This window comes from Nelumbo nucifera, chromosome 3 (genome assembly GCF_055504915.1).
Source record: "Nelumbo nucifera cultivar China Antique chromosome 3, China Antique-T2T, whole genome shotgun sequence".
Classification (NCBI taxonomy): Eukaryota; Viridiplantae; Streptophyta; class Magnoliopsida; order Proteales; family Nelumbonaceae; genus Nelumbo; species Nelumbo nucifera.
The window spans coordinates 77,574,081-77,646,169 of record NC_142651.1 but is presented as its reverse complement, the minus strand read 5'-3'; the positions used below and the strand labels follow the sequence as shown (position 1 = coordinate 77,646,169).

The window sequence follows — 72,089 nt, the reverse complement described above, 5'->3', positions numbered from 1 at the left end:
GACCCAAAGATTATCCTCCTCTTTTAAAATTTTCCATCCCAACTTTGCAAGGCTTACTTCATTTACTCAATGGAGGATTTTGAGACCAAAACCCCAACTCTTTGATTTACAAACTCTCCCAACTTAACAAATGGAGAGGCTTTTTCTCACTAGAGTTAGACCAGAGAAAGTTTCTTTAGGATTTATCTAAATCTTCAATGACATTTTGGGGGAGCTTAAAGGACCTCATTAAGTATTGTGGCATCATATTAGTAGTGGAATTGAGGAGTCCAACACAATGGGAGAGAGAGAGAGAGAGAGAGAGAGAAAGAAGAAGATGATGATGATGATGATGATGATGATTTTAGAGTTGCAAAGAAGTCAATCTCATATCTCATATCTTTTTTTTTTCTTTCTCAGCCGATAGAGTCTCTTCTCCTTTCTCTATTTCTCATATAAACTTTTATATGATAAATATTTTCCCTAATGAAAACCGTCTGAATTGTTCAATCCGGACGGTCGAACCGCTAACTCAAAAATCGGTAGCTAGAACGGTTCCATTTCTGAGTCGGTTTTTAAAACCTTGAAAAAATGTATCTCTTGGGCCTGGAGAGGAATCCTTAGTGCTAGAGAGCTACTCAAAAAGGGTATTGGGTGGAGTAACTCCACTCCTGCTGAAGTAATCTCCCCATAGCAAATTGAGGATGAGAGCCTTCTTGTGAGAAGGAAGGTATTAGGCACCCCTCTCTCTAAGCTGCTATAGCAGCCCAATACGGGAGTTGTTCAGGCTTAATTTCTTTCAGAAAACTAATACATACAACTGCTAGAATTTATGAAATCTAGAGAAATGTGCGCTCAGCTTCTCTTGAGACCGACTTTAAGGTGATGTTATTGGGTCTTACGTACTAATTTCCCTAAGACCCTCACCTCTCTGCCTCTATACTCAGTCTAGAAGAAGTTGAGAACAATGCTTATCCAAGGTCTCTGAACTTCAAACAACCCAGAAAAATAAAGAGATTACGAAATTAGGTTTAAAAGTTAAAATGAAAGACTTACCTTTCATATGTACCTTGTTAAAAGTTTTCCAACAACTAGGGATGAGATAAAAAAAAAAGTTTAAATGGGTTCTTGAGCTAGGGAATGCTTTTGGTTGTAACAACTTCTGCTTGAAAATGGAGAAGGCGAGTTTGGAATTTGAGGTTCAAAGTACATTCGATTTTCAAGAGAAGAAGAGGCAGTATATGGGCTATGAGAAAGCTCTTTTCTCTTTTTGTCACTCTCTCTGGGGGCCTCCCTCAAGTCCCCCCCCCCCCCCCTTTTGGGGGCCTCTCTCAGGTTTCCTTCCTCTTCTGCCCTTTTGAGCTCAAATTATATTAGTATTTATAGAGAAAGGGAAGGGGGTCTGGTTTGAATTCGTTTAGGTACAGTGCTTGGGATTTAACAACAGTTTTTCACACAAATAGGAAAAAAATTCTTCAAAGAAATAGATGCCCAGTCAAGATTTCCTATTTGGTGAAACATTTTCTTCGATTTGGGGGTGGTTTTCACGGGTTTTGTGTATCCAATCAGAGTTTAAGGCTATCATGGTAGTCTTGTATTTGGGGTTGTCAGTGGTAGAAAATGTAAATTTGATGAACTTTTAAATGTTATTTTGTCTTTTTTTTTGTTTTAAGTAGGGATATCTTGGGGTTTTGGGCTTTTTGGGTCTATTAGGCTTTGTTTCATTGATCCAAGTGTTCTAATGAGTCAAGAATGGGTCTGACATTAGCCATCACCCTTTTGAGGCTTCAGGTTTAGATGAATGACATGGCAATTTAACGGTCAAACGGATGAATTTGGTCATGAAATTTAGCATGCTGGGATTTTTTTGGGTCTCTAAACACAGTGGTGACAAGTTCTGATCAACAAGATTTGTTGAAATGGAATGTTTGTTTGATGAAAGGTCAAACGGGGGAGTTTTTGGATGAAATTTGGTGGGTTGACACTTTTGAATGTCCTAAATCTAATGAAAGTGATACATCTTTGATCAGAGGTATACTCTGACTAATTTAGTTCAGATCATGGTCTTAGCTTATGGTTTGCCGAAAATGGAATCTTACTTTTTCAACGGTTAAATGGAGGTGTGTGGTCATGAAATTTAACGAGGTGGGGTTTTTTAGGTCTCCGAACACAGTGGTAAGGTCCAATTGGTCATATGAAGTTGGGATGACAGATGGTAATCTCTAATTAATAAGATTTGTTGAAATATGATCTAAGCTTGATGGAGAGTCAAACGGGAGAATTTTGAGCTACAATTTGGTAGGTAGGCATGGATTCGGGTGAGGAGTCAAGTGGATGGTTTTGATATAAGAAAGATAAGGTCAATCTTGGTAATCATTTAAGGCCATTAGAATGGGATCTTGATGTTTTTACGGTTGGTTGTCCTAGATTTGTGTTGGGATCCGCTAGTTGATTGTTTCCTAGTGATCTTGAGGTGATGGATATGTTGGATTTGATTTTGCAGGAGTTAGAATTTGAATATCACATAGATCGGAGCCATAAAGGATGTTGGCATGATGAACGGTGGATCTTTGCAATTTAGTCATGAATGTGTAACTAAGTTATAGTTTTCTAAGTCTAGGGATGATGTTTGATCATACTTTGATATTGATCTCAAAGTTCTTATTTGTCATGTGAATTATGTCAAATGAGGGTATTTCAGGTTTTAAAAAGTCTCAAGTTGACCTATTTGTGTTTACAAGTTTTTTGGGTTTAAGAAGAGGGTAAGAAGAGGTAGGGTGAGGGGACCGAGCAAAAATTGGGTGCTGACAATTGTGACATAGCCAAACAAACTTGGCTATTGACCAACCTTAACATTGGTGGTTCCCATGAACTCAAATCTTCATTTCTAGATTGGTGGACTAGCATTCATAAGAGGGATGCTAAGGAAGGAGAAAATTTAAAGGAAAAGTGTGTGTTCATATTATAGTATTTATGAAAGAATAGAAATCAGAAAACATTTAATAACAACTCCTTGCCTCCTCAAGAAATTTTGGATAGAGCAACTAAAGCTTTTAATGAAATTTGGGACAACCATGTATGCACTAAAATGGCAAAAGATAATAAGAAGTGGAAACATATCAAGTGGAGTTCCCCTGACCCCGAAACCATAAAAATAAATTTTAATGCTTCATGTTCAAAAAATGGTCTAAGTTTTGTTAGAACAATTGCGAGAAATCATTTAGGTAAAATAGTTGATTACAAAGGTTACTCCTTCGGTTTCTTCACCATTAATGGTGTTGAAGCATGAGCTGCTTGGGAAGCACATAATTTGGTAGACAATTTTTCAAAGTTTCCTATTATCATTGAGGGAGATTCTCACTTTGTTATTTCATGCCTTAAGGGTCAGGTTACCCTGCCATGGAGATTGAAGAATATCATCCAAGACTACCTAGAGATGAAGGATTGGTTCAAGAATGGAGTGCAGTACAAACATGTCTTCAGGGAAGCCAAGCAAGTGGCCGATTGGATTGCAAATGAAGCTCTTTGACCCCTATTTGGGTCTGTCTCTTTTAACCTAAGTGAACCCATATGGTCTTTAGATTTAATTTGTTTTAGTGATTTGTGGGGGTGTAGGGTCTTGTGTAGCCCCTTTTGGTTCTATCCAAAAAAAAAAAAAACATATTTTTTCATTTCTTGGGAGCGGGCCTTAGGATGAGAAATTCCATCTGAAAAAGGATGGATTCTAAGGAGTAGACAAACCCAAATGGGATTCTACTCCGAAAAATTACAAGAATCACCAAAAGGGATTCTCTAGAGTGATGCCAAATGGTGCCTAAGGTTCGAATCTTGCTATTGTTAAAGTTTGTAGTTTTTGTACTAACAAAATGAATTAATGAGAGATGATCATTAATTATTAATTAACAAAATTAATGAGAATTCAAATTAGGCACCAAAATTCAACATTAAATTTAAAACTTTCTTAAATATAGGAGTATTTAACTTATTAATGAAAGAGAAATTTGACTTAAATATCGGAGTAATTAATGGCATTAATGAGAGAGGTTCGATACTAAATATAGATTAACGAAATTAATGGAAGAAGGGGAACTGAAACAATCAAGTGTATTGGGTTGTATCAAATCCGAAACAGTCCATATCAGCTGATACATACAAAATAAAAAATAAAACAAAACAAATGATTTCTACATGTTTCGTGTATCGGGTTCTGGTCAAAACGATACATATCGATCAATACGGCCCGATACATTGCGATATTTTGGACCTTGCCTAGAAAAACGTATAAAATTTCCTCCAAGGCTGTGACATGCCAAGTCAAAATGTTCACTAGACAAGCCTAATTATCTTAGAGAGCCCAGAAGTGGATCAAAATACCACTTTTCAACATCACCATTTGCATTTAAACTTAATTGAACTCAAAGTTACCAACACCAAGATTAAAAGATGTAACCTGAATGCCCAGTAAATGTAATATATCATGTCATATTAAATCTTCAACCATTCCCACATGTTCCTTCATGTTTAGTCCATCCAACCTGCATCCACATACTAACATCCAGAGCTGCATTTCAATGTACATATACAAGGAAAAGTCATTGTCATATCATACTTATGGGTGAAACCTATAACCTTTGTCAAACTCATCATTTGAACGTTGAAGCTCAGATGTTCATACACCAATCCCAAGATTAAAAGATGAACTCGAATGCCCAGCAGTAAATGTAATATGTCATATCATATAAAATCTTCAACTTTTTCTTTTGAGGAGATACAAAAAATAATAATAATAATAATAATAATAATTAAAAAAAGCACTGAATTATAATGGCAAAGTGGTTAGCACTATACAAAAAGGCCTTGTCGATCCCTGCTTTGATAAAGAATCAGCCATTAGCCATAACATTTAAATCTCTTGGAATCCATCTGAAAGAGCAAGAAAGAAGAGAAGAGAGGTCACCGATTTCATTTAGCAAGTGAGCCAGGTCCCACTTCTGATTAGATGCCTACTCAGTTGCATTCCTTGAGTCACCCTCCACAACAAAAGGGGAGGCTTGAATGGAAATAGCCACCCTTAACCCCCACCAGGAGAGCTTTAACTTTGCCTTTAGCAGTCTCTTTATTACCAATAGTCCCACTATATGCCCACAAGACAGCACCAGCTAAATTAGTAACGAGGCCACCATCCCTGCGTACCCCTGCTCATCTGAGATGACAACTACCATCAAAATTCAGCAAAACCTCACAACTAGGTCTTGAAGCTATCCATGGGGGGAACCTGAGGATCTATACCGGATGACTGAAGAATACTGCTAAGATTTTTGTTCTATGATCTATCCCTCTAAATTGCGTACTGGTGAGCATCCAAGAATTAATAAGATTCAAGGTTCTTTCCCTGAGTCCAACCCAAGAAGTAGCTTTGTTCTCAAATATCCTCCTGTTCCATTCCTCTCATAAGCACCCGCAGAACAGCACAAGGAATTGCTCTCCAACATAATCTGCCCCTTGGCCCCAAGTTGCAAACAGGCTATTTTGAGAAACAAAGCCAGCAACATTCTTAGGAGGGACCCAATAGAAGCTACAACCATGGACTAAATCAAGAAAGAACTGCCAGAGGCTGTTGTCTTCCAAGCAATTAATAAGCGGATGGCCGATTGACTCGGAATCCTACAAGCACAAAACAAACAGATGCGATGAAATATATAACTTCCCCTTCTCATTCCCACGCGTTCCTTCACATTTAGTCCATACAACCTGCATTTGCATACTAACATCCAGAGCTGCATTCAATGTAAATATACAAGGAAAAGTCGATGTTATTTCAATGCTAATGGGTGAAACCTATAGCCTTTTTCAAACTCATATCATTTGAGCCTTGAAGTTAAAATGTTTAAATGTCAACATTTTCTTTATAGTATATTATATAAAATGCAATATCAACATGACATGGTCATGACTCGTGAGCTACTTCAGAAATAAGACTGAATTCCCGTGGTAGGTAGGTTATAGGATCTATGCCACATATGGTATTCCCAATACATATGTCCCCTTGAATTCAACCACTGAATTTGCCTTAAATGCAATACCCCTTCATCAGATTTGCAACGCCAAATATATCATAGCCCACTAGCCCAGTAGTGATTATTTCAACTTTCAGTTTTAATGCTTCTACATATTTCCTTCTCATGTAAGGTTTCATCATTCTGGTATTTGTGGTTTAGTGAGAACCAGCACCATATATTCATATCTTTAATCAATGGGCATGCCGCCTTTGAATCAGGAATCTTTCAAATGGCCTAGATAACCACATTATAAGCAACTCAATTGAGCTCACATCATCCAACTCTCATTTGTCTAAAGTACTATCTGCTTCCCCAGGCATCCCTTGTTTCAAAGAACCATCCTTCACCGCATTCCGAGTGAAGCAATCACAATCAACTCCTCTCTCTTGCATTTCCCCATACAAATCCCGAGCTTTTCGAATCATGTTCTCCCTAACCAATGCAGTAAGAAGGATGTTTCTGTATTTAATTTCAGGAACAATGTCACTCTTAATCATCCTTTCAAAACTTTCTGCTGCCTCTGCAATCCGCCCAACCCGTATATAGCAGTTCAGTAAAAAACTGAAAACACGTATATCCGACTTGCATATTTTAGAGCTCTCAATAAGGCGATCAACTAAAACACTTGCACTAGGACTAGAATTACCGGAAATGCATTGACTTAATAGATCTCGAGCGCCCCAAGGCCTCTTCGACAGAGCGAGGATGTGAACCATAACGCACAACGCATCCACATTTCGGACAAAACCTCGCTGTTTCTTCTCAGCCCATTTGAAAAACTTTAGAGCTGATGTGGGATCATGTTTATAGTTCAGAAGAATCTCAATTACATGGTCTTGAGTGAGCACTCCCTCTGCAATACGAGAGGAAATCTCTTGCTTAATCTGTGAAGGAAGGGATGCAGATTTAACATACCTGGACTTTTCTGAAACTTCTAGGTTCGATTTCTCCAAAGTTCCTGAAGTGGGTCGCTCCAAAATCCCAATTTTGGAATTGGGTTCCTCTAAAACCCCTATTCCCGATATGGATTTCCTCGGAAAACCAATTTCTGGATCGGACTTCTCGGGAAACGCCGATCCTGAAGTGGGTATCGCTGAAATTTTTGTATCAGAGGCAGCCTTTTCGCTCAAATGTTCAGGGTATAAGGTCGAAACTGAACAATGATACTTGGGGCTTCTGCAAAGGCGGAGCAAGAGCAACCAGGGCGAGAGAGTGGAAGAAACAGTCTGTATCATAATCCGTTCCTCTTTGCAAAACCCTTAAACCCTCCACCCTCCCTATCCCCGGTCTGGACGAAAGGTGTAAAATAGTTCAGGGTTTTTAAGAGGTTTATTATCTACCCCCCGCCTAAGGGGGTTCTTTCTTTTTTTTTTTTTTTTTTTTGAGAGGGGGAAGTTGAAAAGAAACTCATATTATTTTTTTTTTAATTTATGTGGGGACGACGGTATCTAAGTAAGTTCATGGGTAAATAATTTTCCATTTTTCTTCTCTGAATCTAGCTAGTCAATCCTAGATCTTTGAGCCCAATAAGTTTTTTTTCTGAATAGAATGTTACTTAATTGTGTTTAAAGGGAATGTTCCAGGCTGCCTGTTAACTAGGGCTCTGTTGGTATTATTTTCTTTAGCCAACCGATTTTGGACCTCCTCTTAAGCCATTAGGATTTCTTGTTCCAAAATGTTCCTTATTCCATTTCTTTAGCAACAACAATATTTATTTTCTTTATGAATTGTATAGCCCTAGACCCAGAGACTTTCTAATTCCAAACTTTGTGAACCACATCATTAATTTTTGGGTCAATACGCCACATAGCCTTTGGACCTTTAGCTTGTGGGGCATCAGTTTAGAGGACAAGGGGAGAGTGGTCAGAAGCCAAGAAAGGGAGGTTTAGAAGAGAAGCATTTGGAAACTCTCTCCTCCAAACATCATTTGTTAACACCCAATCAATCCTCTCCCATATATTCATGTTTTTCCAAGTAAACTGAATTCCTTTTATTTCTAGGTCCATAATACCACACTCACTAATAAGATCATTGAACTGTCTATGTCTAGTGTGGTAAGGAAGAACCTCTCCACCACCTCTTTTGTTCTCAGTTGATTTAAAGGCATTGAAATCCCCTAATAGAAGCCAAGCTTCATTTGTATTATTTGAAATATCTCTTAACCAGTTCCAGACTTGAAGTTGACTAGTCTTATTGGGAGGGACGTAGACAAAAGTATAGAAATAAGATTTATTTGAAGCAAATTCAGTAATCAAAGCATGAACTAATCTTCCATTAGAAAGGATAATCTGTAGGTTACATAAGTTTTTGTTCCACAAATCCACAATCATCCAGAAAAATCACACAGGATCACCAAGAAAAAAGTTGTCAAAACTAAAGGACTTAACAATTTTCCTAGCTTGATCTGGGTTTACCCTTGTTTCCATCAAAAAGCAAATTCCTAATTTGTGGACTCGGCCGAGTTCCACAACTTGTCTTTGGAGGCAAGGTCTACCAGCCCCTTGCACATTCCAACTAAGTATTTGCATTGGTTACAGCAGAATTTATCGGACCCATATTGACCCTATGATGTTCCATATTTCCAGAGTTCAATTCTTCCTCGTACTGATTATTATTGGGCTTCTCCCCTTGGGCAAAATCCTCTCCATCAACTGGTTGTTCAATCCAGCCATCCGTGCCATTTCATCATCTTCACCTTCTTCATCTCCTATATTTTCTTGCTCTCCAGTGTCCCCTTCTCTGTAATAGTAATTTGTTCCAGGTTTGTCCTGCACATTATAGAGATTAGGATTAAAATTCTTTTCAATCAAAATGGCTACTGAAACCATACCAGATTTGTTAAGTTGGGACGTTTCAAACGTCAGCTTAAGATTCACCATCTCTTTCTTCAGAATCCACCTCTTTTGGGTGGAGTTTTGACTTACTGGTACTATGGTGGCGTGACCCAGATTTAAGATCCTGGTTTTCGCAGTTCTTCTTGTTGGATCAAAACTGTCACTCTTTGCCTAAATCCAGTGCGGACGCCTATCTTTCCACTGCCTCTCCCTGCGCCTATTTGACTATGGAGGTCTCAGGACAGTCATGATACTTATGTCCACGCCACCCACCATTGATGCAAAGATAAAAAATGTTTTCATAAAACACTTTTAATTTTGTCCCGGGTCCCTTCATTTATGAGAGGAATTTCCAGGATGAATGGCCTAGTGAGATCCACTCTCACACACTATAGTGTACAAGGTTCTGGACATTTTCATAGTGTCATCGTCCAATTTCAGAACTTCACCAACATCTCTTAAGATTATTTCAAGGTCATCTCTAGACCAACATTCAATCGGTAGACCTGGGAGCCTAATCCAGAGACCAGCTACTTCAAGCTTGGCTCTGAGTGGATTAAATCCAGGCTTCCAAGCAACCAAGACTAGATATTTACCCTTAACCATCCAAGGCCCATTTTTAATAACCTTGGAATAGTCATTCTGAGTGAAGAAAGAAATCAGGAAAAAATCGTTACCTATCAGTCGAATATCAGTATTACATTCCACCCCCATTCCTTAGCTTTCACAATCATAGCTGAGGTTGGTTCAGCCTCACCCAGTATTTATAGAGATCAACGATCGACCCTATCCTTCTTAAGTTTCAACTCATCCAGGTTGATGACACGTGCAACTTTAGAATGCTGCAACTGAGCTTTGCCCTAATTTTGAACTGGAAATTAAGGGCCCTCTTCGCCTTGCTTGATTCACCAATTTCATATATGGATGTCATATCGATTACACCAGTATTGAGATGAACACTCGAGCTGGAAGAAGACTAGGTATTCCATATGTGGTGTTGATGGATCAGCCAGTTAGCCTTTAAATAGCAGGCACACGACATATTCTGCATGGAATTATCATTAGGGCTCTGAATATTGCTTTGTGGGGAACTAGAAAGAAGCGTGCATGCTCTCTTGGAAAGGACGTCTCGATAAGAAAGTTTATCGTACAGACCGTCACTATCATTAAAAGTCTGCTTTGACTTCCCCACACATTCATCCTCTAACGTTTCATTAAGATTTTTAACATTTTTACTTGACTCAAAATTTATGTTACCAATGTCCATTCCCTGCAGGGGCTAAAAAGTTCCCCCCCAGCTCCATATTTGACGTCTTTATTTATACACATGCTTTGATGATGACAGAAGTTTTCTGCGGCAACTCATTCGACAAATTCATGACAGGAGGAGCTTGAGTAAGGCATACGTCCTCTCGAGAGTTAATCGCCTGCATGTTGCAAGTAGTCGATGGTGGCTCAGTTGTTGCTTCCCTTAGATTTTCATTGACTTGCTGGGAAGAAGAGTTATCATTTAACATGATTTTTAAAACTCTCCTCTTCTAAAACCTCTTACTTATATAACATACAAGTAATAACAAGTTAGTTTTATTCTTAGTTTGGGCTTAAAGTGTGGACACCACAAGCGTCAAAGTGGCTCTCATACCATCTCAACAACCATTCAACATAAAAGCTTTAGTGGTTAACTGAGGTCCTTTGAATAGATTTTATTCTCTAACATATGCTTATCAATATCATTTTGAGTTTTGCTACTCCTTTAGACATTTGGAAGTCCCCATCATTTTCCTTCCTTTGGAATCACTTCTTTCATAATCTCCCCAACGTTATTGCAAATTTGGGTTGGAAGGTGACCGGTGGGTCTCTGTTCATTAATCTCTTTATCATAGGGATCATAAGTGCAATTCCTATGTGGAGGAACATCAAAGAAGTTCTTTGAAGAAGTCAAGGAGCCATTCCTTTTGCAGCAGGAAATAATGACCTCTCTATTTAGTTTTGTTCCATTACCTTCCAGCTATTTTTTACAATAAAATTTTTTAACTACTTGAGGGACCTTGTCATATTCAGGTTTCTTCCCGAATCTTTTCCCGGGGGTAGATGGCTATCTTCCATCACGGTCTCTTTGGACTGACATTCGAGCCTTTGGTTTGGAACCAGTTTGCTGATGTTTAGTTTCGTATCTTTACCATGTTCAACTTCTATCTTTGCTGCACGAATTTGAGAATCTGTAAGTTTTTGCAATCTATTCTTATATTTTTTTCTGAACCTTTTTTGATGGAGCGCGATCTGGATGCTCCTATCTGTAAGGCAGCTCAGACGTCTGTTGCCAAGTAGGTTGCTCGAACTATAAAGAAAATGAGGAATCATAGAACATAGGGTGGCTAACCCGGTGGGGTCGCTCCAATGCTTAAGTCAGTAATAGTAATACGCGAGCTGAGAGTTTGAGATATAAGAGAGTTAGAATGCACTTAATCGTGTGTACCTGAGTCTTGGGGGTCAATGCCCATATATAGTTGATCTACCATGGGTCTCATGAAATGGTCCTGAGATCCTCAGCCCGCATAGATGGGATTCGTTCCGCTTTAGAAGGAGAGTAACGTACCAGTCAATGAAGCCTATCGTTACCTTCCGATCCGGGCGGGGAGAGGATAAGGCATGCTGTTACGCAGCGTGATCTTGAGAGATCCGGAGTCCGTTGAGAAGCTTCTGGAATCGATTATGTGTCACTTCAGTACTCAGGTGTCACAGTGGCTTTGGTGTCGATGTGGCTTTGGTGCCGAGGTGCCCGAACACCCAGGCTCCCGAACTGCTGACAAGGCTCTCCTTGCTGAGTTGTCATCCTACTGGTAGGTCGTCTCCATGTGTCCTTTACGTTCTAGGTCGAGCCAAATCACCCCTCATCAATTGCCCCCCACTCCTCGTGCCAGGGGTCTTGACTCGGCGCGGGGAGTTCATGATAAGCCTAGGTGGATTTGGCACAATGTCCAGGTGGTATGGAGGGCAGATCTTTCGTTAGACCTGTATAACCGCTTGGCTCAACCAGGAAATGACCAGGATCACGTATCAGGAATGCGCGGACGTCATGCCAATTATAGGCTCCGCGGACGTCAAAACGCACACTCAACTGATTTCAACCTCAAGGAGTGTGCAACCGGTTTTCACAGGAGTTGTTGGATCATGTAGATCTTGGTCGTTGAACCTCGGGTATGGTGGCTATAAATAGGGGCCGAAGGGCCCATTTTACTTGTCGTAACCTGTGTAATTGAGTTCCTTGAAGTTGCATTCAAGTCTCTCAGCTTGGTGTTTACTATTAGCGTGTCCGAGGTCATCTCACTTTCTTAAATCTTCACGGTGAGTTCGTCTTCCCTTGCTTTGTTGTCTTTTTCCCTTCTTAGTCCAGTATGTCTAGTCATAGTATAGATAGTCTCCTTGATGGGAGCAATGGGTTCGCCAGGGCCAAGGTGGGAACCCCGGCCTACGTGGAGGAGTTCGGTCCTACTGGGGCAAGTGCTTCGGTTGAAGATCCGGATTTCACTTCGAATAGGGCGGACGCATTGGGTCAAAACCGCAAGGTGTCCAAATAGGGGGCATCCACCTTGCATCCCCATCGGAAACCAGATAGCTTCACCCTTTCCATTATGACCACCGAAAGGCTGCAATTCTTATCTTACAACTACCAGTTCCCCGATAACCACGTGTACAGCATTCCCTTGGGTCAGTACCCCTAGGATCATGAGTCAGACGAGATTGCTATTTACGAGGAGCAGCTCGTAGCAGGACTCTGTTTCCCACTTCATCCCTTTATTGTAGATGTCCTTCAGTTTTTTAATGTCACTATAGACCAGCTTCACCCGAACTCCATCCGGTCCATCGTCAGTATCATTTCCCTATTCCACGAGTACAATAGACCTCTTAACCTGGACATATTTAGTTCGATCTACGCTACTAAGAAGAACTCAGCTTGTGTCCTTAAGGACGAGAAGCACAACTACTATATTTCTCCTCGACCAAGGTACAAAGTCTTGCATCGCTTCCCCAATAAAGTGTCGGCCTGGAAAAGGCAATACTTCATAGTTTCCTTAGTTGGGGGTTGGCCATTCTCGATAGAGTGGAAGACGTCCATTAGTGACCCCGGAGTCCAATTGAATAGTGAAACTTCAGCGATGATCCGCTCTTGGGTCGATCTCAACCTGTAGCTGAAGGACTTCTTGTCCGAAGAGAAGCTTGTGAAAGCCGGGCTGAGTCCTCTAGGTAGATCGTTATCTTGGTGTATGCACATATATTTTCTTCTTCGTAGTTCATGTTTAAATTTGCAGCTAACTTGTTCATTACCTGTTGTAGAAGCCAGGGCTGATATTCCTGCTGAGGAACTCTTCGGGAGCATGAAGAAGGGGAAAAAGAAGAGGGCCTCCAAAAAGGCTCGTCTCCACAAAGGCACTACCACTTCCAGTATCGACACTGCCATCCCCGAGCATCCTCCAATTGCCGAGCAGCCACAATCATCGACTTGGTCAAAGAGGACCAAGGTTAAGCTTCTCCGCCTCACTTTCCCGAGGAGACCACGTCGTCCGAGCCTCAGCACACTCAGGCAGCCATCCCTTCGAGTGGTGACACCTCAGCCTAGAGTATCTTGACTCTAAAGTTCAGTCTCCTCAAGAGCAAGGACGCGGTCTTCGCCGAGTAGGTTGCTCATTGGGCTGATCAACCGGTATCTCAGCTCAGGGCCAGAGCGGCGACTCACTGCATGGTGGTACGTACCTGACCTTAAAACTATATTCTTCATAACTTTTCTCCATACTTAGATTTTGCTTCTTCTTTTGGTAGGTGAACTCCGAAATCCATGCCCTGGCCTACCAGTCCAAGGTGAACCTGAAGTGAGCTCTGGAGGCTAAAAAGTCCTCTCGAAATGCTCACTCTGAACTGAACCTAGCTCGTAGCGAAATCAACAAGCTGCAAAAGGACGCGCGAGCTAAGAAGGAATTGTTGACTCTACTGATGGCGGAGAAGGAGTTGGAGGAGTGCAAGGAGACTCCCAAAAGAGAGAACGAGAACCTCGATAGAGGAGGCCAAGGTCAAAGCCGTTGAGGAGTACAAGTCTTCGATGGAGCAGCACGAGTTGTTGTCGAGGCCAAAACAGCGGGCTACCGTAAGGGCTTCAAGCTCAGCAGATGGTTGACCCGACGTGAAGCCCCCCATCTCGACCTTAGTGCCATCACGACATCAAAGATCACCAAGGAGATGGATGTTCAGGCTGCTAATTGTCGATACTCCGAAGAGGAGAGCGATGACAACCTCTTCGGTGATGGGACAACGAAGGAGGGAGATGGAGGTGGTGCTGCCGAGGATCATATAGAGACCGACCAGCTTGTCGATGCTTCCATTGGGGATGAGGAACCCCGGGTTGACTGATGTAACTTGCCTCTTTTCTTGGACCCCCTGTATATACTTGATGTCACGAGCCTCCAAGATTGTTCAAATAGTTGTAATCTCTCTCTCTCTCTCTCTCTCTCTCTCTCTCTCTCTCTCTCTCTTTTTGCTATGTGCTTGAAGTGCCTTATTAATGAAATACAATAGTTCAAAAAATTCTTGCATGCAAAATTTTTCTAAGTATAGATTACTCCCGAGCTGACAAGTTAGGCTCGAATAGGAATATGCCCGACCTGTCTGCGCCCAGGCTACTCTTGCCTTACCCATGCCAAAGCGACTGGGGTTTTCGGTTGCCCATGCCTAAGTGACTAAGTCTTAGTAAGCTCATGCCGAAGAGGCGACTAGGTCTTAGGCTGTCTATGTCAAAGAGGCAAATAGGACTTCTCTACTCATGCTGAAGAGGCGACTGGATATTATATCGTGTCGAGTTCTCCTATCAGCTCAGCACCATAACCCTTAGGCTTCTAAGAGTGACTTGGGGTCCTCTCTCCAATTCTTCGTCCTTTGGATCAGCTCGGTGATCTTGTGGACTTAGTAGTTTTTCAGTGGAGTTGGAGTTTCACAAATAGTATCTCCTTAGCTTGTCAATGCTCCAAGCTCGAGGTACCTGTTTTCCTTCCATGGTCTCGAGCTCATAGGTTCCTTTGCCGAACACCCGTCTCACCCGATATGGACCTTCCCAATTCAAACCAAGCTTACCCATGCCGGGCTCAGGTGCCATTACCTTATGGAGGACCAAGTTGCTTTCTGACCTGGGCGTTATAATACCGATCTACTCATTGTTCGTAAGCCGCAGTTCGAATGTGGGCCAGGTCGCGTACTTCTTCAACCAAATCTACTAAGTTGGTCCGGATCTCGTCATTGTTCGCCTCTTCATCATACGCTTTGAGCTGCAATGCCAATACTTCAATCTCTGTCGAAATCAAAGCTTTCGTCCCACATGAGAGGTTGAAGGGTGTTTCGCCGGTCGCAGTCTTGATGGTAGTCCGATAGGCCCAAAGGACACTAGGCAACTCATCCACCCACAGGCCTTTAGCTCGCACAAGGCAAGCTTTTAGTCCGTGGAGAATAGCCCTGTTCATCACTTTGGCCTGTTCGTTTGCTTGCGGGTGTGCTACCGAAGTGAAATTTTTCTTAATCTCTAACTCGGCACACCAATTCTAGAATTTGATGTCCTCGAATTGCTTCCCATTATCCGAAATCAAAACTCTGGGCAGTCCAAAAAGGCACACGATGTTTTTCCAAAAGAAATTTTGCACGTTCCGGGCTATGATGCTCACCAATGGTTCGGCCTCCACTCACTTCGTGTTGCATTGACGCTCTACCCTTCGAGTTGCATTGTGTTCTACAGGTAGGGTCCCATGGAGCAGATAATCAACGAGCGGGTCAATCCAGCTCGGTTCCTCTTGCAACACGGGAGCAACCTCTTCTGCCCCCCTGAGAATGCTGGGCTGAGGCAGGTCCTCTATATACACAGTTCGCATGGTGTTTTCATTGGTACTTGCTAATCGTGACAGGACATCGGCCTTAGTGTTCTTGGACCTCGGTATCTGCCTAATGAAATAGAAGCGAAAGCCTGGTAGGATTTCTCTGACTTTAGCTAAGTAGGCTGCCAAAGTTGAGTCACGAGCTTTGTAGTCACCATTGACTTGGTTAACTACCAACTGAGAGTCACTGCACACAACGATGTGTTTTGCACCCATTTCCTTTGCTAAGTTTAGCCTGCTAATTAGTGCCTCAAACTCCGCCTCGTTGTTCGACGCCTCAAATCCGAATCGGAGAGCATACTCCGGCTTCACCTCACTCGGGTCATACAGTATCAGTCCAGCACCAATTCCTTGCTAGTTGGACGAGCCGTCTACATGGAAGATCCAGGGCTCCGCGTCCCAGGTCAGTACTGCTCTGATCAGGACTGGTTCCATGCTGGTTAACGCCTCTAACACATCAGCGGGTCCAGTCAATTCAGAGGCTATCGTGCTGAACGTGCATTCTGGTGCAAAGTCTGCCAAGACTTAGGCATTGATCACTCAACATGGCTCGAACCAGATGTCGTACTCACTCAGCTCGATGGACCACTTCGTCAACCTCCCTGACACATCGAGCTTAAGAAAAATGTGCCTCAAAGGTCTATTAGTGAGGACGACAATGGTATGGGGTTGGAAGTATGGGTGTAGTTTCCGAAATGCTTCTACTAGCACGTACGCTAGCTTCTCGATGTCGGGATATCTGGTTTCCACGTTCTGCAAAACTTTACTTACCTAGTAGACTGGTCGTTGGACCCGACCTACTTCTCTGATCAGTACCGAGCTAACCACCTCGTCACTCGCGGAGAGGTACAGCTTCAATTCATCTCCTTCCTTAGGTCGGGTTAAAATCGAGGCGGTACTTAGGGACCTTTTCAGCTCATCAAACGCAACCTGGCACTCTTTGGTCCATTCGAAATTTTTGTTCTTTTTTATTGCCTTAAAAAAGGGTAGGCACCAACCCGCCGATTTAGACATAAACCAGTTTAAGGCACCCAGCCAATTAGTCATTGGACTTCCTTGATTTTTTGGGGCAATCACATATCTAAAATAACCTTAATTTTATCCAGATTAGCCTCGATGCTACATCGGTTCACTATGTAACGGAGGAACTTTCCCGACGTGACTCCGAAGACACACTTGTTTGGGTTTAACTTCATAATATACTTCCTTAAAAATTGAAAAATAGCATTTAAATCATCAATTAAAGATTTAGAAAACAGGGTCTTCACGACCATGTCATCAACATAACACTCCACTTTATTGCCAATCAAAGGCTCAAAAATTTTGTTTACAAGTCAAATCGCTAGAAAGTTGCTCCAGCGTTTTTCAAACCAATGGGCATGACTTTATAACAGTACAGCCCGAGTTCGGTGACAAAAGCAGTTATATCCTATTCGGCTATGTCCATCCTAATTAGGTTGTAGCCGGAGTAAGCGTCCATGAAACTCAGTAACTCATGCCCTGAGATCGCGTCTACCAAGCAGTCAATTCTGGGCAAGGGGAAGCAATCCTTCGGACAGGCTCTGTTCAGGTCGGTGTAGTCGACGCGCATGCGCCACTTGCCGTTGGCCTTCTTCACCAGCACAGGGTTGGTGACCCAGCTCGGGTAATGGACCTCCCTGACGAAGTCTACAGAGAGGAGCTTCCCGACCTCCTCATCGACTACCCTCCACCACTCCGGGGTGAGGTTGCATTTTCTTTGTCTAACTGGCCTGACTAAAGGGTCCACATTTAATTTGTGAGTTATCACACTAGGGTCGATTCCGGGCATTTTTGTCATGGACCAAGTGAAAACATCTAAATTATTAAGTAAGAAACTTACTAATTATGTTTGGAGTTGTTCGCTCATCAAGACACCGATCTGGAGAGTCATGGTCGGCTCAGTCTCGGAAACCGGTATGTGGACTTTCTCCTCCATCGGGACAGCTCGCTCCTCAGTGTAGTCTGCTAATTGCTCCAACTCAACGTCTTCCGTCAACTTTGCTTTTCTCTTGAGGGTAGCAACGTAGCACTTACGGGACTCGAGCTGATCGCCATGTATGACCGCTACTCCATAATCTGTCAAAAACTTCATCGCTACATAGTAGGTTGATACTATCGCACATAAAGCGTCCGTGATGGGCCAACCTGAAATTGCGTTGTAGGGACGAAGTTGCGACCACCAGGAAGGTATGTTTGAACTGCATAATGTTCGTCCATGTGCCCACCTCCACCAGTATTGTAATCCGTCCGATAAGCCTGACTTCTTCTCTACTGAACCCTATTAGGGGAGTATCCGCTAGTTTCAAATCACTTTGCTACAATTGTAACTTGTCGAAGGTCCCTTTGAAGAGGATGTCAGTCGAACTGCCTGAGTCCACCAAGATTCGCTTCACTTTGAAATCGTTGATGATGAGCTATACGACAAGGGCATCATCATGAGGGTACTAAATCCCACAAGCATCGTCCTCGGTGAAGTAAATGGGTTCTTCTATCCGAGGTCACTTTGATGGGTTCTCTACCTCGTGCTCCAGTTCTCGAACCGAAGTCTTCCCTGCCGCTGCTATGCACCCCGCAACAATGGATCCACAAGTGATCATGTTGATCACCCCGCGGATCGGTCTTTCTTCTAGTAGCAGTCAAGGTGGCTGCTCGTTCTGTTTGCTAGTCTCCGGGGCATCTTTCTTTCGATCTCCCTATCGGTCCCCCTGCCCTACTCCTCGCATAGAATATAGCTTTTCAAATACCCGCGGTGGATGAGTTCCCCGATCTCATCGCGGAGGTTTCTGCAATTCTCCGTACTGTGGCCATGATCCCGATGAAAGTGACAGTAAACATTTGGGTTCCTGGTCGTTGGGTCTTCCCGTAGCCTAGGTGGCCATCCGACAATGGAGGAGTCCTTGATGGCCATTAAGATCTCTCCTCACATCGCGTTAAGGGGAGTGTAGTTGGTTCTCTCTACAAGAGGGGTCTTGGAATGCCGACCTGACCTATAGCTTTGGGAAGGGGACTTACTCCTCGAGCGCGGGGATTTGCTTCTTCTCCTCGGGGACTTGCTCTTTTTTCTTTTCTACTTACTGTTGCTCGTTCCTTCTTCTTCTCTCCTCCTCTTTTCGCCTTGCTGGTTTTCTGCCTTCTGGTTGATCTCTTCTTCAATGCTTATGAACTGATCGGCCAACCTAAGGAACTCAGTGATGTTCTTTGGCTTGTTTGCTATGAGATGCCACTTGAATTCCTTGTGAGTAATTCCCTTCCGAGCTACGATAAGGCGTACTGTTGGATCAAGGTCTGGTATCTGCAAACAAGTCTCATTGAAGAGCTTGATATAGCTCCGAATTGATTCTCCTTCCCTCTGCACCACGTTCAGAAGGCTCTCTTGTGACTTCGGGCACTTCTTACTAATGATGAAGTGGGTCGTGAACATGTTTGCGAACTACGCCCAGCACGAGGTTCCTGTACCAGGTCCGAACTATGCCCCTGAATGTGGTGGAGAAAGCCATGCACATACAAGCTTCGTCAGCACCAGCGAGATGCATCTGGGATTGGAAGGCGTCTACACGATCATTGGGGTCGAAAGACCCGTCATAATTGTCCAATGGTGGTACTTTGAAATCCTTCAGCATTGGGGCTGCTAGGAGCCCGAGTGATAGGGGATGACCGGCTCAACAAAGCAAGTTCTGATGGGCCCGGTGCTGGTTTTGGTTCTAGGTCTGGGTCTGTCCTTGACATTGACCTATTGGTTGGTTCGGCTACAGTGGTGGGAACTGCAACTGGTACTGCTGGTAGAAATAATATTGCTAGAATTGTTGGAACTGGTGAATCTGTTGCATCTGGATCTGCATCATCCAGACGGTCTAAACAAGGTCCTTAAATTGGGAATGCCCGACCCCAAGGGAATCACGGAGGGCTCTGAGAATGTGGTGCTCACTTGGGGGAGCAAGACATTCACCTGTTGGGTGGTCTGTGGCACAGATAGTGATGGGACCACCGAAGCTGTCAGAGGGATAGTGAACTGACCGATGGTCACCGAGGAACCTTGGGGAATGGTTGTTTGTTGCTCTTGCCCCCCGGTGGCGTTCATGTCGAGACCCTTTCCGGTATTGCTAGGAGATGCCATTGAGAGTGAGATTGAGGTTGAAATTGAGACTGAAATTGAAATGACCTTTCGATCATTCCCACAGACGGCACCAATTGATGGAGCGCGAACTGGATGCTCCTAACTATAGGGTAGCTCAAACGTCTATTGCCGAGTAGGTCACTCGAACTGTAAAGAAAAGGAGAAATCAGAGAACCTGGGGTGGCTAACCTGGCAGGGTGGCTCTGATGCTTAAGTCAGTAATAGTAATACGGGAGCTGAGAGTTTGAGAAATAGGAGAGCTAGAATGCACTTAATCGCACGTACCTGGGTCTTGGGGGCCAATGCCCTTATATAGTTGAGCTACCGTGGGTCTCACGAAACGGTCTCGAGATCCTCGGCCTGTGTAGATGGGATTCGTTCCACTTTAGAGGAGAGTAACATACCAGTCAATGAAGCCTATCGTTACCTTCCGATCCGGGCAGGGAGAGGATAAGGCCTACTGTTACATGGTGTGATCTCGGGAGATTCGGAGTCCGTTGAGAAACTTCTGGAATCGGTTACGTGTCACTTCAATACTCGGGTGCCGCAGTGGCTTTGGTATCAAGGTGGCTTTGGTGCCGAGGTGCCCGAACACCTAGGCTCCCAAATTGTTGACAAGGCTCTCCTTACTGAGTTGTCATCCTGATGGCAGGTTGTGCCCACGTGTCCTTTACTTACTAGGTTCGGCCAAATCACCCCTCATCACTTTTACTCCCATTCGGAAGGTCAACCAAGTGGTAAACTCTAGACAAAATCCAAGGAAGAGAGAACACCCTTGACCACCATAGACCTAAAGATAGAAAGACCTGCGAGGCAAACTACCAAATCCACCACAGAAGAAGCCCAAAGAAAACATAACAAAATAAAACAAATTAAAATGAAAAATAAGAAAGAGAAGGGGGAGGCTACTTCCCTAACAGAAAATCATCAAAAGACTCTATCACTTCCCTCCTGGGGGGTGATGCTGATACCGCCTTTACTCATGTCGATACCGATGAGAAAAAGACTACTTTCTCAAGCCTTTGGTGCACCAACCAGCTCAGGAATTGATCAAGCAATGTATAAAATAGACTAAATGCACAAGTTTTGTCTTGTTCCTTGGTTGAGATAAAAATGATGTAAAAGCCATTCTCTCAAAAAGTTGGGGTATAACACGAGGACTTCCCAGATATATGGCTTCTAAGGATTAGAAACTCTCATCCACCTAATTCTCGCTACGGTAGTCTTCAAATAATGAACACTTACAAGAAAACAACACGTGAAAGAAAGGGCATTTCTATAATTTACCTTAAAAATACAAGCATATTCATGAAAAAGCCCTAGGATTTGCAAGGTTGTCTTCTTCCTCTCACTCTCAATGGCTAGCTTAGCTCAAAGCTTAGGTAAAGTACGTCTTGCAATTTCTTTTAAGCATCAACTCCATTGTGGTCGGTTTTTCATGGCAATTTCCTTTGTGTTCTTCTCCAACATTTTTTTTTACATTTTTTTGGTTGCTTCTCATGGACAGATCAAACCATTGTGGTCATTATTTCTATTCTTCTCCACCATTAGCCTATTATGTTGTCATTTTTTCTATCCTATGAAGCACTGTGTCAAGCTTCGCTAGAGTTACTCTTATCGCCACTTACATCGTTCTACTCTTGTCATCAAAACTTATTGAGGATAATAGTGCCATGCCACTAGAGATCATCGCATACATGCAATAGATTTCTAGTAGAAGTCCATCGCATGATCCATACGTGCGATGGACTTCTACTAAAATTCTAACTTCTCCCTTATCTTGATAAGACTTTATTAGATAGATTTATATTGTAACTTAAACTTATCTCCTGACTTGAGTGTTGTACACAAACTCTAACAATTGTATTTAGTCAAATATAAATAGACCAAGGTTCGATTAGCCTATTCAATTGAACCATTCACACAATTCAGGTTTCTTCTTCTTCTAACTTGGTATTAGAGCCAATTCATCATGGCTTCAGTCAACAGATCAACCGAAGGAGGGATCAACAGCCTAGGGTCGTTGTCTTCAGCCTGACTCCAGGAGCACCAACATCAATGCCTAACATCACTCATTACTTACCCATCAAGCTGAACAACAACAACTACCTCCTATGGCACGCACAACTTCTTCCCATTCTCAGAATTCATAAACTCATGGGAATGGTGGAAGGTAAAACTCTTGCACCTCCTAAAGAGATTAATGATCCAGAGGATCCGTCAAAGAAAATATTCAACACAACATTTGATCATTGGTACCAGTTGGATCAATTAGTACTCAGCTGGATAATTTCTTCCCTAACAAAAGGCATACTCGCTCAAGTTGTAGGTATGTCTTCATCAGCCAAAGTATGGGGTGCGTTAGAAGACTCATTTGCCTCGCACTCTAAATCTAGAATTCTCTAGTTAATGAGACAACTTCAAAGTCTCAAGAAAGGTACTCTTTCTATTTCTGAATACGTCCAAAAAGCCAAAGGTATTGCTAACAATATTTTAGCCTTTTCTGAACCTATTTCAAAACAAGATCTTGTTCTTTTTATTTTGGGTGGACTCGAGCCTGAATATGAATCGATTATTACTGCTATTACTAATTGATTTGATTTTGATAAATTAAGAATTTCTTATGTTGTTGGCCAATTGCTTAACCATGAATCTTGGCTCCGAGAGAATCAATACACTAAGATAGATGATAGTGCCTCTACCAGTCTTGCTTCAACTAGCAACAAGAATCATTCCTAGCAGTCATGCATTAACTCCCAGCGTGGACGAGGTAGAGGCGGTCATGGTAATCACACTGATGGTTCGGGATGTGGTAAAGGGTAAGGTAACACCATTATTTGTCAGTTACGTAATATTCCCGACCATGGGGTTTAGAAGTGTCGTCATCGGCTTGATATTTCTTTCCTTGGTGGTGACCGACAATCTGCTCCGAATCCTACTACTGAACTAGCTACCTTTCACACTGGTAACTCATCACAGTTTGATCCGGCCTGGTATCTGAACTCAGGGACAACGCATCACATCACCTTGGAACTGGACAATCATCAGATTCAGTCAGACTATGGTGGGTCTGATCAAGTAAAAATCGGTAATGGCACAGGTTTGCAAATAAAAAATATTGGTTCTTCTATTATTTCTCATGGTGATCATAATTTTTCTCTAGAAGATATTTATCATGTTCTATCAATTACAAAAAATCTTCGTTCCATCAGCAAGTTTACCAAGGATAACAATGTTATTTTTGAATTTCATCCCTCTCATTTTCTCTTGAAGGACCATACAAGGAGAGTTCTACTCCGAGGACCCAGTAAAGGTGGACTCTATCAATTTCCTACTTTACCAACCATCAGTTCTTCTACATCATCAGGTAGTGCTACATTTGTCGGTGAAAAGGCATTAGTTCAAATTTGGCACCATTGACTTGGACATGCCTCCATCAAAATTGTTCAACGTGTCCTTTCACAATTTGGACTTCTGTATAGTGGTTCATTTAGCTCACAAGTTTGCAATGCATGTCAATTAGGAAAGAGACATCATCTTCCCCTTTCAACTTCATATATTTCTTATAGTCGTCCATTAGAATTGATTTATTCAGATGTATGGGGACCAGCCCCAGTTGTTTCTAATAATGGTTTTAGATACTATGTGTTATTTGTAGATACTTTCTCCAAGTTTTCTTGGATTTTCCCATGCATCAAAAATCAGATGTATTTGACATTTTTTCTTAAGTTTAAAAGGCATGTTGAGAAGTTATATGATGTAAAAATTAATTTTTTTCAATCTGATTAGGGAGGAGAAAACCGATGGCTCTCACAGTATCTCGACTCACAAGGCATTGAACATTAGCTCGCCTGCTCACACACTCATGAGCAAAACGAAACTGTTGACCGGAAGCATCGACATGTGATAGAGTCCACCCTCACCTTACTGGATCCTCCTCTCTACCTCAAATCTTTTGGTCTGATGCTGTCGAAACTGCGGTTTTTCTGATCGATCGCCTTCCCACACCAACTCTCAAAGGCAAGCCTCCCTATGAAGTTCAGATTACTCTCTTCTTTGCACCTTCAACTGCGCGTGTTACCCTTTTCTACAACCATATAATCGTCACAAGATGGAATTCAGGTCTTCTCTTTACATCTTTCTAGGTTACAGCTCCTCTCACAAAGGTTATTGTTGCTATGATGTTAATATTGGTTGTATATATATTAGTCGACATGTTATCTTTAATGAACAGTATTTTCCGGGTTTGCCGCCACCAACATCACCACATGCTCCAAATACCAATGGTTTCTCACTACTTCTAGTTTGTACAACTCCGCAAGAGATCCCAACATCAACATTGGTCGACAATTCACGTTCTCCTTCTCCTCTGGCGTCATCACCCCGATCTGATACTATGGCTTCACAACCCGTCTCGGATGGCTATAACTCTGCATCTTGGGGTCCCGAATCTGCTACTATGACCTTAGATCCCAGATCGAACGACTAGAACTCCTCACCCCGGGCTCGCTCATGGACATGACTGGTTCATGATCTATTAGACACCACTCAACCAATTCTTGCTCCTACCGGGTGCACTCATTCTATGGTCACTTGATCCATGAGTTCCACATCTTCATCATCTGCTTCTCTTGCTACTTGGTACCCCCTTCCTCTCTGTTTTAATGCTTTCATTGTTACTATTGAGTCCAAACCCGCTTCTTACTCCCAAGCCTCCAAACATCGTCATTGGTGTGATGCAATGTCCAAAGAATTTCAGGCTCTGGTTAACAACGAAACTTGGGACCTTGTACCATGTCAGCCTTCCATGAATGTGGCTAGATCTAAATGGGTATATAAAATTAAAATAAAACCAGATGGGTCTGTGGATCGCTATGAATCTCGGTTGGTCGCTCAAGGCTTTACTCAAATAGCGGGATTCTAACACCTTCAGCCCTGTCATTAAACCAACAACCATACACACTATCTTGTCTCTTGCAGTCTCCCATCAGTGGGATGTTTGCCAACTGGATTTCGACAATGCCTCCCTCAATGGGCTTGTCACTGAAGATATTTATATGTGGCAACCTAAGGGTTTTGAAGATGCTGATCGCCCTTCTCATGTGTGCAAACTATCAAAAGCCCTTTATGGGCTTCAACAAGCTCCACGGGCTTGGTTCTCCTGGCTCAACACTAAACTTGTTGAGCTAGGCCTTCGCACTTCACGTTGCGATCCTTCTCTCTTCATTTACTCTCGCAATGACCATCGTGTTTATTTGTTGCTATATGTGGATGATGTTATACTTATTGGAACTTCTCCATCTCTCATACAATCCCTGGTTACTAGCCTGGGACATACCTTCCAACTTAAGGACCTTGGAGCTCTACATTATTCTTAGGAATTGAAGCCCACAGAGATGCGAATGGACTCTATCTCGCCAAAGCCAATATATTATTGACCTTCTTCATTGTGCTGGACTTGATGGTGTGAAGCCTCTCTCTACTCCAATGGTGGCATCTACTAATCTCTCAAGACTCCATGGCTCACCTCTCTCTAACCCCTCTCACTATAGGAGTATTGTTGGAGGTCTGCAGTACCTTACACTCACCCACCCTGACATTAGCTTCGTAGTTAACAAGGCTTGTCAGTTTCTGCATAATCCCATGAACGAACACTGGGTAGCAGTCAAACACATTCTTCGGTATCTTAAACACACCTTAAACCATGCGTTGTTCTTCTCTTCCCTGTCATTTGTCCATCTCACTGCCTTCTCCGGTGCTGATTGGGCTGGCTGCCCCGATGACCGACGATCTACTGGTGGTTATTGCATCTATCTTGGCTCTCACCTTGTCAGCTGGAGTGCCAAGAAGAAATAAACCGTTGCACAATCTAGTACGGAGGTTAAGTTCCGTTCTCTTGCCAATACCACCACTGAATTACTTTAGTTGTAGTCCCTCCTAATTGATCTAGGAGTTCGTCCCCCTTCAGCTCCATCTCTTTATTGTGATAATATGGGTGCTTGCTACCTTGCTGCTCATCCCATTTTTCATGCGCACACTCTCCATATTGAGGTCAATTTTCACTTTCTTTGAGATCTCCTCCTTATGTGATCACTTCAACTATATCACATTCAATCTCTTGAGCGACTTGCTAACATCTTCACCAAGCTTCTATTGCCTCCTTGTTTCACATCAATAGTAGACAAGCTGCATGTGCTTCCTATGCCCATTCGCTTGAGGGGGCATATTGAGGATAATACTCCACATCACTAGAGGTCATTGCATACATGCGATAGACTTCTACTAAAATTCTAACTTCTTCCTTATCTTGATAAGACTCTATCAGGTAGAGTTATATTGTAACTTAAACTTATCTTCTGGCTGGAGTGTTGTACACAAACTCAAACAATTATATTTAGTCATCTATAAATAGACCAAGGTTCAATTAGCCTATTCATTCGAACCAGTCACACAATTAAGGTTTCTTCTTCTTCTAACTAAACTACTCAAATTAGGTAATCTGGTATCTCCTTGTAAATTCTGTTTGGATTTAACATCTGTCCTGGATTTCAATTCCCATTTCAAGTCTTCTTTGTCTCGCATATTTCCAAGTAAAACCTTTAGATTTCAAGCAAAATTGTTAGGTTTTCCTTGTTTTGCCTGAGTTCTTCACATGAAGAGTTTTGATAGCTTAAAGGATGCATAGTGCTATAGAAAAATTAGTCATTTATAAGGAAATTATAAAAGCCCTACCAACTGATTCTCTTATTCCAGTTTCATCTTGAAGTATCAAAACTATACTCAAGGTTTTAAAAACTCAGGTGTTAAAAAATTGGGTTGACTAAGCAAAGTTGTCTCACTCAGTAGGAAATTGAGATATGTACTTGTTTTGAATTCATTTGCTCAAAGTGAACTTTTGAAGAGGCTTGTGATTATTTTACAAGAATTGAAATGAGCTGCACATCTATCTAGGTTTTAATTCCTTTCGAGTGAGCTTTGAATTTTATTTTGTTCTTTTTTGGATTCTCGAGTACATGAGCTCTTCCATATCTCTCTGGAGAAAAGCCAACCACCTTCCAATCATTTGATGAAATACCTCTTGAAAGCATAGAACTGAGCAACCTTGGCTTCTTTAATGAAATACCTCTTGAAAACATAGAAAAATGATCTTCCTTTAGCCTAGTTTAAGGTCATCCACCATCAAAGGGATTCACCTTTTGCAAATCTTCCCTTTGGTCTTCCTTTGGCCTGGTTTATGGCCATTTACTATTAAAAATTTTGAATTTCTCTATGCAATTTACCTACCTCAAATTGTCAGAGCTAGCTTTTTCCTTGCTTCGATCTCTTTTTACTAAGTGCAAGTTCAATTGCATCTCCATCCTAGTCACCTACCCACAAAATATTTCTTGTGCTTGTGAAGATCTTTGAAGTATTCTTTCCCTTCCTTTCATCTGCTTGTTCCCCACCCATGTGGGCATGGCCATTCCACCTATATTGATTACTCATTTGGTTTAATGCCGATTCAAACAATTTCAACACAAATTGAAATAGTAAACCAAATATTGATTATTCATTTGATTCAATGTTTCATGTAATGGATTTAATTTATTAATTCTTCCTCAAATTCCCAAGTACATTACATTGTTATACACTTGATAAAGACTATTAAAATATATTCCTACTATGTTTCTTAAATATATCTTTTCCTCCATTTAATGGCCATTTTCCCTTTATTTATCTGCTTTCACACCATTACCCAATAAAAATATATGTGAATAATTTGTCTTAAAATGCAAGCATACTCATCTGTAGAATTGATATGAGAAAATAGGGTGATGCCAAACGTGATTCTATTTCTGAGAAACAGGAACCATATTATTGTGCCAAACACACCTGGCAACTCTTTAGATGAAAACTCCGAGAATCCATCCTTTTCTGAAAGGATTCTGAGAATGAGAATCCCCTGAATTGATGCCAAATGAGGCCTTAGTCACTAGATTTTAACAACCATAAGTTTGCCATTAAGCCACACCTATTTGTTCATTATGATTGTATGCAGTTTTAGTTTTAAGTAAACTTTCTCTTTTCTTAGTGGATGGCAGGTCTTTATTAATAAATGCTAGACTTAATTATTAAAATTTATGTATTAATAAATAATAAGATAAATTATATTGGTTACTTGAAAATTGATGTATATACAATTACATTTTAGTTATTCCATCATTTTTTAATGGTTGCTACTTGTATCTCAATATGTCACACTTATATAAACCATTAAATTATGTTTTTTTTTACATTTAAATGACTTATTTACAATCATATAAAACTTGTAATTATTGTTAGTAATATTTTTTTAGTATTTATTTGAATTTCCTAGTATATTTATGTGTATCTTGATTTTTCGTTTGTATCATATCTATACATATCCAAAGCATATCTCGATACATCTCTTAAAATTGTCTTTCCAATACACCTTGTGTTTTTGATACTTTGGACCATGCTTCTAGGTGCTTCATCTAAACCTTTTTTAAAATAGATATTCTCTTTTTGTTATCTTTTTGTTATGTATTATCATGAATTATATGGGTTTTAATATGGATTTTGTGTTTTCTGATGTTCCCTTGCAATTTTGCAAGAACCTGCTTTGGGCTTGTGAATTATAATTTAAGAATATCTGCTGCATTTATTCAATAGTATCATTGGAAATCTCTAATAATTTGAATTAGTCTATGCTTGTAGGTGTCTGTTTCTATAGTGTCATCTTCATCATGGTACCAATATGACTTGTCAAATGAACCATGCAATTCAAACTTCATAAATTAACAACTTCTAAAACACTACATTTGAACAAGTTTGTGAGTTATTTAAATATAGTCCTACAAATTTTTTCACTTTCTATGTGGAGGAAGAAAAGAGGGAGGAGGCTATAAGACTGTTACCTAATTGCTCCATGGATCTTTTCTACAATCCCTTGCTGCAAGTTCTAGAGATATCCTTTGCTACCATGTTGACAACATTTGAAAGTACAAATTGTTCCTCAGTGGTTCTCATGGACATTGTTGTAAGTTAAGCCAGTTTCTTTATTTTCTTGTTCATACCCACCATGAACTTTCTTGAGCATGAGTATTGTAGTTGTCTTGGATCATCACAAACCTTAAATAAGATTGTTCTTGTAGTGAAAGCCTAGGTTTTGCTTTCCTGCCACCAAGGATGTTGCAACTAAGTTGATAAAGCCAATGAAACATTTTCCATGACACTTGATATGGTGGAATCATTACCTTGCCTTTGGCTGGGGAATTGAATTTTATATTAGAGAGAAACCTCAATATTGATGACGATGATTGATGGGAAAACCTCAATATTGACTCTACCAGTGTGAGCTTGTCTTACACCATTGGTCCCAAATCCAGATAAAGGAGGGTTGTGTTAGCCATTAGGTTGGCAGCCAACATCAAAACCTTTGCCAAACTCTTATGGTCATAGTCGGTCCCATATGATTGGGATAAGGCTTAGATTATTATGTTGATGAAAGAACCTCAATGTTGAACAAAATAAAGGGAAAATTGCATATTAGTACCCTATACTTTGGGCCTAGTCTCACTTTGGTCCCCAAACTTCAAAACATGCCAATATAGTACCTAAATTTACAAAACATGCCAACTTAGTACTTACCGTTAACTAGTCATCGATTAGGTGTACCACATGACATCATGTGCAACTTAAAACATTTTAAATGTCAAAATTACACTTCGAAATAAAACATTGTTCATCATCTTCTTCCTCAAGAAGATGAAACATAGCCTAAATTCTTTGTTACAACCACCACACTCTAAGCATATTACCCACCCACATAACTAACGGTTGAAAGATTACTGGAGTGGAATACCATATTCTTGCTCTTTACTAATGTCAACAAAAGAAAATCTATTCAATGGTAACTTATTATACCTAGTTTTCCTATTTTATGCAATATGCATATTAGTGTCTTTCTCTACTGATCACAGTTTTAGTAGTTTACCTTAGAAGTGCTCTATAGCTTTAGCTCCTTGGACCAATACTCGGAATTCCTATTACAACCTAGAAAAGAAGGGAAAAAAAGGATTTCAAGGTTTAGGTGAGCATATAAGTAAACTTGAAAGAGCAATCCAAGTATAATGTAGAAGGGAAAAAAGAGGAAATAATGCAACAAAAACTAAGATCCTGAAGCAAAAAAGGCTAAAGGTAGGACATTCCTACAATGGAGACAAGCATGAGCAAGTTGGAATCGGACTCAAATGGTTCAAAATAACAAAAACTATAACTCCCAATGGGAAGTGCAACTATCATTCGCTTGCCAGTCTGCTTGATGAGTGTTAATAAATAAGTAAAAAGAAAAGGTTGTGAGCAAAAGTTCTAACTTGATTATATAGGAGATCACTAAGTAACAAAGCTTAATATGATTAATTGTTACCTTGTCTATTCAAGAAACTCTTCAACTTCATCTTTCCATTTCAGACCTCTCAACATGGCCTTTATTTCTTCCTTTTCCCCATACCTACAATAAACAATAAGGAAAGCAAACTATAAGTGAGGACACGTATAGGATATTTGAAGTGATTAGTACCAATACCATTATAAGCACAAATCTGAGACCAAGTGAATGCTAATTGGGGAACAAAACAATCTCATTGGCTGAACCCATTCACATCTAGGGTTGATAATGGTTGAATTGGATTTCCTCGTTACTAATGTGATAGTTGGTTTCGAGTTACGTTTTCTTGTTTCGACCACCATTCATGGTGATTGATACAAATGCTTCAAGCTTGTGGCCATAATTTAGATTAACTAAAAGAGGACTAAAATCATGTTCTAAGTTAGTGGTCACAGTTCTAGAGTGATAAATTGAGAAGGCTAATCCTTAGAAAAGATAGGCTCGCCGAAATTGATCCGAAGAGATGATTGCTCGATAGGTTTAATGAGTTTAGAGAAGGAAATGCCTTGAGTATCATCAGAATATTACAAGTGAGTGAGTTGTGGGTGAAGTTTATGACGTCAACAGAAACACAGGTTTCCTTACGGTATTCTGAAGCTTCATTGAGTAATCTTTCAATCACTATGCTCTTGAAGGAGTGGATGGTTGATAAAGAAGATTAAATGACCCCCAAAGGGCATTTGTGTCTTTTTCACATGCCACTTAACGACTGGTTAATGGTAGGTACTAAGTTGGCATGATTTAGAAGTTTAGGTACTTGGTTGGCACGTTTTGAAGTTTGGGGGACCAAATTGAGATTAGGCCCAAAGTACAGGGTACTAATCTACAATGAAGTATCTACAAAATTCTGCTTAAGTAATTGTTAAGTTGGAAATCATAGATAGCATTTTGGTGGCCAATAAATGCATTGAAGAAAGAAGACATTTAGGTAAATCTAGAATGATTGTTAAGTTGGACTTGGAAAAAGCATATGAATACATTGGTTGCAAATGAATGCATTGATTCTAGAATCAAATATGGTACCCAAGGGTAATTTGTAAGCTGGACTTAGAGAAGGCGTACAACCACGTGCATTGGGGTTTTGTGGAGTACCTTCTTAAAAAAATGGGGTTTGGTCTAAAATGGAGATCTTGGACTAGAAATTGTTTGGAGGCAACTAAATTATCTATTCTAGTGAACAATAAGCCTTGTGGTTTCTTTCAAGTAGAAAAAGGTCTAAGGCGAGGGGATCCCCTATCCCTTTCCATTTCATTTTGGTAGTAGAATCCCTTTGTAGACTCATTAATTAGGTAGTGTCTAGAGGTTATTTAAAGAGTTTTATAGACTTAGAAAATAGAATTCCAATCACGTTTTTACAATTTGCTGATGATTCTCTGATTTTCTCCAAGTAGAGATTTGTTGTTTCTTATATGCCTTTCGATTAGGGGTAATCATGAGTTGGGTCGGGCTAGGTTTATCACTAATGAGAAGGGCTTTAACCTAAGCCTGGGCTTGGGTCATCCGTACCCTAGGCCTAGATTGCAAGCCCGAATCCAACCCTACATGGGTTAAGTCGTGGTACGGGCTTTCCAAGCCTAATGAGTATTGGGTTTGGGCTTATGACATCCAATAATAAAAATTTTAAATTTTAAATTAAATAAAATGTAATACATGTAAAATGACAAAGTGCAAGTTAAATTGGGCTTAGCTAAGCTTTGGGCCTATGCACAAAAAAAGGCATGGGCCTCATTTAATTCTTAGAATTGGTTTGGATTGCCTTACCTATCCTTTTATAGATGAAGGCAAGACCTTCATTCCCATTATTGAGCAATGCGGAACTTTGAACAACACTAAATAGTGAGTGCTACCATTGAGTGTTTTTCCAATCCCACGTTGCCTAGGCAATGAAAATGAAGGCCTTGCCTTCATCTAATATAAGGTCTTCCCTAAGAGGATAATTCACATATTTGATTTAGCTCAAGTGTTCACACATGTATTGGCATGTGTTAACTTATTAATATTTATTTATATGTTAAAACTTAATTTTTATATCTTATATAAAATGATAAACATTTAGTATAAAATAAAATATATTTGTATTTATATAACATATATATTATAACATAATATATATTTTATAATGTATATTTAAAATATATATTATATTATATTGCGGGTTGGGCTTGAAGTGTTAGGCCCAAGCCTGGCCCAAACTAGATGGGCTTGGCTTGTACACAAAAACCCTTCCTTACTTGGAAATTTGCAAGTTGGGTCGGGCCGGGACAAGAATGATCAGCCCTACTTTTGATTTGTTTCTAAGCAGCTTCAGGTTTGAAAGTTAACATTCAAAAAACAACTATCATCCCGATAGGGGAGGTCCCCCAAATGGCAAAAATGGCAGTAGTTTTGGGCTATGGGGTCACTTAGCTTCCACCAATGTTTGTTGGGCTTCCCCGTGGAGCTCACTATAAAGCAAAAAATATTTGAGATCTAGTTGTTGAAAGCATCAAACATAAGCTTGTAGGGTGGAAAAAGGGCTATCTGTCAAAAGGGGGAAGAATCACCCTTATCAGAAGTGTTCTCTCAAATCTGCCCACTTATTTCATGTCACTATATAAAGATTCAACTTCAGTAACCAAATGCATTGAAAATCTGAGACGGGACTTCCTGTGGGATGATTTTAATGAGAAAAAGAGGTTCCATCTAGTAGCTTGGTCAAAAGTCTACAAGCCAAAACAACAAGGAGGTTTAGGCATAAATTTTTTTTCCTAAATGAACATTGCCTTGCTTTCCAAGTGGTTGTGGAGATTTGCAATAGATAGAGAATAGCTTTGGAGAGTTGTGATCAATAACCAATTTGGTGAAGTTTCTTTCAAGTGGGAGTCAAGTAATAATTCTGACTCTTATGGAACAAGCGGGTGGAAGAGTATCTTGCATAATAGGGAAGTATTCTTTAATCACATTTCTTTTTGACTCTGGCTCTAGTGAAAGAATCTGATTCTGGCAAGATAGGTGCTATGGTAATAATCCTCTTAGCATGGATTTTCCTTTGATATATGAGCTGGTGGTAAACAAGGAAGCTCAGTGTTGTGACTATCTTAAGTTCTCCACTACCTAGACAATATGGATATTGAGGCTTAAAAGGGAGGCAAACAATTGGGAATTGGACTCTCTAGTAGGTTTGTTGCAACTTTTAGGCACAGTCAAGGTGAATCCTAGGGATGTGGACAAAATCATTTGGACTAAAGAGAAGTCCAGCGTTTTTTAGTGAAATCGATGCTGGAGTCTCTAACTTGAGTTAATGCTCCTAAACCTTAGTGGATATGGATTTGGAGAATTTCTGCTCCTCTCAAAGTTCAATTCTTTATCTAGGTTGCTTTGAAATGTAAAATTCCCACCGTAGATATCTTGTGGAGAAAGGGTATGACCCTTGTGAATCGTTGTTGTTTGTGCGAGGAAGATGAGGAAATAGTCAATCAACTTCTGATTTTGTGTGGTTACTCTCATAGGGTCTAGTCCCATGTGCTAAAGTTGTTTAATGTCAGCGGGATCACCCCTATGAATTTGGAATCCTTTTTGACTCAGTGGAGGAATCAGGCTTTTTCCAATTGGGGTAAGGTGCTTTGGAAAGTTGTTCCTTTGGTGGTCTGTTGGTGCTTATGGAAAGATAGAAACCAACATAAATTCAAAGACAAGGCCTTGCCTTCAATGAAAGTATGTGTAATTGTGGAGAAAACCTTGGTGAATTGGAGTACCATTAATAACAATTTCAGGGGTGTTAATTTTAAGATGTTTGTTGATCATTGGAAATCTTTAATTTGGGATGAGGATTTTGTTTTGTGAGGGGTAGCTTTGGGGCTCCTGGAAATCTCTCGCTTAGTATCTTTGTATCCTTTATTTCTATTAATATTTTTCACCATTTCTCAAAAAAAAATGGTTGGGAGTGTCTTTTAAACATGTTAACACTAAGGGGATTTGGAGAAAGATGGGTAAAGTGGATGAAAGGTTGTATCAGCTCCACTTGGTTCTCGGTACAACTAAACGGAGAACCTAAGGGTTACTTTTAGGTCAGTCGGGGTCTTAGACAAGGTTTCCCCTTATCCATGTTCCTTTTCACATTGGTAATAGTTGCCCTAAGTTATTTCATTGAGAAGGCGGCTAGTTTCAACCTACCAAGAGAGTTTGAAGTGGGTATGGGAGCCATCCCAATGAACCATTTTCTTTTTGCTGATGACATAATTTTATTCTTAAAGGCTGATTTGGAAAACATCAACACTTTAAAAAGATTAATCAAGTTCTTTGAGATGGTGTTAGGTCTAAGTTAATTTTTCCAATAGAAACCTCGTGGAAATAAACATTTGTGAAAGCTTAATGAATAGCCTAAAGGAAATTTTAGATTGCAAGGTGGAAAATTTTCCTATCTCTTATTTGGGAATGCCTCTGGGAGGAAACCCAAGAGCCTTACATTTTTGGGGTCCAACTCAAAAGGAGGTAAACTCACTTTAATCAAAACTTCTTTGGCTAAGTTACCAATCTATTATCTTTCAATCTTCCAAATTGCAACAAAGGTTAAAAATAAAATTGAAAAACTTCAGTGGGATTTCTTATGGGATAGAGGTGAAGAAAAGAAAAACCACTTAGTAAGTTGGGACCAAATTTGCAAATATAAGAAGGAAGGGGGTCTTGGTCTAGGACATGTGAAAGAAAGAAATGCAGCTCTATTAGGGGAAGTGGTTATGGTGATTCCTTTTTGAATCTAATGCTCTTTGGACTTTAGTTATCAAGAACATGGAAAGGACACCAACAATTGGGATATCAAGATTCACTTGAATTGCGTGAGAGCTGGCAATCCCTAGAAAAGTATCTCCTTTGTCTATGATATCTTTATTCCTTTCATTAGATACAAAGTAGGAAATGAGGGAAAAATAAAATTTTGGACTGACTTATGGTGGGGAGACAGGATATTAGCCAACTCTTATCCTCGCATTTGTAACATTTCCCAAATCTAATAAGCCACTGTTGCAGCCTATATCCAAGTTTCCCCAACAGCCCCTAACTGGAACCCAAGTCTTAGAAGACCCTTAAGGGAGGTAGAGATAGCTGAACTAGTAGATCTACTGCAAACCTTAAGAAAGGCCTACAAGTCCCCCTCAAAATTAGACCAAAGAATCTGGAAACCTCACCCAAATGATAAATTCTCAACCAAATCTCTTTTTAGGTCCCTAACTTCGGATGCCAACAACCCTAGATTTCCTTCCAAAATGATTTGGATCTCCCATATCCCTTCTAAAGTTTCTTCATATGGGAGGCTTGTTTAAAAAAAAAAAACACTTGTGACTTACTTCAGAGGAAAAACAAAGGTAGATTGTGTATCCCCCCCCCCCCCCCCCCATATTTGTATATTGTGCTTTAACAATGGTGAGACTGCTAAGCACCTTCTCCTACATTGCCTAGAAACAAGGAAAGTTTGATACTTCTTCCTAAACCTAGTAGGATACTATTAGGTCTTCCCTAAACACATTGAAGACTTCCTTTAGTAATGATAGAGAAGAGGCCTTGGAAAGAGGGGAAAAAGTTACTGGCTCACTATGGTTAGGGGTGGCTATGAGCTGAGCTATTCACAAGCTGCTCGAGCTCGGCTCAGCTCGGTTTCAACCGAGCTCGAGCCCAATTTACAGGCTTGATTAATAAATGAGCCGAGCTTGAGCTAATAGATCTCGGCTTGTGAGGCTCGTAAGGCGAATACATATATAAATATACATATGTATGTATGTATGTATGTATGTATGTATGTATGTATGTATGTATGTATATAATAAAATTATAAAAAATAATATATGTAATAAAAATATTATAATTCTTAATTTTTAAATATCAAATAAAAAATATTTTTTATTTTTATAAAACATTTTTTCTGAAATCGAGCTCAAGCTCAAGCTTGAGCCTTGTACAACATTGGCGAGCCGAGCTCGAGCCTTGTACTATTCGGCTCGGCTCAGCTCGACTCAAATCCACCCCTAACTGTGGTTCAAGCAATCTTTTGGGGGTGTAGGAGGAGAGAAATAATTGAATTTTCAACAACAAAGCTATATTTATGGGTGAGCTGTTATCCCACTTACTCCACTTGTGCAACACATGGGTGTTGAATTCAGAGGAATTCAAAGGTGTTTCTTTGAATGATCTTCAGAGAAACAATGTGGAGATACTTTTTTCTTCTCCTCCCTCTCTAAAAGCAAGAAACTTTCACTCAAGTTTGGAAGAGGAAGTGACCTTGAACTTTGATGGAAATGCCCTTGGAAGCCCTGGTCTAGTAGGGATTGGTGGTGTATTTAAGGGAAGGGATGAAAATCTATTGTGGCTGGGCTTATAGTGGCCCAACCGGGATGGTAAACTCTAAAGAGCTGAAGTTTTAGCAGTGCTAACTGAACTCCCAATTGCAAGAGATCTTGGCTTGTCTTCCCTAATCATCAAATGTGATTCGAGCAACACCATCAAATGGCTTGGGGAGAAGATTGGAGGACCATGGAGGCTAGCTCATTATCTGAATGAGGCTTAGGATATCTTGGACTCTTTGAATGCAATTCTGTTATGGATTCCCAGAGAGTTAAATTCTATAGCAAACAACTTGGCTAAAGCAGGAACTCGTAGGGATTTTTTACATAGCGCGAGAGTTATGCCTTTGTAATCTGTGTATGTGTCTCTTTTAGTGCTTCCTTTGTACGTTCTCTCTCGTAACTTTTCCTCTTAATGAAATTTGTTATCTTTTATCTCAAACAAAAAAAGAACTACATCCTAATATTGATTAACTCAGCTGGTTCAGCCAATGAACCAGAACTAAAAGCTTCCTTGAATGTCTCTTGTTTTTGTATTATATTTGGTCTAATCTTAGATGCAAGGCTAACCTGTGTCCTGTGTCAGCACGTCAAGACTACATTTCCCAGCTTGCCCTTCAACTTTGTTTTTTTTACCTTTATGGCTGCTCTCCAACTTGGCTAGCCTCTTGTTTGGACTTTTTTTTTTTAATGTTTGAATTTCAACATATTGCTTCTAAATATGCCATGTCCAATACATACTCACATATTAATGTTGCTTAAAGTAATAGGAAGGTTCATTTTGTCCTAGTACTATTATTAAATGGGTATTAATTTAATTAGATACAAATATACAATTGCTGCCTGAGTGTATCCATAACAATTAGGAATAGACCAAATTATTGTTAGCATCTCGTCACCTGGAGACTGAACATGTGCATCCTCTTGTTATTGCTATTGATGCAATTAACTTTCTTAAGAGAATCTTAAAACATACTAGAAAATTCACATGTGCATTTTCTGTTTTCAACCATTGGTAAGAATTTCAACATGAACATTGATGCATGGCATCAAGTGGTCAATATGAAATAATAAAGAATGATTGCATCTGCTAGATTCTTAAGAAATGAACAACAAAATTCTAATTCCTAGAATGACAGCTAGTGTAATTTGCAAATTTAAGAAATACACAAAAAATAATAGCAAAATAGAGCAAACACATAATGACTAAAGTTGTGTTTGGTACCATTTCCATTTCTACTAGCAACGTTTTGTGTTGGTCAATACAAATGGCTTCCATTCTACGAATTGAAAGCTAGTGACCCATGTGATGCACAAGCTGTAATATCAATAGGTCGGATTTGGCTCCAATTCACTCTAACCCAAAACCCAATTAAGACTGACCAGACCTTAACTTTTATTTATTCTTAAATATAAATTATTTAAAATTATATTTAATAGAGATTATAAATTTCTATGGCATGAGACATGTGGAGTTGGGTCATAAATTTCTGTTACACAACTTGTGCATCGCATGGGTCTCGATTAGTACTTTGCATAAAGGATTGGAACTCCACTCTTGCCAAAGTTTTTCCTAGGGTTAACTACTTAAAGTATCCCTATGGTTAAGCAAATGGACCAAAAGCCCTATTGTTTCAAAAATTACTTAAAGTACCTTAAGTTTTTTGACAGTGGACATTGTCGTTAAATATGATGGACAAATAAAATATCAAATTTGCCCTCCATTAGTCCTCAAATTTTCAAAATAAAACCCAGGTGTTCTTCCTACCCAATCATGCCATAACTGAATTAGATTCAAGAAATAGAAGCTTTGTTTAATGTCCGCATCCAGACAACAAGCAAAGGCTGGGAGTAAAGAGTCTAAACTCTTTTGTAAAGTGAGTTTGTTGCTATTGTTGTGTAGTTATTTATACTAATGAGAGTAAAGATTCATTTCTAAAATTTCATAAGAAGTGTCGTTACAATGCAAAGTGCGAGAGAAATGTTTGATGCAATGGGTGTATTTACCTCCCAACTACATGATGGCTTTGCTGCACCCACACTCTGCATCCATGTTCCAATAGGTTTGTACATTATATCACCTTTTATGGAGACTCTCAAGCCCGTCACTTAACGTGCTTAGACGCGTTTCAAACGTGGCCTAAAGTTCAAAATACCCCTCCCCATTCGACATCTCTCTCTTGTCTTCATACAACTCTCTCTCTCTCTCTCTCCCCTATCTTCCCTCCACCACCACCACCACTGCAGCAACGGCGGTTCGGCGAGTAATAATAATAATAATTATTAATTACAAATTATTTTTATTAATTATTAATTATTTTAAATATTTTTATTAAACATTAATTATTTTTTATTAATTTTACTTATATTATTTATTTTTATTAACTAGTAATTTTTAATTATTTCATTAATTTTTAAAAATTATTTTAATTTCTACTTGTGTAAATTATTAATTATTTTAATATTTTATAGTCATTAATTTTTTTAAAAAAAATTTAAACATTTAATTTATTAATTATTAATTTTTTAATTTTTTATTTGTATTTTTTAATATTATTTTGAGGTTGAAAGTTATATTTTATGAGATAATACAAATTGAACTTAACATTTTCAAATAGTATGTTTTAGGGGTCAAATCGTAAAATAGTAAATTTCAGATAGTAAAGGGTTGATCCAACACAAACAAACTTATAGATTCAAAGCCTCTAAAAAGTAGAAAAGCACATATACTTCTTTTCAGATTTTAGACAATATCTTTTTAACTTTTCATATATGAAATTTCAGATTTATCAAACGCCACCTGAGTCTAAAAATTTTAGATCTGAAAAAACTTTTTAGACCCTATTTTAGATGCAACACCAAACAAAGGTGGCTTCTCAAAAGTGCAGTCAAACGCCATCTTAGCCTACATTTTGCCCAATTTCTAAGAAAGAGAATGGGATTGGGGGAGGGCAAATGGAGGAACACTAGGGTGGTTCCAACTATTTAAATCTGTTGACATTTTCAATACTTATTCCAACTGTCTAGAGTGAAATGGAATAAGGACACTATTAACAAATTGATGAATTGATAAATCCTTTTGTGGAAGCATTATCTAACTGGTTGTGTACCTATAGTAGGTATAGTTGTAAAATGTAAGAGAGGAATGTTTCTCACTCATCTAGCACACCCAAGTGATGAAATTCTAGTTGCAAGAGATATGCTCATTTATAATGGTTGGAAATTCTTTTAATACACACTAGGTTGTGTAATAAACCCAACATGCTTATTTGTTTCCCTAAATCAGTACTAGGGGTGTCAACCGACCGATTTTAGTTTGGATCCAATCTGATCCAAACCTTATCAAATCGGTTTTGGATGATCCATTATAATTATTGGATTGGGCAAATCCAAAATAAATTGGTCCATATTCTTATTGGTTTGAATTAGACCTAAACCAAATTTTCAATAATTCGATCATGAGGCCAAACCCTTGTCCAATTTGAAATCAATCAAAACTGAAGCTAGCATAAAATCACTTTTACACAAACACTTTTACAAAAGTAATTTATGAAAAGTATTTTTACGAAAGCACTTTTATAAAACTACTTTTACGAAAGCATTTTTACAAAAGTACTTTTATGGAAGCACTTTTACAAAAGTAGTTTTATAAAAGCACTTTTATGAAAGCACTTTATAAAAGTACTTTTACACAAGCAGTTTTATGAAATCACTTTTACAAAAAAAGCTTTTACAGAAGTACTTTTAGAAAAGTACTCTTACGAAAGCGCTTTTTATAGAAGTATTTTTATAAATGAGTATTTACAAAAGCACTTTTATGGAAACACTTTTATGAAAGAACTTTTACGAAAGCACTTTTACAAAAGTACTTTTATGAAAGCACTTTTATAAAAATACTTCTATGGAAGTACTTCTATAAAAGTACTTTTATGAAAACATTTTTACAAAAGCACTTCTATGGAAGTACTTTTATAAAAGAACTTTTACGAAAGTACTTTTATAAAAGTATTTTTACAAAAGCACTTCTATAAAAGTACTTTTATAAAAATCTATGGAAGTACTTTTCTAAAAGTGCTTTTACAAAAGCACTTTTACGAAGTACTTTCAATAAAGTGCTTTTGTAAAAGCACTTTTATGAAAATACTTTTGTCAAAATACTTTTACAAAAGTATTTTTTCAATGCCAAAAGTGTTTTTATATAATTTTTGTGTGCTTTTACAAAAGCACTTTTACGAAGTACTTTCAATAAAGTGCTTTTGTAAAAGCACTTTTATGAAAATACTTTTGTCAAAATACTTTTACAAAAGTATTTTTTCAATGCCAAAAGTGTTTTTATATAATTTATGATATTTCATTCGGTTTGGATTGGATCCAATCCAATCCATTTACATTTTAATGGATTAGAGATTGGATTTAGACCGGATTGGATCCAATCCATTTGTAAGTGGACTCACATTGGACTGCATCGGGTTGGATCAAATCCATCAAATTGACACCTCTGATCTGTTCAAAATATATTGGTTGGTTTCTTTTCAAACACTTTATTCTTCTTGACTAAAGTGTATAAAGTTGCAGTCGAGAGAATTATTTATTGAGATAAAGAGGTTGGCTTCTATGGCGGTAGGTAAAGGGTTTGATGTTATTCTAATTTGAAGTAGTGATTCGATCAGCAAGTAGGATGGAGTAGTAAATGTAAGTGTCAACTAGAGTCTATTATTGTGTCTTACTTCTTGTCGAACCAGCCTTAGAAGTTTGTAAACGTTTAGAAGGTGTTTAGTGCAAGCAATGTAAGCATTCACAAGGAATTGCCTTTGGGTTTTAATTTTTGAAAATTTAAGTAATAATGAAGGGAAACATCAATAGCAAAAGAATAGTTTTGGAATTAAGAGAAATTATATAAGTCACGTGACATTACATGCAAACTGATTGTAATGGCACACTAATAGTAGGGGAGAATTTTGTCCATTGTCGAAAAATTTAAGAGTACTTTAAAATTGTTCTTCAAAGAGTGAGGGCTTTCTTATCCATTTACTAAATCATAGGGGTACTTTAAAATAGTTCTTTAGTTATATGATTTCTATGTTGGTAATTTTTGTAATTTCCTGCCCCTCTATTCTCTCGCACAAGAATGCTTTGTGTAACTATCTGGATGTAATAGGCATGTTAGATAAGAACAATGAGTGATCACGTTATAACTGTGTGACACATGTCCCAGTTAATGTGTCTTTCGTCCACGTTTTTATTTAATTAGACAAAAATTATTGATTATTTTATTATCTTTGTCTAAATAATTAAAAATAAAAAAAAATGAAAAAGGAAAACATAAATGAATCCCCTCACTCTCACTCATTTTGTTTACCTAGCGTACCCACTACATCCGACCCGCATCCAACATGCCATTGTATGGGAAGTGAGGGAGACAACATGAGTCTGAGTTCGCACCGGATCTGACTGACCACTAGAACCGATTGCTGGCATCAAAGGAGCATGTAGCTCGAATCCGCTAGAATCGATTGTTGACACTAGAGAAGAAGCCTGGAGTTTGAATTCATACTGGACCTGAGATCTGAGAGATACTCAGCAGATCTAAAAGGTTTCATCCTTCTTTCTCTCCCCCTCTCTCCGTCATCTTTGCACCTTGCTCATCTGCCGGAATCAATTGTTAAAGAGACAATATATGTTTCGATAGCAAGGAATTCGCCACCGAGATTATTGAATCCAAGAGTTGTTCCGACCTGATCAATGCAAAGATCACTTGGGGTTTTGATATGTCAACAAAGAGTATCTACTATCTAATAGCCATGTGAGCAAATCCTTGAGTTCCTTCAATATATGTTTCGACGCCATGAGAACCTCAATGGAATCTGCATCCCACTAGTACAACCTTGGCTTTGGGGGAAAGACATCATGAAAGCAGCAACTACATTACCCGTGTTGCTTTCGTTCCCGTTAGGTTGGGTTTGGGGGCAAGACGAGGCATGAGATATAGAAAGAATACCCAATTTATAGGAGAATATTAGATTTAAAGAAAAATAGAGTTAGTCAAGTGTAAGAAAGAAAGTGAGAGAATGATTTAAGACGATATTTAAAGAGCAAGAGTATAATTTGTCAATCAGGGTAGATTTAAGTAATTTGTCCAATAAAACCTTTTAGTCTTTCAACATCTCTCTCAAAGCGTCACTACTCGGCAAAGAGGGACAATGTCCGGTTTTGAAGGTCGTGTTTCTCTTGTTCTCGATCTAGCTACTCAGACCTCCTCTCTGTATCGCTTTTCAACTTGATTTTTTTTCTTCGTTTGCAGTTTAGTGGATTTGGCGGATGAAACTGCGAAATATGTTTTCCCGAAGAGATTTGAAAGTCGCAATTTAGAGGAAGATTTGATGACAGGTAATTTTTTGCACTGTTGGATTTTGTTGAATTTGATCGGAATCTGGACTTTGGTTTGTGATTGTTTTATTAAATCTTGAATCGTGAAACTGGTCTGCAAGCTCAGTCTGTGTTGAGGGTTTGGGCATGTGAGTATTGTTATAGTTTCCTTGAAAGAAATTGAAATACATGATTTTTTTATTCTTTAAAAATTAAGATCAGCGTTGTCAAAACTCAAAAGCAAGTGAAGCACATGACTGAGACAAGAAGAACATTCTTTCTTTTTCTTTATGTTTATAGCTTGTCATTTTGAGTAGATTTAAGTTGATGCATACTCTTTCAACCTGAGCTTACCTAAAATTATTCCTGCTGCCCCCTAAACTTAAAAGATTCTGTTTCAGACATTTTCATTGGTCCATTACTCTGAGACCTTATTCCACCCTCGGATCCAACATCCACCTTTGAAAGAGAATCTTCAAGCTTCATTCACTCGATTGGCCTCCATATTTTTCCTTATCTCGATCCGCAATGACCAAAATACCCAAAACGTTAGTAAATTATTAAAATGCCCTTATGCCCTAATCGGTCAAAAGTTTTAATTAAGGTTAGTTCTCTCCCCAGTTCGGCGACTGAACCAGCGGCGGCCACCACTCCTCCTGTCTCGCTCTCTATCTCACAGTCGCCAGTTCGCCACCGACAGCAGCGGCGACTCGCCTCTCGCTCTCTCTCCACTTTCTCTCTCATTCTCTTTCTTATTGTCTCCTTTTCTTCCTCCTCCTCCTCCTCTTCTTCTTCTTCTTCTTCTGTTCACCCACCGTCGCTATCGATACCGAACACCGAACAAGTCCGGTGGTTCCCCCCTTTTCTTTTCACACATTATTTGTTTCTATTTCTTCCTCTTTCTCATTCTTTATTTCTTTTTCTTTTGTTTTTTTTTCTTTCCTCCATTTGTTGTCTTTCCGTCATTTTCTACGTGGCCGGTGGACTCCATTAAAACAGAGCACCACCGGCAGCATCCTCTCTTTCTCTCTCTCTCTCTCTCTCCTCCATTTCCCTTTCCACCTCCTTCTTCTTCTTCCTCTTCATCTCATGCTCTTCTTCCTTTCTTCTTCCTCCTCCGTTCTTTCCTGACTGCCACCGCTGCAAGCATCATCACCGAACTGCAACTCAACTGGTACCGCTTAGATCAATTCTTCCATTGGCCAGACTTCCCACTATCGAAAAATTGAAGATGCCCGCGATAGGACCTCGAAGTTCGTCGGGAATCTGAGCCAGTGCATCATCGCCATTGAAACTCTGTGATTCCTCATTGGCCCAGGTCGAGATTTGCAGAGGCAGATCAGAGTTATCTGTCATCGTTTCCCCTGTTCAAGTTATCTATCATTGGACGCTACCATCTATTTCCATCAATAGCAGCGTGGAATAACTTCCCTGAAGGCAACTTCTAGAGGTCTGTTCATCTCCCATTGTCGGTCAATGCTTTCCCTCTGCAAAAGTTTTTTACCATTTATCATCTTCCCGCATATAAGTATAAATTCATAACCTGCATGTTGAACATCTTATTTAAATTTTGAATGTTAATTGATGTTAATATTAGTCTTTGGATTTAGACCCTGTTTTCAGTTTATTTTTATTTAAGACAATCAGGAATGATAAATATGGTTAATATCTTGGTTAGTACTCATGGGCCGGTACTGGTTTACCTGTCGCAAGCTTTGTTATGCCGAAACCTAAATGTTAAGTCAGCAACACTTCCAAATGCCACTTCTTCCCGTCGCATCCGTCTTCAGGACGATATAGTCACAGGTTTTCACTTCTCAGTGAGTGAAAGATTTTTCTCCGGGTGTACGTTGAAAGCTTCTATCGTAAAACTCATTCGAGAGGGCTTGGTGGTCTTAAGAATGGTTCGGGTGGGGGGTTCCTTGAATAAATCTTTGTTTGCGCTAAATGAAGAAATTCCTCTTTATGTCATTGTTGTTTGCCATTTAATACTGTTAATTTTTTATTGAATGCAAGCTCTCGCATCATAAAAGTTTTCTGTCTTATTGTTGTTTTCTGCTCATCATATGGTTCACCTTTTAGTTCAATTGAATTATTCTTTGTTTTATTTTTCTTTTCATTCTTCTTCTTTCTTTGTTTTATGGTAGTGGTTAATTGTCATCCCACGAATTTGAATGTTTCTCATCCATTATTACTTAGCATCTCTTCTCCACTCTCATGCCCCTACCTTTTGCATTATTTGTGTTTGTGATTGTTTTGGCTTCCCCTGTGTGGATCCTACCTTTTGAAATGGGAGAGGGGTGCCTAACCCCTTCCTTCTAATCTAGTCTTACCTGGGCTGCTTTAACAAGTCCTTGGGGTTTGGAATCACTATTTTTTTTTTTATCAATATCACTATTGAGCCAAAATGAAATTTCAAACTCAACGCTGGTGGGCCCATCACCTCCACTTCAACCAAATGATGAGTAGCAACTCCAAATCAGCCCAAGTGAGTTGTTTTTCGACACTCACAATCACAGTTATCAAATTGAATTTGAATATAAAAATGTAATATCCATAGGATTATTATCAAATTCAAATCTGTAATTTTCCTATTGAACCAAATTGGATACCCGAATCCAAATTCGATCCGACTCGTTTGTAGCTCTTATCCAAGTCTGATTGGTTGGACTTGGGCCCAAATCAAGTCTGAACTTTGAAGTCTTCTCTCCTTCCAAGTCCCAAGTGGCCAAGTTGGTGTTTTGATGCTCTTTGTACGGATACCCATTTCATGACTCACTCACATGTTCGTTTTGTGTTGATGTGGCTTTTCTCTATTAATTTCCCTTTTTTAATCATACAAATTAATTAAGAACCCGAGTTGACAAACTCCCATTTGTGCCATTCTCTCACCATTTCTCTTTGTACCGAAATTTCTTTTTCTTCTTCAATCTTCAAAGTTCAAACCTCAAGAATGTCAAAACCCTAACTCTGGTGTTGGTGATCCAGAATAACATTTTGTTAGAAAAGCATCGAGCAAATGCAAAATAGTTCATAATAACTCTTATGATTCCATCATGGTCAGGTCCCCTCTGGATGCTGGGTGGAAGAAACTAAATTTTGATGGCAGCTGTTTTGGAAATCCGGGGCCATCGGGTATTGGTGGGGTAATAAGGGGAGAGAATGGAAATATGATAGCCATGTTCTCAGGTCCTATTCAGCAAGGTGATATAGTGAGCGCAGAGATGAAGGCAGCAGTGTTTGGTGTTGAAAAAGCCAAAGAAATTGGGATTGATAGATTGATTGTTGAAAGGGGACTCAAAACTGTGGTAAAGTGGCAGTTAAGGAATGAGTTCAGGCGCTTCAAACAGGCTTCTAAAGACATGATTCAAATAAGATGGATTAGAAGATCAGCTAACAGTATGGCTGATGGTCTAGCTAGGCAAGGAGTTCAAAGACATGTTTCTGTTGGGTTACCTTTTTGGCTGTGTTGTAATTAAAGGGATTGGTTTTGGTTTGTTTGGGGATTTGATGTATTTAGTGGACAATGTGGAATGTTTGTCCGACACAACTTGTTGTACTTGATTTTCTAATTAATGAATTTTTCTGTGTTGCTGATAAAAAAAAACTCTTATGATTCCTGCATCATCCCACAAGCGGAAATTTTTTGTCAAGTGTATTGATACAAGGAGACGAAAGACATTGAAAATGGTCTTCTATGAAATGTGAAATCTGCCAAATTTATCATTTCTCTATTGGCTTAAACTTCTTAAACAATAGAGGATAATGTAGGAATTCTTTTTATTTTTTTCCAACAAAACTTCACCATTTTTTAATAAATATGAGTAAAAAGCCTAACAAGATACATAGACAAGTTTCTCTCATTGGAAGTTGGAGCCATTACAGCCTTCACAGAAACTGAAAATACAGCTAATGCATCAGAATCTGAAGCAGCCTCACCCTTCCTACTCCTACATACATCACACAAGAAGACATAGAAGAAAGAAATTCTTAATGTCATAAAGTTTTCATATTTGTAGATAACTGTTCTAATGAACATCATAAATTTGGGGGTTATAGAGGGGTGAACTTTCAGCAAATGACACTATAATAGGGCATTGCTGCAACAAAGAACTATATTTAAATGTAAATTTAGGTGGATATCAGAGAAGGATGGTTGAAAGAAAAGTATCAAGAAGATAGAACTATTGTGATTATGAAAACATATGAGATGCAAGGACAAAGAGTATTTAAGAAGAAAGAGAAGAGATTTTACTAGTGGAATTTTTGGATCACTGATACTAGAATTAGGATTTTGACCTCCTTGAGGCTTGAAGATTGAGATGAAAAAGGGATTCTAATTCTTACTCTGGATTATGGAAAATAAGCAACACTAATGTTTAGGACTTCAAGAGCTTGCTGGCTTGATTTATTAATTATTTAGATGATTAAAAGGGAAAATTATAGAGAAAGAAAGCATATCAACATGAAGCGAACATGGAAGTGAGTCATGAAGTTGGTAGCTGTTCAAAGATCATCTAAACACCAACTTGGCCACTTGGGACTTGGGAGGAGTGGAGACTAGACTTGAAAGTTTAATCTTGATTTTGGCCTAATCCCAACCAATTGGACTTGGATAAGGAATGCAAATGGATCAGATTGGGATATATCCAATTCGATTCTATAAGAAAATTGCATAGATTCGAATTCGATAATAATCCATTACATTTTTATATTCAAATTAGATTTGATAACAGTGTTGGATATCTTATTCAAATTTGATTTGAATCAATGATTGGTATTTTTGTCAAAAATTGAACCAAAATTTTAGAGAAACAAAGAGGAACTGACATCTAAAACACAGAACACACCTTTCCTTTTGAAATTTGAATCAAAACTTATTAATCAATTGTGCTTGTGTATGAAATTTGAAAATTATTGTCATATTGCATAGCTTCAAATTTAAAACAAAGCACAAGCCTTGCAGTGTTATTGGAGAGTGATGTTGAAATTTGTAACAAATCCATTGAACCTTGCAGTGAGAGAGAGACCGAGAGAGAGTGAGAGAGAGTTACTGACAAACTTGGGCTTGTAGAAGGTGTCGCCTCTTCTGCCCAATCTCTTCTCAGTTCTCATCATGGCCTTATTTCGGTGAGAATGGACAAAGGAAATGGTTACAAAGGAGAAAACTCGAGTGTATGAGATACTAAAGGAAAACAAAGAGACTTTGAAATATAAGCCTGAACCCTAAATCCCTAAATCCAAAACCATAACATTAGATCATAAATTTTAATTATAAAGGGCATTTAGTTTGATACAATTCCTTTGACCAGGTAGGAGCTAATAATTCCTCATAAAGCAGATATTTGCCTTGGGTTCCTCGCAGGTCATAAAAGTGAAATCTAAAGACCATATATCATATATGGTTAATAATTGGTTGCACACGTGCATAGCACATACCCTTATACTAGTTCCAAAAGATCCATGGTAAGATCTCCTCTCTTTCTTCTGAAATACTCCTTGTCACTGCATTTTGTATGTTTTCATAATCAAAATAGTTCTATCTTCTTGATACTTTTCTTTCAACCATCCTTCTCTGTTATCCACCTGTATTTGCATTTAAATATAGATCTTCATTGCAGTAACACCACATAATAGTATCATTTGCTGAAAGTTCTCCCCTTTATAACTGCTACACACAAATTTATGATGCTCAGTAGAACACTTTTCTGAAAATATGAAAACTTAGTTCCTTTTTCTATGTTTTCTTGTGTGATGTATGCAGGAGTAGGAAGGGTGGGGCTGCTTGAGATTCTTATGCATTTGCTGTAATTTCAGTTTTTGTAAAGGCTGTAATGGCTCCAACTTTCAATGAGAGAGAGCGAACCTTGTCTGTGTATCTTTACATCCCCAATATCATTGGTAGGCTTTTCTTCTCATCTCTTAAAAATGGAGTAAGTTTCTAGAAAAAGAAAAAGAGTTCTTACTGTATTCTAATTGTTTAAGAAGTTTAAGTTAATAGTGAAGTGATGACTTTTGCAGATTTCATATTTCATAGAACATCATTTTTTATGTCTTCCATTTCTTTCTTGTATCAATATGCTTAACAAATAATTGCCACTTGTGGGGTGATGCAGGATACATAAGAGTAATTATGAACTGTTTTGCATTTGCTCAATGCTTTTCTGACAAAAAGCTATTCTCGATCCTTTATTTTATCAGGTTGCCATTAATTACTATAAATTTATACTTCTGATTTTTTTTTTCCAATTCAATTGAGTTTCCTTAAATTCATTTGTGCCTGCAGCTTTGTCTGCGATGGTTTAGATGGTTGGTTCGCCCGCAAATTTAATCAAGGTATAGTTAAACACATTCCGTTAGCATAACAAATATTTTTCCTCATGGTGCTTCTTTTAATATTTAATAATGCAACTGACTAGGCTAGTGATGTGCTTGCGATATAATTGATTAGTGTTATGCATACTGTAAGGCCCCATCGCTTGAGCATGTTCTATTATCTCCTATTGTTGTTCATAAAGTATAATTTGTGAATAAAATGAGAGAATTTAAGAGGGAACCTTAAGAATTCAAGATGGTTAAGAATTTTCAGAATGGATACTCTATGCTAATCTCATGGGTAACTACTTCCCATAGCCCCCCATCTGGCTGTTATCACTATGCTTCCCAAATACAGCAACAACACAGCTGGGCAAGGTCTTAGATGCAGAATTTACATGTCATTTTGATGTCAAATGACCTAATAGCATGCTTGGAACTTTTCTGAGGTGACTACAACGTTACTAGATTACTCTCATTTTGTAAAGTCTGAGCCTTATGTACCTTAAGTTGAGATCAAGTTACCATTTTCAATCTTTATTCTTCTCCATGCATCTCTTTTTCTTTATAGGAAATAACATTATCCTAATTTTTGTTCTCTTTTCTTCCTGGGGTTTCTGCATAAGGAGGTTTAGTAAAGATGCTGTTACATCTATTTTGCAGATGGTTCATTTTGAACTTATTCACCTTTATTGAGCTGGACCACAGAAAATAATTCCTGGGAATTTAAATTTCTTAGTTTAGCCAGTAGTCTCATAACTAGAGTTGTAATTAAGATGGTAGGTTGAATTATCTTCAACTCCTGAGATCTACCAATTAAGGCTGTGATTGGTTCCTCAAAAAAGAGTAAGAAAAGTTGTGGGAAGATCCTTTCAATTTCCGTTACTTTTTTTTTCTCACCTTTTTACCAAGGAAACCAAAGATTGCCTAAAAGATGAATTCAGTATTATTGTTCTCCCCCAATAGTTTTGTTCTTGTTGTTGCTTACTGTATCTATTTTGGTTTTGTTCTGCCTCAATTTATTGGTTCTGATTTGAGTTTTGCATCTTTATATGTACGGACCGACTCTTGTACCTATCTGTGTCATGTTAATATAATCTTTTTGTCCTGTTACTAATAAAAAATGCAAAGTGTTTAGTTAGGGCCTACGTATTGCAATATAGATTCCTCTTGTGTGGCATCAATATCTTTCCCATGCTTTTCCTATTTTCTAGTGTAAATGCCTGGAGTTATTTCATGATATCCTATATCTTTTTGCTTAGGTGTGCAAAGGAGCTTCCAGTAGGGACATATATGTAGTTGTCTCTTTCATTGAGTTTCAATGTCTAACAAATGTCATGCAATTCTTTGTTGTGGCATTTATGGCACATCTCTATTGCATTTAATCATCATTCAATTTCGAGGTTCATCATCACTATATTCTTTTTGATAACTATATGTTGTGAACTTAGTGGTGAGATACAACAGGGAGGTGATTTTTAAAATATTTTTCCTTTTATCTTGCACGTTGCTTTGAAGCATGAGGGCTGAATTGGTTTTGCAAATAGTGATCTGATAATTGTTCTTTTGTGGGACAATTACTTTTTTTTTTTTTAATGACATCTATTTTGTTGAGTTGTTATAAAAACCACTGTTGTTATGACTTATACTGGCTATATCTTTGTTAGACATTGAAATTCTCGAGTTGTTATAAGCTGATCACTAAGGTAAACTCCTTGCAGTTGTTTAAGGGCTGGGTAATAGGAATAGACCGTCTTGGTATCTCGTTTGCAGTTTGCAGATGATATCCTTGTTTTCTGTGATGGGGTTTGCAGAGAAGGGGTGGGAAATTTGAAGCTGGTAGTGAAGCTCTTTGAGAGGATTTCCAACTTGAAAATTAATTGGTCTAAAAGTCTGTTGGCTGGTACCAATTTGGAAGATGAGGATCTGAGAACAATGGCAGAATCCTTGGGTTGTGAAAAAGTGTTTTGGCCCCTAAACTACTTAGGTTTTCCCTTAGGTGGCAATCCTAGAGCTACTATTTTCGGGACCCCAGTGGTGGAAAGGTTTGAGAAGAGGCTTAGCAAGTTGGAAGAGGAACTATAGATCATTGGGAGGGAAAATTACTTTGATCAAATCTAATCTAACAAACCTTCCAATGTACTTCATGTCAGTTTTTAGGATGCTCCAAGCAGTGGTAAGAATAATCAAAAAGATTATGAAAGACTTTCTTTAGGAGCTTGGGGAAGGGAAGAAAAATAATTTAGTGAAATGGGAAAAGGTGATGGAGTTGAAGGATGAAGGGGGTTTGGGTATTGGGAACCTAAGGTCGAAGAATATGGAGATTCCTTGGAGAAAATGAGAAGTTGTGGAATAGAGTAATAACAAGTATCCATGGATTGTCAAACAATGGGTGGGATGCGGGCATCTTGCACAGAGCTACTTTGGCTGCTCCTTGGAAGGTTATCCATGACATTCTTCCTGTGTTCCTCACACATATCAGGTATGACTTGGCCTTGGGTCAGCAAATAAGGTTTTGGAAGGATACATGGATTGGAGATTCCCCTTTATCTGAGGCCTTTCCTTCCATCTTTGAACTTTCCAGCCTCAAAGGAAAACGTGTGTCCGAATTTGTCATCTCCTCTTCCCAATTAGGTCTGGATTGGAACTTGGGCCTTAATAGGCAGCTTAGAGTCTGAAATTCTCAGTATTGCTGCTTTGCTTAGCTTGTTGAATTCAGTGGTTTTGGGGGATAGTGGTTCAGATTCTAGAGTGTGGGCCCTTGATCATTTGGTTCATACTCTTGTAAGTCCTTGAACTCTCTTGTAGCCACCTCCATTCTTCTTCTTTCCCTGTGAAGGAAATATGGTTTCGGCCCATTCCTCCTAAAATCAGTGCTTTTCGTTGGCAAGTGTTTCATGGCTCTATTAATATTTGTGATTTGCTTCAGAGGAAAAGACCAAACTGGTGTTTGTTCCCAAGTTGGTATGTAAGTAATTTGATGAGATTGCTCTTTACATGTTAGTGTCCTGTCCTTTTGCTCTTTTCTCTTTGGTTGCAGACGACGCCTCCTAATAGCTTGGAGGGACTATTTAGCTCTCTTACTTTAAAAGGCGTGCCTAGGCGCATAGGCGAGGCGCATTTTGGGGTATGCGCCTCGCCCAGGTCCTAGGCGCACCCTTTCAGAAGGTGTGCGCCTGGTGAGCTTGATGCGCCCTGCGCCTATTTGCTAATGTTGTTCATTCATTCATTGCAATAAAATATCTTCTTAAAAGGCAATGAAAGTTATAAAATCATTATTTTTTATGTGAGAAATAAGAATTTCAGACCCTAACATAGACTTGTTAGGGCTTGCCTCGAGGGGCGTGGTACAAAGGCGACTCATAGAATCAAGAATGCAATAGTTTTACATCACATTAACTACTTGAAACAATGCAATTAAGGAAAAAATGAGGTTGTGGGTTTTACATGCTTGAAAATGCTTTATATGTTTGCTTTTATTTTTAAATTTTCATTTGAATACACTTTACATGTATGTTTATGTATTTTAATTTTAGATAATAGGTTTTCTAAATAATTTATTTTAAATTTTATGTTTATATTTTTTATTAACATTATGTTTAATATTTTTTGAATTTTTTTAAAATTTATTGGCATTTTTTTTGAAAATTCTGACTTTTTTTTAATTTTTTAGCTTTTATTTTTGTACTTTTGCGCCTTTCTTAAAAAAGCGTGCGCCTCGCCTTGCGCCTTGCCCCTCAGGTGCAAATTGGCCCTTGCACTTTATTTGCGCCTTGTTCTTTTAAAACATTGGAGTAGAGTGGTTTGGACACTTTGGGAAGAAAGGAATCTAAGAATCTTTGAAGACAAGGGAAGAAGTAAGGAATCTGTGATAGAGGTAATACCCTAAGGGTGGCTCATTGGGTCAAAACCTTAAAGCTCTTTGCAGATTTTAAAGTTTTGAAGACTTTCTCAATTCGTGGGGTTCAATTGCTGCTTCATCCTGTAGAAAACAAAGAATAATTGAGTTCTGGTCACCCTCATGTGCTGGGTGGCAGAAATTGAATTTTGATGGTAGCTGTATGGGCAATCCTGGCCCAGTGGGTATTGGTGGGGTAATTAAGGAAGAAAATGGAAACATCCTAGCATTATATTCAGGTCCAGTTCAGCAAGGTGATGTGGTGAGATCAGAATTATTGACAGCAGTTTATGGGGTGGGGAAGGCTAAAGAAATGGTCAATCGTTGAAGGGAATTCAAAGATAGTTGTGAGCTGGCTGAAAAAGGAGGAAAGGGTAATTTGGCAACTAAGGAATGAATTGAGGCGCTTCAAATAGCTTTCTAGAGATATGCTCATCCAATAAGATGGATTGGAAGATCTGCAAACAGCAGGGTAGATGGCCTAGGTAAACAAAGAATTCAGAGACAATCCATGTTTTGGGCCCTTTTGGCTTTGATGTTTTTTGTTTTAACAACCTCTTGTCATATACTTCTGCTCTAAATTAATGAATTAATTTTTCTGTTGCTGATAAAAAAGGCCCAGCTGCTGGCTTAAGACATTCAACATGCAGTGAGTTGGGTTATCACATTGGTATCTACAGCAGAGGAATTCAAGAGAATTCATGGATTTGTTACTAGGTGATGGCAAGTGGTGAATGGCTATATTTACCAAAGAAGTCAGCTAGTGCCAATTTGGATGACCCTTGAAGCAGGAAAAATAACATTAAATTGTTATGATAGTTGAGATAAAAACTATCATAAGATGGTTTAGTCACGTGCATAGAAGACCATTGACAGCACCCATAAGAAGAAGTGATCTGTTGCAAGATGAAGGGGTTAGAATGGCTAGGGGTAGACCAAAAAGGACATGGGTTGAATGAGGTAGAAATGATGTAAATTCTCTTAATTTAACAATAGACATGGCATTAAGCAGAAAGGAATGGTGAAACAAGATTCATTTAACTGACTCCATATAGTTGGGATAAGGCTTGGATGCTGATGTTGATTGTTCAAATACAACTAAAGTTTGATGGTTGTACCCTGGGAAAACATGGACTTTTAAGGTTGATTGTATAGACAACAAGGGCCAAATCATCTCGAGTTACCTTGGCCTATTGGGAAATAAATTTTGTAAGAAATTATCAAAAATAAAAGGAAAGAGAAAAAGAATATATTATGAAAGATTATCATCTAATATTGTTTGTTTTGAAATTGAGGCTAGGGGGATAATGATATAGATTCCTTTGCTGTGCATGATATTTCAGAAAGATTATCAACTAGTTTTGTTTGTTTTTAAACTGAGTGTTGGGGGATGGTGATATTAAATCCTTTGCTGTGCATAATGTTTCAAACCATTGTTTAACTAGCATAACATAGCAAGTAGATTGTTGACCAATTACTGGAAGGATATGATAAAAAAATTTTGTTAAGTTTCTCATATCTTTACCATGAAAGTAATTCTAGCCTATTACTGGGATTTTTTTTAAGATATTTGTTTTTTTGTTTCTCCTGTTCCCATTCCGGCTCAGAGTCAGGAATCTAGATGCTCTCTGGCTTTTCCTTAACTTGAATAGTTAAGCTCTTTTATGAACCATTGTTATTTAAAGAAAAACACTTGAATTTTAGTGTTTGACTAATCTGTCTCCTCTCCTGATTCAGTGTCAACTTTTGGAGCAGTTTTGGACATGGTAACTGACAGGTGCTTTTCTTTGAATCTTTATGTTTTATTTCCAATCAAAGGCCTTTGTCTTCTCCAAAAACAGAGCACTTTTGTTTTATATTATGCATTATATCTCAGATCAAGGTTTTATTCTTGTATGCTTGTGAGCCTTACTTGATCTTCCTTGTTGCCAGGGTGAGCACTGCGTGTCTGTTGGTAATCCTTTCCCAATTTTACAGGTAAAGATTTTATTAATTCAGAGCTTATATTATTTCATTTGGATTATATTGTTCCGAGTCTCTGAGAATTATTGAGATTGTCACAGGCCTGGCTTGGTTTTCTTGTCATTGCTTGCTTTAGATATTGCCAGCCATTGGATGCAAATGTACAGGTGCTGTTTTGTTCCTTCTTGAATAAATCTATGCTTCCTCCGTTGCATTAAAATTTCCATCTTTAGGCAAACCTATACAAGGTCTCTATTACCTCATTACTTGTAATTGTCTTCCCACAAATTACAGAGTTCCATCATTTTTCCTGTTGCAGTACTTTCTTATCAGGTAAGGCCAGCCATAAAGATGTAAAAGACAGCACTAATTGGCTTTTCAAGGCATACTATGGAAGTCGTCCATTTATGGCTTATTGTTGTGTGTCGTGTGAGGTAATTAGTTTAGTCTACAGCACAAATAAATTTCACGAGTTTTCTTCTTCATATATTTTGAAAAGAGTATGCTTGGATGCACAGGTACTTTACATCATCCTTTTCCTTCTTGTAGAAAAAGAACCTGAAAGTGTCATAAGAGTAAGCCTTTGTTCTTTTTTATCTCAATTTTTGTTTTCCAATGTCAATATTTATACATGTTTTTCCAAGATTAGCTTAGTTCGTGTATTCTTTCATGCTAGGTTTTAGTGGATGCTGTGAAAGAGAGTTCATTGCTATCTCCTCTAGTCATTTTAGCTCTCTTTGGGTGGGCAATCAAGCAAATGGTTAATGTTATACAGGTAAATCCATACTATTACAAAGTATTAAAACTTATATGTGTAACGACTTTTTTAATTAGACCTAGTGTGCAATTAATTGTCAGTGTTGTTGAGAATTCTTCTTGGCTTTCTCTAGAATGATGAAAAAATGAGGACTAGTGGAAAATGGAAAAAATAAAGATTCAATTCATGATGTTGGTCATCTTACTAGATGCAATTACCAAATTATGTTCAAACAAAAACTTAAAATGGGCCATCTACCCATAATTATACATATTCTATTCCTACCTTGCTAACATTGACTTAATGGTGACAATAGCAGCAACATGATCATGCACAATTCTTGACAACTTTTTGTGAATAACTTATTACTCATTGAGTTACTATCTGTTGTCATAAGCCAGATTGGGATGTTAGGATAGATTCTACCTTTGTGTTTCCTTTTGAAAATTGTACTCTATTTTGCTGCTTGACACTCTTCTTCCATTTCTGTGAAGTACACAGACCTGCTTAAAAATGGATGTAGATATGCTATTATTAACCACCTCTGACCTCTCTTTTTTTATATGTAATGAGAAGCATTTTATTAAAGATTAAATAAAAACTATCAGAGGATACAGCATAAAATACCCATAAAGAGGCTCGGGCTGCGGCCTCAAAAACAAAACAAGATTACAAATGAGCCCAGCGTAAAATAAATGATCTCTATCCATTAGCTGATCTCTCCTTTCCCACTGAACTTGCAGTAATATGTTGGTGGAAATTAGCTATTTGAATCTTCTTATTGCCCCCTAAAGGACCAAGCTACAGTCTCTGACTCCAGTTGGACCAGAAAACAAAGCAACTATTTGTCCTTTCGCACTTCTAAAAACTCCTCCAACACCTGAAGTCCCAGGAATACCAAGGCTGCTACCTTCAAAGTTTAGCTTGATAATGTCTTCTCAGAGGGTTCTAATTTTCTATGGCCTTGTTCTTGACCAAAGTGGGTTTTGCAATCAATTTCCAGTTTCTCCAAAGGTCATCAAAGAAGAATTGTGAGAAGAGATCCAAAGCATTAGCCCAAATGATAGCCTTGTTCAAAATGCACTCCTGAACAGTAAACTCATCCCTTTCTTTATCGTTAAAGATTTTAGCATTTCTTTCCTCTGGATCTCTCAGATTTTTTTGACACCTAGATTTCAATTGAGCCTAGAAAACTGAGAGGAGACAAGCCTATGAATGAGTTTATTTCTAAAATGGGACAGAGAATACAAGAAGGGAAAAGGATCCTTGAGAGTAGAATTACCAATCTAGACATCCTCCGAAAAAAGAACCCTATCTCCTATACACACATCATACTTGGTAAAGCTTAGGAAATGGGGAAGAATGCCATGAATAGCCTTCCACAAAGAGTTCAAAGTAGTGGAGATGTGGATTAAAGGACTTGGCTTGTAGATAAGGAAATGAAGATGAAGATGGGTATGGTTCTAGTGGAAGGCTGAGAGATGGTTGAATGGAAAATAATCAAATGGATGTAGTGGAGAGCAAAAGGAATGCAAAGGGATCTTTCGTTTCTCTATCAGAGTTCTTTGCTGAAGGAAGAAAACAATTGGTCTGTTTCCTTGAAGGGAGAATAATCGAGGATAGCAATGTGTGGCTGATGTTTTGACAACTTTCCTAGACCGAAGAAAACTAGTGAAAAGGAAGGTGATGTAAAAAGTAGAAAATGACCGTAGATCGTTTCTTGACATTCCTCTCTTGTTTGTGGGTAAGAGCCCTAAGCAGTTCTTTGCTATGGCATACAGTAGTAGTAATCCCTCTTTGATTGCAAATTTCAAGAAAGAGCAATGGGACAGTATGACAGTGGTTGAAGCCAAAAAACAAGTTTAGGATTTGAAGAAGGTTGCTGATCTCTTGATGATTAGCTGATACTGAGGAATACATTAATCTTAACTCTTTTGATAGTGCCAAGGCAGTGCTGGATTCTTGTGAAAACTTGATAGATCTTGAAGCCTTAAGTATTCAAGATGGCTTGAAGACTTTTTCACTGTTTAAATGGTCTCCATCTTTCAAATCAAAATCCTATTCAGTTGAAGATGGTGTAGCAACTTCCTTTGCATTGTTTTGTGGAGCTCATCTTGGTGAGTTTTGGGGAGATCTACATTCTGCAGCTCTTCTGTTGAGTGGAATTAAACCAAAGGAGATACCATTGAAGGTGACTATCAGTGGCTGATGGTTTTCGTACTTGTGCGGTTGGCCTCCTCCATTGAAGTTGCTTTATAGAGGGAGGTTAGTCAAGGTTGAAGATAAAAAGTTGAAGAACTGGCTCTATGTGGCAGATTGGGGCTGGGGAACCAAGAGGGAGGGAACTTTCACATAAATAGATAGACAAACTTTAAGTAGTCCAAAAGAATTGGGTATTATGGATAGTCAGAAACGCAAGGAACAAGAAAAAGGCTTGATAGTTAACAGAACTTCTACACTAGCTTCTGGTGCAAAAGAGAGTTGTTTGAATGGGCTAGACCCTTTAAATTCAAAGGGGAGGAGTTCTTTGGTTAAGGTGGGTGAACCAATGCCTAGGGGGTGACCCTTTGAGTGAAACAGGGGAGTGTGTAATTCCAAAAAATCACGTGCTTGCCAATTTAATTGCTGGTGGGCCTTTTATTTCTAGATCTGATTCAGTGTCTAACAGGCCCAAATTTAATTTTTCTCTGAAAGTGCCAGAGCCAGCTGACCCATTTAATAAGAAGGAAGTTGAAATTTTAAAGAAGCACGTGACAGGGGGAGCATCTAAGGTAGACGAGAAACATCATTTAGCATCATATTCTTTTAGCTCTTCCAACCATTTGAAGAGCTCAAACGAGGCCTGCTAGCTCGTTAAAGTTGATACCTTCAAAAAAGCCTTTCGTCTCTCACAGGACCGATGCAATTCTAGGTGTGTCAAACGAAGTGAGATCAAGAATCTTGAGTTGGAGATATTGACAGAAGATGTAGACTTTTCTGATTAGTATATTGGAGAGACCCTTAGTCTTTGAGGAGGGTCGTCTAAATACTAAGTTTTTGTTCATAGAGGAGGAAGTACTGGCTCTGACTGGCCTTGGAAAAGAGGAGAAAGAAAAAAACTTGAGTTTTAATGGTTATGAACAAATTGATTCTCTTGTAGTTGGTGTGCTGCAAAGGTATTAGCAAGCCTTACTAAGGATCTGCAGGATACAACTCATTTGCCAAATGAGCCTCTTTCAGTAACTCAGCCTCTTCAGGATATCGGTCTAGAGGGACTTGAAACAACTCTGACACTTTACGTAGAAACACAATTGAAGGGAAAGCTTCCTAAGGTAAGTTCGGATGCAGGGGTGAAGAAGTTTTGGCTAAACCTAGTTTACTTCCACAACTGAACCAGACTGAGGGAAGGGGCTTTTCTCACTCACCCTAACAGGTTCAGGTACACTTGCCCATTTGTTTTTGGGTACTAATCTGGTTTCTGTTACTGAAACAGGTACCCTTGTATCACTACTAGAGAAGATCTGGGAGCAGATTTGTGCGTTGTTGGAGGAAAATAAGAAGGAAGAGTTGATGAATGTAACCCCAGAAAAGGTAGAGCCATATTTTAGTTCCCAAAGAGTGGAGAAGGAAGTGGGAAATATAGACTTTATGGAAAATTTGTGGTAAAGAAGAATAGGAAAAGGAGGAACATCAGAAGTGGAGAGACTAATTTTGAACATTGAAGGGGATATTGAATTAAGTGGAAGAGGGGAGAGAAGGAAGTGCAAGAAAAAGGAGATTGATTAGGGACCTACTTAAAAGAGATAGACCTGATATTGTGATGCTATAGGAGACTAAACTTGCAGAATTAGACAGAAGATGGGCTAGAGGTGTGGTGAAAGCAAGAGAAGTGAGTTGGTGCTCAACTCCCTCCTTAGGAGCTTTGGGGGGTACAGTTACTTTTTGGAGAGAGGATGTTTGTAGAACCACCTGAGGAATTGATAGCAAATTTTCTGTGTCCCTAAAGTTCAAGATGGTGGAAGATGGGCTGAAGAGGAATGAGTTGTAGGAATTGCTTTATGGAATCCAAGGCTTATGGGCTGAAGAGTAAACAATGAAAGTTATCTATTGTAGTTTTATGTGGAATAACCATGAAAGAAGTGAGATTAAATTTGATCGATGATACACACAATCATATTAGGTTTCTTAAAATGTGCTTGGTTGGATGATATGTGAACATAGATCTAGACATTGAAAAGTTATCTATTGCATTTTAGGTGTGGAAACTCAATGCAGGATTCTTTTTTTTCTCTTTCGGCAATGTAGAAGTGCTTGACATTTTCAATCACAAATAAGGTCAGTTTTGATGCCCAGAACTCAAGCTAGGGAGATGGAGCCCTCCAGCTGGGGCATTGAGGAAGTTGGGTTCTTCAAGTTTGGTGTGGATAAATGTCTACTGCGACATCCCCTTACATGCTTGGTGTTTCCAAACCTATTTAGCCATTGTGGATGCATTGGAAAATTCAAGCAAGTTGATTCAAGGACATGCATATGGAAGAACTTGGTAGCTACATGTGTCCCGGTGGAGGTGAAAGAGGGTCACTTGGTAATGACATCTTGTTGGTGCTTAATTTTGGTGGAGAACTGTATGACATGAGATTAGTGGTGGAACTTATCCGGTTAGGAGGCTTTAAAGATTGGTTTCGCGGGAGGGAGCAGTACATTTTGTCGTCCACTTGTTTCAAACCATTGAAAGTCGAAAAGTCTCTTTGTTAACTGTGTTTTAAAAGCCCATGGCGCAAAAAGGCACATGGGTCAATTTGCACCTAAGGCGCAAGTCGCAAGGCGAGGCGAGACACGTGCCTTTTTGAATCAAGGCACAAAAATAAAAAAATGCTAAAAAATAAAAAGTTAAAAAATTAAAAAAAGCAAAAAATAAGAAAACATAATATTAATAAAAAATATAAACTTAAATTTTAAAATAAATGTTTTTAAAAACCTATTATCTAAAATTAAAATACATAAGCATAACATGTAAAGCATATTCAAATGAGAATTTAAAAATAAAATTAAGCATATAAAACATTTTCAAACATGTAAAACCCATCATCTCTGTTTTTTCCTCAGTTGCATTACTTCAAGTAGCTAATGTGATGTAAAACATATTACATTCTTGATTCTACGAGTCGCGTTTGTCCCATGCTCCTCGAGGCATGCCCAAACAAATCCATGTTTGGGTCCTAAATTCTTGGTTCCCACACAAAAAAATAATGATTTTATAATTTTAATTGCTTTTTTAAGTAGATACTTTAGTAGGACGAATGAATGAACAACATTACCAAATAGGTGGTTCTCGGAGAGGTGCAAGGCTCATTAGGCTCACCTAGGTGCACCAAGCGTTTGCCTTTTGAAAGGGCTGTGCCTAGGACTTGGGCCAGGTTTGTTAAGGGAAGAGCAAAGGTTGAAGACATGGGCGTTTTGAAGGCTTTGTTAGATATTCAAGGTGATGTGAAGGTGAAAATGTGTGAAGCTTGTGAACAGTAATTTGGATTTTTTTAGTAGCAGACACGTGGATAGCTAGGATTTTAAGATCTTGGAAATTGAAAATGTTGAATGGGGTTATTTTAAGATATGATTTAAACAAGGATAATCACTTAAAACCAAAGGGTGTTAGGGCTTTCTTTGGCTACTATTTGAATAGGTTAAAGTTTTTTAAGAGAAGGGGCTTTTAATTTAGAAGTTCAGACTTCCTCAAAAAGGCAAAGTTTTTATTGAGGAACAACATGCGAAAGAGAAGATCTAGAGAGACAGCCAATTGGGTTTGGAAGATTCATAATTATGAGAGCCAAGGAGATAAGAATACCAATGATGACTTTGGGGAGGTAAGACTGAGGATAATAGTTTACAATGCATTGGTTCTATTGTGTTGGTTTGCGGCATTCTGAGGATCATGTTTTGGCTTTGCCTATGGCTGCTTCTAAACAAGGGACAATTGGTATTGAGTCGGCTCAGGTGGGGGTTAGTTACTTTGATGTGTCTTTGGCTAATGGCGCAGGGACTCTTCCAGATGACATGGTGGTTGGTTTGGAGAAAGGGGGTAGATCAGAAGTTTCTATGGGAAGTGGTGAAGTGCCTAGCGAAGTTACTAGTGAAGTAGCTAAAAATAAAGGTGTGGTGAACTTGGAGAATGACCATATTTCTTGAGCTCTTGAGTTAGTTCGGTCTCAAGCTGAAGATGAGGAAGTGATTATCATATTATACATGTGACTTGGGCTATAGAGGGAAGGTGGTTGAGATTAAGAAGATTGTTGGCAATGTGTTTTCATATTGTACATGTGACTACGATGTTTTCACAACTGGAGGATGGTATTTTAGGGGTAGGGCCTATGAATAGTTATAAAAAATATTTAAGAGAAGAGGAAGGGAGCTAAGGTGCTACTATTGGCCGATGAGAGTTGTAGAGCGGATCATATTTATTCGGAATCAGAAACTATGGTGGAGGATGTTTAGGCTGAGGAGGAAAGAAAGGAGGGTGGTTTCAACTCTAAGGAGGTGCATGATTTATTTCATGCTAATAAGATGCTAAGGCAAGGATGCAGGCCCATTTAATACCTCATTAATAGAGATGTGTAGGTGGATATGGGGCGTGGTGTGTTTTTCTAGGGAGGGGAGGAGTTTGCTAGAAAAGCCTTTGAGGAATGTCTTAGCAAGAGAAGGTGGTGGACAAGGAATGTCTTAGCAAGAGAAGATGGAGAAAGCTGGAATGAGGATGATTTAGGGAAAGTGGAAAGGTTTGAAGGGGAGGATTAGGGTGTGCTTTTTAGGGGATTTGTAGAGCTTTTTCAGTGGAAGGTTTTGTTTTGTTTTGTTTTCTTTAGGGATGATGGTTTATAGGGGTGGTGCTTTGTTTAGGGTAGTAGTGGGTGTTTCGGTGAGTGCTTTGCGGGTGTGTGGTTCTTATAGTTAGTTTGAAGTCTTTCGTCCGTCTTTCGGGTAATTCCTTATCACCTTCCTCTCTAATGAAATCTTTACCTTTTATAATCTAGGGGAAGATTATAATGTAATATGATTCATAAATTAGTAAACTAATTCCTAATGGCCCATCACGACTAGTACGGGTCATAGTTGTCAAGGTGATGCCTAGGCGGGCCGCCTAGGTGACGCCTAGGCAATAAGGCGCCCTTTGAGGCTTGCCTTGCCTAATCGCCAAGCAGTTTTCTATTTCCTACTATAAAAATACTTTTTTATTCCTTCTTTTTTGAGATTATAATTATAAAATAGACATTATTAAACTAATATAATCATTTTGTGTGTTTATATACTAATTTCTTTTTATTATTTTCTTATTTATTAGGGTTTAATCAACACAAACATTGCTAAATGCAGTATTGAACCCTCAATGACTTGAAAACCTAAACCAATAAGGAAGAAATTAAAATTTTACCTAATCAACACATTTTCCTCTTCCTTATTTTCTTCTTAAGGATTCAGCCCATATATTTTTTGAATTTTATTTTCCTTCTTTCTTTTCTTCTCATGAATATGTTGTTTTTCTATACTTCAATATGAAATTTATACTGTACTTGTGAAAATCGTGAATAATTATTAAAAAAATATGGTTAGTACCTAAGGAACTACCCTAGGATCTATGTTTTTAACATAAAAAATCCATCGCCTAGGTGACGCCTAGGTGCCCACCTAGGCGACTAGGCGACAAGGTGCCCCCAGTCGCCTAGCTTCGCCTTGGCGCCTTGAAAACTATGGTACGAGTAAGTTCAATGAATTGATTAGTAGCTTTGGACCAAGGGGGCTCCCTCTACTACAAGCCAATTTTACTTTGTCCAATTTTTGGGAAAGCTCGACTTGTTCGAAGTTAGACAAATTCCTTTCCAAGGAAGGTTGGGAGAGTCATTGGTGGGTTCGATGGCTAAAGCATTGCCTAGAATTGTTTTTGACCATTGCCCTATAGAGTTTGCTAAGAACCTTTTGGAAATGGTGAGTGAAGAGATGAGGGGGTGAAATGGAGAGGAGTTAATTTCTAGAAGATTGGAGGAACTGAAACCAACCTTGATGACCCAAATAGAAATCTCAAAGGATGACGAGTGTATAGGAATGAGAATTGAGATGGAAATTGAAGAGATCTTTTTTGAGGGAGGAGGAGGAAAAATTTGATGGCCAAACTTGAGGTTGATGGAATTGAAATAACTTCTCAAGAGGAGATGGTTAGTTGCTTCATTGCTCACTTCAAATCAACTCTTTAAAGATCTATATTTTTATGAATCATGAAGAATTTTATTAGGAAAAATAAATAAAGTAAATTGGCAATTGGATACAAGCCAGTGTTATCCTAGAAGACGCGAGTTGCGCCTTACAAAACAAAGTAAAATCAAAGTAAAATTACAAGTGAGCCTAAAATAAGTGATCCCTGTTCACCCCTTGCTTAGCTAGTAGGTCAGCCAGCCCATTTGCCAACCTCCTCTCCCACTGAATTCTTGCTATGAGATTAGAAGTAAGCCACTTGAATCTCCTTATCTCTAGGTCTTTTAACCACCTATTTACCACTTTAGAGTTGCCTTCAATGATCAACCTCCCAAAGTTCCAACTCTTTAGCAATCTGTGCACCCTATATAGCAGCTTGCATCTATGCACTTACCGCACTCCCACTCCATTTGGGCCAGAGTATAAGGCACCAATCTGTCTCTCTTCATTCCTAAAAATGCCCCGAATACCAGAAGGTACAGGATTGCTATGGCTGCTTCTGTCAAAGTTGAGCTTTATGAAGCCTTCTTCTGGGGGTTTCCGGTCTACAATAGGTTTATCCTTAACTAAGGAAGAGTTTTTAATAGGTTCCCAGCTTCCCAGACAATAGCTACATCCCTTTCTTTATAATTAAAAATCCTGTTATTTCTTTCTTCCCAAACTGTCCATACTAAAGCTGCCCTAACACATCTCCACTTGAATGTTGTAGGGTCGAAAAGCCCCTTGATTTGTAGAGGCATAGTCCACGTACACCCAAAAAAGACCAGTTTTTTTTCCCAAAGATTTACAACAAAAGGGCATGAAATTAGTTCTAGATGATAACAACCCTCCAAAAGAAAGGCTAAGGGTTAGAGACTGAGCACAATTGAGTGAAAAAAGACCCAAAGAATTCGGAGTCCAGATTCTAGCATCAGGTTTAGAAATGTCCAAACAAACAATGTCTAGGTTTTTAGCAACATAGTAGCTTGATCAAGTTCAGAGTCTCTCAGGTAGATCTCATCTAAAACCCAAATTCCAACCAAAGCTAGAGGACTGGAAGAAAGAAACAAAAGTTTGAATGGGTTTGCTTTTAAGAAGGGAGATGGAATACAAAGATGGATAAAGGTCCTTAAGGGTGGAAGTACCAATCCATGTGTCTTCCCAAAAGAGAATCCTATCGCCGGTAATAGATCATTAGTGTCAAGTGAGAATCCTATCCCAAAAGAGAATAAACTCTTTAAAGATCGTTAAGAGTGTCGAGTGAGTGTGGCTGATTTGGATTGGCCAAGTTTGAGTGAAACCTATTTGGGATTGGCTAGAAAGAAATTTTGAGGAAGAGGAGATCGGGCAAACTGTCTTTTCTATGGATAGATTTTTGGCTTTATTGGACGATTTCACTATGGCATTTTATCAAGATTGTTTGTAGTTAAAGAAGAGATAATAGAGGTCTTTAGATAATTTGAGGATAGGTGTGTCATTAGTCTTGGAGTTAATGCCACTTTTTTAGCTCTTGTTCCCAAAAAGATAGATGCTAAACATTCCAAAGAGTTTAGACCGATTAGTTTGGTGATTTGCATGTATAAGATATTGGTAAAAGATGATATTGTTATCTTTTATGAAGGAAGTGACCTAAGAAGCATGACAAATCTTAAGAATATAATAAAATTCTTTGAGAGTGCCTCCAACTTGAAGATCAAATTTGAAAAAAGATGTGGTTGGAATAAATTCGGAGGAATGGAAGGTAGAGTCTTATTACAGGTTGTTTGGATTGTTCCACCTGTTCTTGTCCTTTGACCTACCTAGGTGTTGCTTTAGGTGCCAACCCTAAAGAGAGTTGGATCTGGGTTACTATTGTTGAAAAAATTGAAAAAAGATTGGCGGCTTGGAAAAAGAATTACATCTCTATAGGACGTAGAGTGACTTTGATCAAGGCGTAGAGAAGTTACAAAATTAGGAAAAGGTAATGAGGAATTTTTTGTGGGAATCGGGGAAGTGAAAAAGGATAATTTCATAGGGAATTTGGTTCATAAGAATAAAGCTCTACTAAGAAAGCGGTTGTGGAGATGGCCTTCAGAGAGAGAGGTTTTGGCATGAGGTGGTGGCTAGCATTCATGGCTGTTCGGAGGATGGGTGGGATGTCATCATATGTTGGCTACTCTCATAACAACTTGGAAGGCTATACACAATTATTCTCTCTTGTTTCCTCAGTTTAGTCAGGTATGAAGCTTTCTATTCAATTTTGGAAAGATGTTTGGGAGGGTAACTAACCCCTCAAAGATATCTTCACCTCTCTTTGTTCTCCTTCACTTTATAAAAGAAAGTCGATTTGTATCTACTCCGGTTCTTCTGGTGTCTTTGAATTGGGACTTTGGCTTTCATTGAGGGTTAAGGGATGATGAGTCCACTTGTGCTTCTGAATTGTTATTTGTGGTTGAGTCTGTTTGCTTGGACTTCCCCTCGCGCAAAAGGCACCTTTCCTTGTGCTTCTTTCTTCAAATCCATTTATTCCTACTTTGCTCCTTTGGTATTCCTTGTTAAAGAAGTTTGGGCTAGACATCCACCCCCTACCCCCACCCCTCCACCCTCCCCCCCCCCACCCCCCCCCCCCCCCCCCCAAAAAAAAGGAGAATTGTTGTTTTTAGTTGGGAAGATTATTATGATAAGATCAATACATTAGAGAACTTGCAAATTGAGAGACCTTACCTAATTTGTGCATTCTTGTTCCTTTGGTGCAGCTTTATAGAATTGGATCTTTGTTTTGTTTGGATGTAGGTGGAACTTGCCATCTAATGTAAGTATGTTGTTTAATCCGTCTTGTTCGGGTAGCCACACATCTACTTTTGGGTGGCATGCAAGGAAGCGGGAGAATGTAAAAATGTATCATAGCTGCTCTCTTGCAAGTTCTTTGAAGTGAATGAATGTATTTTGACAAGGGCAATCCTTTGGCTGAAAACTTTAAACTTCTTTGCTGACTATTCCTTTGATGATCTTTGTAGAAATTGGCTAGTAGTGGCTAATACCTCTACTAGGAAGAATAGAAGCTTGGTCAAATGGGCACCTCCTCTGGAGGGTGTCATAAGCTGAACTTCGATGGGAGTAGCCAGGGTAATCCAGAACCTTAGGGTATAGAAGGGTTTTAAGAAATAAGGACAACAGCACTATCTCTTCATCTTCAGGACCAGTAGGGAGTGGGAGACTTTACAAGGGTAGAGATACTAGCTGCTGTACAAGGGATCCAGGTCGCAAACCAGCTTTTCTGGAGCATTTACAAATTGAATCTGACTCTTAGGTGGTTGTGGGGTGGCTCTTGAACTCGGATTTGTGATTTGGAGCAATATAGACCTCTAAAAAGTGAAATAGCTAACTAGCTATATGAATAGTGTTTAGTGGGTAAGCAAATCGGCAAATGTTGTGGCTGATTCATTAGCCAAACAATGGGCTTCGTGGGAATTTCTTTATTGGGATACTTAGTAACTTGCTCTAGTTGAGTTTCAATAGTCGTAATTAGTTTTTTCTAGAAAGGTCGCATCTCGTGCCTTGGGATGCTTAACTCTTAACCTTTGTGATTAATAAATTTTTCTCTCATCCATAAAAAAATGCCTCTCCCTTCTTAGGAATCAAGGCCAAGAAAGTAGCCCAAAACAGGGTTCAACCTACGGGGGAGACGAAAGCTTCTTTTGAAGCTTCTCGATTTTCAGCTTTTTTGGTCTTTGTGTGCTTGTCTTTGATTCTTTCGGTCTACATGATAGCAAATGGGAAAAGACTATTTGTTGGTCTTTTGAGCTTTCCACAGATCAAAAGACATGCCAAAAAGATGTGCCAAATGTCACCTTGGTACTGCCATCCCCCTCCTTAATCCATTGGTACCTCGATTTTTGCCTCCAATATCTCTTTTCTCAACAATATTTCTTCCAAATCTTTCTTCAAAGACCATCTCAAGACCCTGTTACCCCTGACCATCCATTACAACTACTCAATTTGGGTAGTTGCACATAATTTGCTCTCCTTAATTCTTCTAAAGTGTTCTTTATTCCACTCTTTGATCTTCTTTGTATCTTTCTATGAAACATCTTCATTCCACTATTCTTCTTCCTTATAGATAAAGCCTGGGTGTATAAGCCACATATTTTCAAATCTGAAAGGTTTGGGGCCACTCAAGAAATCCTTAGTTTTAATATTAAGTGGACAATTCTTGGAAGTAACTCGTGGTAAAGTTCTTGTCATCAACCCTACCAATGTTCTTCCCATGCCAAATTGAAAATGAAGATCTCCTGTTGGGTAGCAATCTCTTCTTGTAGAGACCATCTGAGTAGGATTATTTGTTTCATTTGTAAATCTGACTACATTAAAGTCTCCCTAAACCCCATGATCCATTCCAGAATCTCTTGATATCAAAGAGTTCTACCCACATATGCCCCTTTCTTTGCATCTGTTGGGACCATAGACATTTGTTAACACCCATGTATATCCATCATCCAATGGTTCAAGCACCTCGCGCTCCACATTATTATTAAACCCCCAAAAGCCCCCCATGATGGTAGAAAGGACCAGCCTATGCCTCTAGAGCCTCACACACTTCTCACCCATTTTCTATTTTGCCACTTATGTTTCTTATAACATCATGATATCCAGATTTTCCTTCCTCTACAAATCTTTTATTACCCTGCTCTTCCTAGCACTGTCCAAACCCCTAATCCATAATCCACCTTATCTTCTATTTGTATGTCGTCCTTCTTACCCCCCCCCCCCCCCCCCCCCTTGCACTAAATTCTGAATCTTCTGCTACTTTTATTCTTCAACACCCATCAACTCTCTTTCTTTGAGCTTCCTTGTCCCCATTCTTCTTGGAATTAACTTTGACACTCTTTAATTCTTTTACCTTCAGACCTAACTCCCTTGCCAATTCAACTACAAGTTTTTCCCCACTTCATTATTTAACAAGCTCTCAAAAGTTTCACAAACCGTATTCCAAATCCATTTTCCATGTTTCCTGCAACCAGCCTCCACTTTCCTTGTGTCAGCCTCACCTTCTAACCCTCCTAACTTCTCTTTGTGGGCACCTACAGACGTGGGTTGGGGCTGAAATGTCTTTGAAACAGGCACAGGAAACTCATTAGTAGACTTAAACTTATTGACAAACCTACCTGGAGATATGGTTTCAGCAGGATGCCTGTGCAACTGAGCAACTGGATTGGAATTCAGTCCAAGGGAGTCGGTTTCCAACAGACTAGGGATAGTTAAACTAACTGGGTAGGAGGCACTTGACCCTAGTCAAAAGGAAGATATTTAACTGGAGTCCCATTGAGGGGAGTTGAGAATTGTCAATGGGAGACCATGCGATTGTTGCAATTCCAAAGGAGCTTTTGATTCCAAGGAGCAGTGAACAAAACCACTGCTGAAGGAGATTCCTTCTTTCCTATGAACCCCCGACTCTTCCTCCTAGAACAGTTGTTCTATATGAAGACTTTCATCCTCTTGAAATCCCTGATATATTCCAAAAAAACACTGCCAAGACTTGAGGCATCAGAATCATTTGACTCGGTCTTGTCTTTGCTCAACAAGAAGCAATCCTCCAAACCTCCAACAAGCTTGTTCATTAGAGTTTTCTTGTTCTTAGGATTGCAGCAATCCAGAGACACTCATCTAACAATCGCTGAAGGTGCCTAACAAAGAGAGCTCTCCTGCCCTTGGTCCCTGGTCTATGGTAAGTTTTGAGTGGAGAACGATGATGGACGCAATGAACCATCCTGGTTGACCCCTTCAAAGGGCTTGGCCCATTTAAAGGGTGCAGGCTGAAGCCTCTTTAAAAGACGGTTGCTTGGCCCAATTAAATCCTTTGTTCTTCTCTTTTTTCAACTCAAGTGGGCCCCCCTTTTTCGAAATGGACCAGTCCCAAGTTTAGTGAATGGGCTTCTAGCTCTTTATTAGCTGGCCTATTTCCACTTGTCTGAGCATTTAAAATTGTTCCCTCCCTACTGGTGCCCACGTGGCCCACCACACCATTATCAGACATTTTGCCAGCCTGACCAGATTGACCAAGAAGGCCTTGCTTCAGTCTATGTCCCCCTATAAAGCTGTTCCTTTCTTGTGTAACCTCCTCCCCAAGATTTTCCATATTAGTGAAAGTCTCGTGCAAGTGAGCTCGATCTTAACTGACTTCTACTGGTGTAGAATGACGTGTCTTTATCTAATGGGTGATCGGAGCACAACAATGATCCGGAATCCTTTCTGCCTTACTGACCTAGTATAGTCTATGAGCTATGAACTCTCTAGGTCTTATTTATGATCAGATTTTATTTTATCTCCTATTCTAAATGAATGAATTGTCATAATTTGGAGTGATTTAATCTTTTATTTTTTTTGGTAGATGAGTGATTTAATCTTTTTAATGGTTTCAGATGAAGACTGCAGCAGATGCATGCGTTCTTTATGATACAAACAGAAGGCGTAGGCCCTAATTTTTATCCCTTTACTTTTTCTAGAGCTGGGTGGGGGTTCCCATATTAGTCTCATGTCTCAAGTTTCTTAAATGCTACATTTTCATATTGTAGACTAAAGAGAAAGGTAATTCTGTTTTACCACTTTGTTCATGTAAACATTATAACAGTTGTTAGATACTGTTTTCTGTCTGTATTTTATTGTGCTTGTAATAAATCTTCATGGCTTTCTTCTACCCAATTTGTTCCAAGGCAAAGATGTTACACTAGTATCCACTAGACATGGTGACAAACTTACAAGTTTATTTGCACTCCTTTTTAATATTGGTATCTATAACGATGATTTGGAATTAGAGTTCCAACTTCATTTCAGAAAATATGCAGATTTTTGCTGAGCAGCGAAAGTGAACTTCATTCGATTGCCTGAGGTGATCAATCCTTATTGATCTAGATAGATTCTAATTTCTTAAAATAATCAAGTTAATATTTAAATCTGGAAAGTGTGGACAGTTCATAGGCATGCGAGTATATTTTTCAACCATTCCGAAGTCAAAGCTAGGTTCATATTTTCCAACCCTAACCTGGCTTAAGTTGCACCTCCGCATGTTGGAACAAATTGATTCTGATCAAGTCAAGCTGGTCCAGTGGCAAGCCAAGACAATTGCATATTGGAAATGCAAAGGTATGTAGATTGAAGTAGTGAAAAATGATTTGAGGGTCAAAATGAAATTGATTAAGCTGGAATAACAGAACAAATTGTGTGAAATCATATGTTTGGGATAAAGCATTGCTGAGTAGAGTTGAGAATCTGCTATGATATTGGATACGGTAGACTCGTGGAACAAGGATTCTACCAGGTTAATTGTTCTTTTTTTTCCGCCTCAGATGGTTATTTTTCATTTGATTGAATGGTATGATGAGACCCAAACTAGTTTTGTTTTTTGATATCTTTTTGAAGGGCTACACAACGGTGGTAGCTCATCTCCCAACCCAGGTACAGGCGGGATTTGATCCCAAAGTCTCTGCTACAACCAGCAGGAGACCTTGCCAACTAGCTGGGTGGCACCTTGCGACATCCACACTGATTGTTGATAATAGCATAGATTTAACATATCTAATTATTTAGGGAGGATTAAATGAATTAACTTGAACTATGTTTTTAAATATAGCAAATGGTATGGCTAAAAATGGACTTCAACCTTCAGTCCTTCAAGCCATACATTTTCTTAATTAGATCTGTTCACATTGGGCTTTGGGCTCAGTCATGAATATTTTACACTGCTTTGGGCTCTGCCTTCTGTCAAGGCCTAAACCTGGTCCATGAATAGGTCTAAATCTAAGGTAATGCTCTTCTTTTTATTATTTTTTTTCACTTCAGCTTGGCCTCAGGTGTATGGAATACTGGCATGTTTACTCTTGATTGATTAGATAGCCTATGTATGTGTCTTTCTGTATAGCAGATAATTCCATGGTCATTTGTTT

At 38.9% G+C, this 72,089-nt stretch overlaps 1 protein-coding gene across 5 annotated transcripts; it reads left to right on the top strand.

Annotated features, from left to right (window-relative positions):
- Window positions 1-42,062: 42,062 nt before the first annotated feature.
- Window positions 42,063-70,848, top strand: LOC104610234 (putative CDP-diacylglycerol--inositol 3-phosphatidyltransferase 2). Of its 5 annotated transcripts, XM_088899823.1 has the most exons (13): window positions 42,751-42,892; window positions 42,978-43,063; window positions 48,408-48,508; window positions 48,807-48,943; window positions 49,159-49,243; window positions 49,329-49,378; window positions 54,993-55,032; window positions 55,188-55,232; window positions 55,319-55,384; window positions 55,537-55,651; window positions 55,736-55,792; window positions 55,894-55,992; window positions 70,569-70,848. In XM_088899823.1, the coding sequence occupies exons 4-13, from the start codon at window positions 48,877-48,879 to the stop codon at window positions 70,626-70,628; spliced, it is 684 nt and encodes a 227-aa protein (XP_088755949.1). In that variant the 5' UTR covers window positions 42,751-42,892; window positions 42,978-43,063; window positions 48,408-48,508; window positions 48,807-48,876; the 3' UTR covers window positions 70,629-70,848. The 5 variants fall into 5 exon arrangements, with proteins under 5 accessions (XP_019055451.1, XP_010275060.1, XP_088755949.1 ...); XM_019199906.2 differs by lacking the exons at window positions 42,751-42,892; window positions 48,408-48,508 and adding an exon at window positions 42,063-42,269; XM_010276758.3 differs by lacking the exon at window positions 48,408-48,508 and having other exon boundaries at window positions 42,063-42,892.
- The last annotated feature ends 1,241 nt before the right edge of the window (window positions 70,849-72,089 follow it).

Excerpts from the sequence above, each read along its gene's own strand:
- LOC104610234 (XM_019199906.2), top strand. The coding sequence starts at position 48,877 with ATGGCTCCAACTTTCAATGAGAGAGAGCGAACCTTGTCTGTGTATCTT. Across the intron at positions 55,233-55,318 it reads ATCCTTTCCCAATTTTACAG|GCCTGGCTTGGTTTTCTTGT; the intron begins GTAAAGATTTTA and ends AGATTGTCACAG. Across the intron at positions 55,385-55,536 it reads CATTGGATGCAAATGTACAG|TACTTTCTTATCAGGTAAGG; the intron begins GTGCTGTTTTGT and ends TTCCTGTTGCAG.